Consider the following 71,393-nt stretch of genomic DNA (forward strand, 5'->3'; position numbering starts at 1 on the left):
TACACTTGTAAAATAACGTATTTGGATTCTCAGCTGTGCTAGCTACGGTTTCACATGGACATTTAAAACCAGAGATCCCGTCATTCCCTGCATGCAAAAGAGGACCTACAGAGATTTTTTGGGGGGGTTGGGGGACAAACACCACCCCCGAGCATGGCTCACGGGCAGCCCCGCGCCAGCGCATCACTGGAACAGCAGCTGCTGGCTGGCAACAGGCCGGGAAGATGACCCCATTGCTGGCCGTCCTGTGCTCCTTTGCTAAGCAGGGACCTGGGCACTTCTCGTCTTTTCAGCACGTGGTCACTGTTGGCCGTGGGGGAGACGAGATTCTCTCTCTTCTCTCCTCCCCAAATGAACCCGTGAACAGGCAGAGCTCGGTCGCCCACTCCTGGGCTGCGAGCCCTGACAGAGGGCAGGGCTGGACGCTCCAGGCGACACCAGGAAGGCAGGAGTTCATGTTCTGTCTCGGCCGGAAGGGGGTTTGTGCTGGGACGAGAGCGCAGGCCCCAGGGTCTGGTGGTGAACCGTAGCCACATGGGTGGTGCTGGCGTCCGAGACTTGGCAAGTCTCCAGACCGATGCCCATGTCCACCCACTGCTCTGGGCGTCAGGGGATGAAAGGGAACCACACAGAACCTGGTGTGCGGAAGTGGTTTATACCGATTCCCACCGGCTTTGTGCTCAGGAACCAGAGCTGAAGGAAAACGATGCGTTCAGTTCCGTAAGACGGGTTTCTGTTTCAATGCTGGCTGGGCGCCCACTTCGAGTTACACGTTGCGAGAGCCGTGAGGCAGGGACGGCTCCCGCTGTCCAGTCCAGAGCCCGAGGCTCCAGGTGCCACCGCCAGCAGTGGTAGAATCGGGGGCTGAATTCAGTCCTTACCTCCAGGTTCAAGCTGCCGCTTGGCCCCATCATTTAGAAAGTACAAAAGAGCTGGTCCCGATGCACGCCAAGTCCATCAAGTTTCCCGGCAGTGACAAGTAATCTTAAGTTTGGAAAACTATGACATAAAAAATTAACACTGGTGTGTAGTTTGGGGGTTCAGCCACCCAGGACACGTGTTCTGCTGGGTCTGGCTGAGTCCCCCCTCGTCCTGGCAGAGTCCTGCTGTCGACCAGTCAGCGGCCTCTGGCCTTCCTGTCCAAGTCTCCTGCAGGGGCCTCAGGCCGGTGACGCTGGGACTCAGACCCACGTGGAGCAGAGGAAGGGATATGCTTGGGCAACGGAAAAGGCAAAGGGAAGTGCAGGGGCGCTCACCCCTCCAGAGGCTGGTCAGCAAACACCCACCCATCCTTTCAGTTCTTCTCAACCAAGAATCCTCGGACCCCCTCTCGGCGGCGCGCAGGTCACAGTGACCCGGGCGAGCAAAGAGCTCTCATGTCCGAGAAGACAGTGCCTGGGCCAGCTGGGCCCCACGGCGGGGGGAACTGACGCTGACCCCGTCTGCTGGGATGACTGACCCCAAAGAACAACGAAACCACGTGCCTTTCACAAGAGAAACCTGGCGAAGCAGATCTGATTCCCCCAATCACCCCAAGCATGGAGTCGACCAGCAGGGCCGGGACCAGTTGACAGGGAGGCTGCTCTCTTCCTGGGCAACACAGCAGCCACGGACACCCCGACACTAAGGAGCTGGACGCCGAGCCTGCTTCAAGAGACAGAGAGGGAGGGAGCTCCAGGCACGGCCGGGTGGACGGGGCCGCCGGGCCCCTCTGTCCTCGCTCAGGGCTCAGCAGGGGCCCGGGTACCAGACCCATCGCCGGGGCTTCCTGTTTTGTCAGGGATCCAGGACAGATGCACAGAGGCTCTGGGGGAAAGCTGACTGTGTTCCCACCTTCTCCTCTAACGTAGCACTTCACATCGCTGCCACAACGAGCGTTTCTGCAGACTTCTGCTGCGGTCACATGCGCCCCGGGCACCCCTTCCACCGGGCCAACCACTCGACAACAGCCTGACGCTCGGGGACTGACCTCGGAGCTGGGCACTGGACGGGGGCAGTCAGTTTGACAACTGCTTCCCCGTCACGAGCCACTCGACTGCCACAACCCAGGTACACACACAACCCGGAACAGATACCGCAGACCCTTCCTCTGTTCAAAGAGGGAAGGCAGACACTGTCGCTTTTCCGCTTCCAGCCTTAACCATCACCGTCCCCAAAAAGCCAGAACCCACTTTTATGCCGCCAACTCCTCTTAAAATCCCTCAAAACTTTAACTACTACGTGTCTTGGTTTGGAATGCAGAGTTCGAGGTATTTGAGGTTGTTTAAATTCTATGAGAATGAGAAGGGAAGCCAGGCAAACACTGAGCTTGTGACCACAATCTCTCATCACTTTTGCTAATCAATTTTGAAGACGAAAACAGATAGGCCCAGGTCATCCTGTAAGCAAGATGTCTCCAGCCAGCTTCCTCTCACCTCCTCCTGACACAGGTAGGAAGGACCCCCCCCAGACAATGGAGCTCGAGCTAAGAGCACAATTCAGGTGCCTATCACATTTGAATTCTGTGCTTTATGGGCAAAGAAGCAGCTACAAATGTTCCTTAAAAAAACAAACACAAAAACACACACATGGGGCTTCCCTGGTGGCGCAGTGGTTGAGAGTCCACCTGCCGATGCAGGGGACACGGGTTCGTGCCCCGGTCTGGGAGGATCCCACATGCCATGGAGCGGCTGGGCCCGTGAGCCATGGCCGCTGAGGCTGCGCGTCCGGAGGCTGTGCTCCGCTACGGGAGAGGCCACAACAGTGAGAGGCCCGCGTACCGCAAAAAAAAAAACAAAACAAAAAAACACACACACAGTTGTCCAACAGGAAGATCACAGCAAAGACCAGATGATTTACCTACGTGGCCTTCCCTCACTCTGTTGCTCCTTGGCGGTCTTTCAAGCTCACGTGCTATCAGAGAAAAAGGTTTTCAATGTTGGGAAGAACCTCTCTCTTCTAACACCCACGTGGAAAACAAGACCAGAAACAAAAATCCACCGCAGAAGAAACCCCAGAAAAATCCAATTTGGAAAGAATTTAATTAACAAAATAAAACGGGGAAAACGGTCCCGGAGGGGCTCTAGGGAGAGGGGACCCCCTCCAGGTCGCCACCCGGCCCCGCCGGACCCGCTCCGGTCGCTGCTGCCTTCTCGGGGCCGCTCCTCAGTCTGTACAGATTGAAAACCCAAACGCCTGCAGGTGGTTAGGAAGTGGCTCTCCCAGGCTGGATCGGCACATTAATACATGCAAAGCAAGGCGGTTTCAAGGGCTTCACCAAACAGTTAATTTTGGCAAAATGAGAAAACCAACAAAAAGCTGAAATTCATAAGCAGGATTAAAAGCCACTGAAGTGAAACCAATGTATTTCTCGACAGTATGGAGCGAGACTACAGCTACAATCTTTTTTTCCTCTTGAAGTCTCTGCCATTCTCTCCCCCAAATCAGGTCAAAGTTCATAGCAGCATGACGCAAAGTCCTCTGTCAGCCAGCGTTCTCACAGGTCACGGTCAGTCTGTCCGGAGGATCATGGGAGGCTGCTCGCTGTCGTCCTCCAGCCGCAGGGCGCGGGCCTCGTCCTCCAGGCCTGCGCCGCCCACCGCGCCCAGCTCGTCTGCGTAGGCTGCGGAGAGAGCGGGCGCTTCAGGCCGGGCCACGGGCGGGAGACCTCGAGGCCACACCCGAGGCGGGACCTGGGCCAGTGGGGAGCTCAGAGCCCACGGGGCTTGGAATTCTTGCCTCTCCCCTGACCAGCAAGCTCCCTACAGCCTCAGGCACCTCAAGAGGAAGTCGCTGACCTTCCAAGACCCACGAAGGCCAGAAAGGAGCGGGCATGGTAACAGGGCCCTGGTGCACAGGCTGCAAACCAGCCTTGGTGAGCGGGGGGACGCTGAGGACAGCGACAGGGACACAGCCTCCCCTAACCGTAAGAGGCCTTCATCTCTAAGAGTAAAACAGTGAGCAAGGACATCGCAGCGTGAGCAACCACAGCACCATCCGGGTGAGGTCCCGGTGGGCCTGGGGGGAGACGGCTCACAGGGCGCCCCGGTCTCCGCTGTGCGTGTCTGCCCGAGGGCCTCCCCGCTCCGTCCTGCCCGCCTCCCAGCAGGGCCTGCCTGCTGAGTGATTCCGCAGCCGGGAGGGTAAAGACTGAGGGTGCAGGGCAACTTTTCAGCTGAGGGGCGGCAAGCAGGGAACAATCCATGTGCACCCAAAACCACGAGGACTGCCGCTTCTTCAAAGATGGAGAAAACGAACTCAGCCTCGCGAGGCCTTGACAACCGCACTTTATAACAGCTGGCCTGTCTCAGCGCCCCTGCCCCCGCCCCTGCCCTGTCCCCGTGGCAAGAGGCAGGCGGGCAGCCCTGGTGAGAGCGAGAGCAGGAAGCACGAGACCCACGGGCCTGGCCTGATCTGCCTTCCAGGCCCGTCCGCAGCCCTTACCCAGTGCCGTTGGGGACGAAGGCACGTGAGGACCCTTGGCCACGGCCGTGCTGTACGTCTGCGTCACCAAGGGGCAGTCGTGGGACGTGGAGTCTAGGATCTCGTTGGTCGTCTCCATGCTGCCGTCCAACCTGGAAGGGGAGAGAAAAAATGACAGCAGGGACAGTCAGGGGCACGAGGACAACACAGCCCGTGGGCCAGCTGGGATGGACCTGCGGCCACAAGGCAAAGGCCCCTCGCGGGAGGAACACGCATGCGCTCGTCACACTGCGCTGACCGTGGAGTGACCCCCGCGAGTCTGTTCACGGGCATTTGTACACGCTGAGTCTGATGAAAAAAGCTGTACCTAGGAAGGCAATCTCATCGCATTTTTAAAGACTGAACATAAACAGAATACACTATGGAAAAAACAAAATCACCCCCACGTTCACCCTGACTGTAAGGGTATTATGGTATCACTGTTTAAGAAAAAAAGCAAAAACAGAAAATCCAACTGCACTACCTTCCAACTGACTCATATTAATTCCTTCTTTTCAAAGAGAAAAGCTGCATCTCAGTGAGACAGCAGGCTCTCAGAGAACGTGCCCTGCGTTGTGGACGCACCCTGGGGCCATCCCTGCTGTGCGCAGTGCTGAGCTGCATCCCTAGTGGACCCGGTTCCAAGGAAGAGGCCCACAGGCCCCTCCACAGGGAGGACAGTGCGCACCGGCCGCTCCTGTCTCTGCCTGGCTACTGAGCCGGAAACGGGCAGAGGCGTGGAGAGCGGGCTCCGTACCCCCATGGAATTCCGTCTGGCAGAGCGAAGCTCCCACGCAGCACAGGCGGCTGCGCTGGGACATGTCCCTTTGCATCCCCGGCTTCTGGGGAAATGAGCAAACCCCCAACAGGCGCCCAGCAGCAGCCTGACCACTTGGAGGAGGTGTGGCCGCGGTGTAGCCAACTCACTTGTGCTGCTTCATCAAGGTGCACTCTCCTCCCTCCTGGGGGTCCAGGTTGTACATGTATAAGTACCCATCCGAGGCTCCCACCAGCAATCGGGGAATCTTCTGGATTCTAGTGAGAATAAAAAGCAACCGAATTCTAAGCCTGAAACTTTCACAAAGTTCTCATTAAACTAGCAGCTTTTAGCCTGGCCAGGGAAGAACCCCCCTGCCCCAAACGAGCAGATTTAGTTTCATGAACTCAACATACTGTCCACGTGTAAGAGAATAAGGATCGCTTCTGCTGTGCTACCTGAGGCCGTAACACCAAGGCCAGGGGGAACTTGGTGTGAATAAACACTGAGGCCCACAGGAGAACAGGTGGAAACAAAATCAGTTTCGTGGTTTCTGTGATTACTAACGGTAGATATTTTCATAAACATTTCAACGATGCAAAGTGGATAAAAACGATGTAGAAGAATGTTTCTGAGATCCATGGAATCGTGCAGATGTGCTCTCACTGAATTTTCAAGACAATCTTTTTTTTTTTTTTTTTTTGCGGTACGCGGGCCTCTCACTGTTGTGGCCTCTCCCGTTGCGGAGCACAGGCTCCGGACGCGCAGGCTCAGCGGCCATGGCTCATGGGCCCAGCCGCTCCGCGGCATGTGGGATCCTCCCGGACCGGGGCACGAACCCGTGTCCCCTGCATCGGCAGGCGGACTCTCAACCACTGCGCCACCAGGGAAGCCCCAGTCTTTTCTTGCGTGGCTGTACTGGGACTATCACAGTGAGGCTCAGAGAGGCCCTGTGCAGCCTGCAGCTGACTCGGCTACACGAGGGCCTTGAACCTCGTGAGGCGCTGGCGCTGGAGGACCAAGGGTTAAATACCGGCGCTCTCACGTGGTCTTGACCTAATGATGTTTTTCTAAACGTTCTCAACAAGAACAGAAAGAGGAAGATGTGAGGCTCAGACACCGCAGAGACAGCAGCAGGGTCCACAAACAGCACAGGCCCACCTCACGATTCCCCCCCGCTCCTGTGACTCTTGCCTAAATCCAAGGTCTAGGTTTGCAGGTTATCCTGGCGCCACACCGCCACAGTCCCCGGCGCCCCGCGACCTGGCTCCCAGCTGCATGCGCGGGGGATGGGGGTGGGCCCAGAGGCGGCGCCCACTCTACTCACGTGGCCAGCGCACAGATGTTCTTGTGGCCACAGAAAGGCAGGCGGACTGTGGCAAAGGCTCTGCCCTGGTTGAACATTTCTGTCACTTGGGAGGGCAAGTAGCTGGTGGACGCCATGAGCACCTTCCCGAAGTAGCCGGTCCAGGTGGTGGGCTCCTCCTGAGGCCTGGAAGGAGGAAACGCTGTCAGGCATACAAGGCTGGGCCCTTCACTGAGAACGACCACGTCCCAGTCTCACCGAGGCAAGGATCAGCCCCCAAACTCAAGAGAAATTTCCCAGACTTCAGGGAAGAGGGGGCACAGGAAGCGATGACCTCTCGGGACCCTGGGGACATTACAGAGCGTGTCCTCAGAGGGGCCCTGAGGCCCCTCCCTAGTGGCCACCTTAGATGATGGCAAACGATTAACTCCCTGCTCTGTAGCCTATGTGAGGACACGAGGGCCAAATCCAGAGTCCCCCGCCCCAATCTTTCTAACGGGGAGTCTCCAAAAACCTCAGCCACACAAACCCCAGCTGCCACTTTCCCGTAGCCCATCTCTGCTGTTATCCACCGTGTATGCATGCTTGTAAGTCATCCTAAACCGTAGCCCATCTCTGCTGCTATCCATCGTGTATGCATGCTTGTAAGTCATCCTAAACCGTAGCCCATCTCTGCTGTTATCCATCGTGTATGTATGCTTGTAAGTCATCCCAAACGTTCCTTAGGGTAAGACACACTATAAACAAACAAGACTGATCCTACTGCACGGTCATCAAGTGTAAGAGAAAAGGTAAGGACCACACCCGCTGCCGTGCACGCCCACTGCAGCAATACGTAATTCAAACCAACCGCTTCACAAATGGAAACAGCCTCTGTGCAGCAGGGGGGCAAGCACCCCTCCCAGGGCAGCCCTCTCAGAAGGGCTGTGGGAAGAGGCGCTGAGGGGACCGCCCTCGGGGCCTCACGGGCCGCCCACCATGCATTCCATACTCCACCTGCCCCGCTGCTGAGCCCGGACGTGGCGCTGCTCAATCCGGAGCCAGCAGGACAGCGCTCACGTGTCCACCCAGTCGGCGGACGAACCGCTCTGCGTTACCTGAACAAATGCACCTCTGAGACTCACTTTTCTTTCACAGTCTCGAGCTTGAAGATGTGCACAGTCTCCGTGTTGCTGGAGGTGGACAGAAACACGCCGTCCGTGCTGAAGGCCAGGGAGCAGATGCTCACACACCTGGGGCGAGGGAGGCCCGAGTCACACTGTTTTCTGGGCACAGAGTGCAACCAGCAGTGCCCCCGGGGACTTCACGAAAGTCACAGCGAAGGAAGGGCCCCGTGACAGACACATGTGGGGCTACTGGTATCTTTCTTATTCCTTTCTAGTCACCCCCTCAAAACATGTGTTCAAGGAAGCAGAATGTCTGAAAGGTGACATCAAGTACGAGTAACCCTTTAATAGATCCTTATGTGGTTAACTCTTTGAGATTTCACGTACCTAAGGGAATCAGGACTTCACTAAACCATTTTTAGCTGAATGAGGCTGGCTTTACAGCACTAAGCTTAGTAAAAGAACCCAATAATTGAGATATAGCAACTCTTAACACGGAAGAGGGTAAACTGGCAACATTGATAATGTTTAAAAGCAAACTTTCGATAAACTTAAGACTCTACAGTTTACCTGTTAAAATCCCAAAGCCACCAAACAAACCTACATTTCCTCGTAACCCTAGAAATGCAAGATGTATTCAGCCCTGTCAACAGTCAAGGGCTTTACTCAATTCAATACATATTTACGAGAGCTCACGACGCACCCAGCGCTGTGCTAAGGCTCAGGATATGATTTTTGCCTCAGTGGAGCCCGGAGGGAGGTGTGAGCAGGAACTCAATTCACCGCAAGCAAGGGACTGAGAAGTTTAGTGGAAGGTGCTACAGGAGCTCGGAGGGAAATGCTATTTCCGCGGGAGGTCGGGAAAGGCCTCCCCAGGGACACTCAACAGACCCAGAAGTTAAGGAGTCGGCAGGTAACAGCCATGACCTCCATGGAGACAGAGGTTCCTCTCCCGAGGAGCTGGGAGCGACGGGGAAGGGAAACCAACCACAGCTGGAAAGGAAGGATGCTGGGAGGCCTTGAAATCCAAGGCCTTTCGGGGTCTGGAGCCAATCCCAGGGGCAAGAAGACGACCCTGAGAGGCTCCAAACAGCTCCCACGATACTCCCATCTTCAAAGAACGACAGGTGGGGCTCAAGTCTGAAGGATAGAGCCCAGGGACAAGAGCAGAGCCCAAGGCGAGCGCGAGGCTGGATGGTGACCCGGGTGGGGCCGCACGGGGAGAGGCCGGCCCTGCTGTGTGTGGCACTGAAGGCCAAGCATCGCCAGTGGGAGGGACCCGGAGAAGGGTGTTCCCCGGTCTGAGGAGACCGGTACTGCAGATGGGGAAGCGGACGGAGCGCCGTGCGGTGACTGTGGCTTGCTGTTTCTTTAGAAAGAAGGAAACTACTATAAGGGCCAAAGCTATCTGCCGGAGTGCTGGGGAGCCGGGGGCGCTGGTTACAGGTTTCCGAGCAGAGCCTGAGGGGAGGAGAGCTGCTGACCAGGTCAGGAGCCCCCGGCTGCACTCGCCCCGCCCGCCTGGGCGAGCTCATCCTTCCACAACCCCGGGCCATCCGGCCACCGCTCTGCGTTCGGGGGAATCACGGACAAACAAAACCCAGTTTGCTCTGATAAAAATGTCCCTCTAACCTCCCATAACAAGACTTCCAAACCCCACCTGACCACTCAGCTGGGCTGAAGCGGCTGGTCACTGGACTGGGACCCCAGTGTTTGAGTTTCCACGAGAGCATAAGAGTGAACTCTGAGCTGAAGCTCCAGAATGCGTTTCAGATTTATGCACTTTACCTCTTCACTCCTCTCCGGAACTCGAAGAGTTTTTGTCCTTCTGGAATGGAAAATACCCTAATCACGGTCCCCTGTGATAGGGAAAGAAGGGAAGAAAAAGGCATTTTAGCTGGGCAGCATCAGGTTTGTATTTCCTGCACACCAGACCTTAGTGGACGGAGTGATGACAGCTGCCCTGGGCCAGGGGGCCTCGGGGGCCCCTGCACCCCCTTCACACTTGACAGGCCCTCACCAGAGCACGCCCTGCTCCACTGTTCACGTGATAATATGACGTCAACCCACTTTAACTCACTACTTCTTCTAAACACTAAGGGCCTTGAAGTCAAAGCTGGAATACAATAGTTCTATTTTCCCTAAGCCATCTGAGGTTTAAACTATTAAAAATCCACCCTGGGAATTCCCTGGCAGTCCAGCAGTTAAGACTCGGAGCTTTCACTGCCGTGGACCTGAGTTCGATCCCTGGTCAGGGAACTAAGATCCCACAAGCTGCGTGGTGTGGCCAAAAAAACCCCCCAAAAACAAACAAAAAAAAACACCCTTAAGCATTACTTGGAGGCCCCTCTTTTTTTTTTTTTTTTTTTTGCGGTACGCGGGCCTCTCACTGCTGTGGCCTCTCCCGTTGCGGAGCACAGGCTCCGGACGCGCAAGCTCAGCGGCCATGGCTCACGGGCCCAGCCGCTCCGCAGCATGTGGGATCTTCCCAGACCGGGGCACGAACCCGTGTCCCCTGCATCGGCAGGCGGACTCTCAACCACTGCGCCACCAGGGAAGCCCGGAGGCCCCTCTTTTAAGTGGAGCCACTGATCAAGCGCTGATTAGCAACTGAATACCTGGAAATGTTACTTAATTGCCTAAAAAGGAATGAAGCCAAACTTACAAAATGGAAGACCTACACCAAGAACAGGTCTACAACCAGGACAGAAGAAAATCTGACTAAACGGGGAGCTGCAGCACATCACATCGGGCAGGGGAATGAAATGCTGTTAACATGCAGATCTCCCCACCCCTCCTCCCAAATTCCCAGGGCATGTGTGGATGCGGGGCAGGACCTGGGCATCTGGGTGAGTTGATGAGACAGGACAGCCAAGTACGTGAAAATGAGTGGTACTTTCAACATCTAAATATTAAAAGAAAACTACAAGCTACAGTAACAGACTAACACAGAGACAGTCTGACAGAGCAGAATGGAAACACCTTAAAACAGGCAGCATCTTGAATCTGTGGGGTAGGAGAGTTATTAGACGTTTAACCTCATACTGTACAAATTTTAGAAGGTTCGAGCTGTTAAATTTAAGAAGCATTGAGATTATCTGACATGTTTATAAACAGGAAAACAAAAACCCCAACCTATAACCAACCCAAATGTACAGCACCAGAAACTGTTAAATAAATTGTGGTAAATTCATATAACAGGACACTACGCAGCCATTAGAAATCAAGCCGGAGATAAAATGGGTCCCTTTTGGAAAATATTAATAAAGACAATGATTCTCTGGACAGAAGGACGCCAAGTTTGTAATTTTGGTTATCCAAAAATAACCATGGCAAAGGTTTTGTCCTTTGCAGCCTAAACTTTTAGATTTAGATATGTTCTTAACGGCATACCTACTGTGTAAGACTAATTAAGAGCTGTGGATCACAGCCTGACTGCAGTTCCTCGAAAACAGGATTAAGCCACACACCTCGGCGAAGCCCCAGCACCTAGTACACAGCAGTGCTGAGAAGGCCACTGGTGGTCTAAGGTCACAAACTGCAATTTGTGAAATTAAGCGTTTGCTCTTTAAATCCCAGAAAAAAAATGTTCTATTTTTACTAGCCTTGAAATCCCATGAAGTGCTTTAAGGCCTCTTAATACCTAATAAAAGGTCATAAAGATTAAGACTGATTAATCAAGGGATAACAGAGTTTCGTGGCTGTCGTGATCCTCCCAGGGGAGAAGAAAAGGACAAGGTGACGCTGTGATTACCCAGCACAGTGTTCAAAACAGTCAGGCTTGGAGTCAGTTCCTTTGTCGCTGCCCAGCTGGGTGACCCTGGACCGACGACTTAACCTCTCTGAGCCCTCAATATGAAGTAGGGAAAGGTTTACCTTACTGAGGGGGTCAATGAGGTAAATGAACATCAAGGGTCTAGTGAGTGACCCATAAACAGTAGCATCGTTATCACAGAAAGTGGGTGAGGGTCCAGACCCACGCGGGAAAGGTAGAGAAGCGAGCCGACGTTTATGTACCTCATGTGGGTGGCTGGTTCCAGGGGAGAGGTGACTAGGAGGGGGTTCCTTTAGGTGTTCAGTGAGAAAGCATCAAAGTAAACTAGGCAGTGGGCACTGAGAAGAGAGCAATGAGCCAGGAGAACGTCGAGCAGGGAGAGAAGGGAGAAGACACAGCAGCTGAGCTGGGAGAGGACAAGGGCCCACCAGGGTCACGGGGCCAAGAGAAGGGGGCACACGGAAGGGATGCCCAAGCCATTTTGTCCTCCGTGCAGGGAGCTTAAAAAGGGCCACGTCCCCTTACCCCAAAATCCTTCTCACTGGAAACTCATGTTAATGTTTAGAGGTGACCATGAAAAGTTTATACGTAAGACTTACATACTCTATCTATATTCAAATTACTACTATAGGGCTTCCCTGGTGGCGCAGTGGTTGAGAGTCCGCCTGCCGATGCAGGGGACACGGGTTCGTGCCCCGGTCCGGGAAGATCCCACATGCCGCGGAGCAGCTGGGCCCGTGAGCCATGGCCGCTGAGCTTGCGCGTCCGGAGCCTGTGCTCCACAACGGGAGAGGCCACAGCAGTGAGAGGCCCGCGTACCGCAAAAAAAAAAAAAAAAAAAAAAAAAAAATACTACTATAAATATATATTAATACAGCTGAAATACTGGAAACACTAAACCATCCCAGAAGGATGGCTAAGTAAATGACAGCTGAACACGTACAGTGACACGTGCTCCACCGAGGCGAGTGCGGCCGTGGAGCCCTGCCTTGTCTCTCCCTGCACCCGCCCTCCAGGCCGTGGACTGTGCCTGGATGTGAGCTAGCTGGTACAAAACTGCTTTTGTTGGTTAGCAAACTAACTGTGTGAACAGAGGTGACCCAGTTTTCCACAGGGCTGCAGCAGCCTTACCTTCTCGGAAGCAGTGGCGAGCTTGGTTCCGCTGGCGTCGAAGGCCAGTGCGGCTAAAGGGCTGTCGTGAGCCGGGATCATGTTTGCAGCTCTCTGGAAGGAAGGGTAAAGTGACACCATGACCGCCGTGCCCTGCGCTGCCCACCGGCTGTTACTACCAGCACGGTTAACACAGACGCCAAATCCCCCTGATTAACCAGGGGTGAGGGGTCCAAGGAAATGCTGCTCAAAACCTTTTAAAAATAAGCAAAGCAATGTCTCCGTGGAGTTTTACGGTTTTCTCCATTGCTTCCAGCACTTGTGCCGCTAGGCGTGCAGCACCGCGGGGACAGGAACACGTCCGGAGGCAGGATGACTCGGACCTGCTCGGCGACGGAGAGGGTGGCAGTGGAAACGATGCCCAGGAAACGAGGAGGGCAGAGGCCCCTTGGCCCTCCTCTTAGGAAGCAGGGGTGCTGTAAAGAGCTCTCCAAGGACCAAAGACCCTCACCAGGTTGATGGTGTCGAAGACCTGCACCTCCCCGATGGTCGCGCTGCCTGGATACGCCAGGTAACAGTTGTCGTTGTTGATCGACAGCGCACACAGGCCTGCGAGCAACACACGAGGAACAAACGCGGGTCAGATCCTCCAAGTGTCACCAGAACTCGTCACTTAGCAAGAACACAGAAATCAAGGGGAGCTCTGACGCGACCTTGGTCGCCGTATCACTGGGTTTTAAGTTCCACACGCCCAAACTGCCACCGTAGGTGACAGCAGGACTGTAAAAACAGACTAAAGCCCTTTGGTTGGAACTGGTTAGAAACCTCAAAATTGGAGGCTGACCGAACCAACAATTTATGTGGTCACAAGACCAGAGCCAGAAGGACGGTAGCTTGCTTTAAGATCAATACTTTTAAAATCTGTGGAACCTAAAAAGAGAAGAAAATCCCTCTCACTGACAGCTCTTAGAAAGGCAGACTGTCTGGTCCCCACGCGCTCACCTGCGGGGTTCGGGGGCGTCTCCCGGATGGTGTGCAGCACCTTCATGTCCCGGATGTTGTGTATGTACAGAGACTCCTCCAGGCACACGATCAGCCTCTGGAAAAGACACAGCAAAACACGGAAAACCAAACGTGAGGCAGAGCCGGTACGACGCTCGCTCCCGACCTCCAGTTAGCGGACTCCTGCACCAAGACGCCGTGTCCCTTCCGGAACCCTTGCCCTGGGTGCTCATGGCACAGTCCCCGCTCGCCCAGGGTGGCGTCTGTACCCACAACTGCTTCCGCCGGCTCTACCAGCACTTCTAACTGTACGATTTAATTCAACCTTATAGAAACTAGTCTCCAGCTAAGAAAAACATGGTTTGCTTTTGTTGCGCTCTCGGCCCTCCCCTCACGAAAACCAGTCTAGAGCCTGGGACAGGTCTGGTGAAGGTTTCCAAAACCGATGCTGAATGAGGCACGGCAGGATGAAAGTAAAAACTAGGGCTTTTAAAAAAGTGTAAAATTCTCCACCCAGACTATTTTGCAGGTGTCGAAGTTCTCGCTCCATTTTAAGGAAGATGGATGTGGAGCTGACGCACCAAAGGGATAAGTCCAACGTGTTACACTTTGTAAGTTACCATTTCAACCAACCTTCTGTCAACAGACCCAGCTTCAACCACGTCAGGGGTGTCCACTTTAGTCACGCATGGGCCACCCGAGGCCACGTAACAAGCATTCCCTGCACAGAACTGGTTGTTGACAGAACGTGGTGACAGCCCTTAAGGACAAGGCTGTACTTTGTAAGCCAAAGCCATGTGACCATCTCATGGAATAAACTCAAGGGCCAGCCACCAGGTCTACACTCCGGGCCAGACATTCTTGTGGGTTTTGGGAGAGACACAAAAAAGTAATAAATCCTTCATCTTAAAAGTTAAATTAACAGTTAAAGGGATAGGGAATTCCCTGGCCGTCCAGTGGTTAGGACACGGTGCTTTCAACTGCCAGGGCCCGGGTTCAGTCCCTGGTCAGGGGAACTAAGATCCTGCAAGCCATAAGAGGTGGGAAAAAAAAAAAAAAAAAAAAAAGATAAAGATGCTCACAGATTTTTTAAAAAAGTAACATTTATAAAAAGCAAAAGAAGGTTCATGTCTTGAGGGATGAGTAAAGCAAACGGCAGAGGCCAGGGAATCGTCAGGAGTGGGGCTATCTGAGTAAAATTGCTGAGACGAGAAAACAGAGTTGAGTCCAGGTGGGGGGTCAGGTGAGCAGAAGCATGGCCAGAGGGACCAGAAACGCCGCCTGGGGACGGTCGGCTGTGTCCGAGGGGCGCCACTGAGAACTCGGAGACACAGGCCAGAGGCCCCGGCAGCTGAGTGGGGTGAGAGCGCGGCCCACCTGCCTGTTCAGCTTCACAGCCAGGATGGTGTTGGAGTAGCTGTAGTTGCAGATCTCGGTCCCCTTCTTAAAGTGGCAAACCTTCAGCTTCCTGGGGGCTTTGAGGCTAACGATGGCCACTAAGCTGCTTGAGAACAATCTTTCCACGATGCACACATCTTCAGTGTCAGCTGAAAGGAGGAAAAAACCCCACATCTGTGTGTATCCCTGTCAACAGGCACAACACGCTCGTGTGCGCAAACACGTGTGTACGGGCGGGCTCCCCACTGCAAGCTCTGGGGCCAAGAGAGCGGGTCAAGTTCGCTGCTTATGAGGCCTGGACAAGCCGCCGGCAGGTCGCCCTGCACTCCGCAAGGAGGACCCACTCCTCAGAGGCCCCCCCATTCCACACGTGGCACCCTGTCACTGCCCCCCCGGGGGTCACCCAGAACCACCTTCATCTGCTCCCTGGCTGCTCCCTAAACTCACTGGAATGTGAGCCCCGCCCAGACGGAGGCCTCATTTTCGGGCTCACAGCTGTAACCCTGGCACTTACAACTGTACCTGACATATGACGGGCCCCCAAGCGTTCCCTGAATGACCGCGTCTCTGGAGAGCTTGCTTTCCTGCCTGTAAACGGGGCTCACGGCTACCCTGGTGTGAGGAGGGACTTACAGACTCCAGCACGCAGGCAGACCTCGACCCCCTTCGCTCCCTGCTCCCCACCCCCGCTCAGAAGACGGTGGGTTATGAACCGTGTGCACAGCAGCCCACACAGACAAGAACAGACACGGCGGACCCTGAGCGGCTGTTACTTCACCCCCATCTCCTGGGAGGCCCCCATACCCGCACTCTCTCCTTACTCTCCCCTTGGTTTCATTGGCAATTGCCTGGGGCAAGTTCAGACGGAGGGGCAAAGAGAATTCTGGAATGCAGGAAGAGCTCGGAGCCAAGAATCTAGATGACTTTCATGCGCAGCCTGTCTCGACCTGAGCTCCGGGAAGTACCGCCGAGCCGGGGTTAAGCACAGACCCGTTCACCACCCTAACAATGATCTGCGGCCACACTCTGCCTGGAGCTGAGCGGAGCACAGAGAACAGAGACACCCAGATGGATCAGAGCCCAGGGGACCCGGGAGGCCGGACTAGCCGGAGCCTCGAGAGCAGCTCCACCGTGAACAGGAACGCTCCTGTGAAAGTCTGCGCACCAGCCCAAGTGCATGGCTACTCGAAAGGGTTCCTTCCACTCAGCTGTCGCTGACCTTAATGGTGTAACTTAAAAACACACGTAGGTTAGTTTCAAAACCAAACTACTACAGTGAGCGAGTGAGCTCCACAGGTCCCCGTAGAAAGGCACAAACTGTTCTAGGAAAGCGCGTGCTATCAGTCATCTCAATGTGGGTCTGGCAGCCCTACGTGCTCAGCACAGGGCCCAGCTACTGGGTGTCAGCCAAGAGTTACATCCAAAGTGGCGCAACTCATGTTTGTGGAAAAAAATTAAGATGCCGCCATTACATAGACTGGAATAGGCAGTAAGATCAAGTGCGTGATTCCAAGCTCCTCACAGTAATTTAATCACAGCTGTTTTTACACAAGTGAGAATCACTTCTCTTGCCTGCAGCTACAAACTAACCTCCCTTCAAAAAGAACCACGCAAGCCTGAAGCTTGTCTGCCCCGCAGCATCTCAGGGGAGCTGCCAACCCCTTCCAGGATCTGACCCTGGACTGAAGGGCACAATCACGCGTGACCTCCAGCACAGGGGACGCGGCCTCGGCCTGTTTTCATGGGCTGATTCGAGGCCAGCACCTGCACAGGCAGTGTTCCAACATCAGGCCGACACGACTCGGGAGAGACCAACCGCCACCCAGAACGGCAATGATGTGCAGTAAAGATAACCTCCCTTGGGCCCAGATCCTCACCTTCTCCCGTGCAGGGCCCGTGGCAGGGAGGGGCTGGGCCCATGGCTGGGAGGGGCTGGGCCCATGGCTGGGAGGGGCTGGGCCCGTGGGCTGGGCCCGTGGGCTGGGAGGGGCTGGGCCCGTGGCTGGGAGGGGCTGGGCCCGTGGCTGGGAAGGGCACAGAGGGCCGTCTCCACAGCCACGCTTGCTCCCACGAGGCTCAGGCCCATCCTGCCCTGCGTCTCACCCTTCAGGCTCCCGCCTCCGAGTCACCTCACTCTCTCCTCAAGATCTGACGACGGTTTGGAGGCACACGGCCCTGATGGATCGCACCCTGCACTTCTCACGCAGCGCTGTCCTGTCATCCCTGGGAACCCGGAGGCCGGCTCAGCAGTGTGACCCTCCCACCCCCGCCCAGGCCCAGTTTCCAAGGGCAGGAGTGTGTCTGCCTGGGCACACTGCCCCCTATCGGGTCTGACACTGGCTGGCACACTGAATGTGGTAACACGGACGCCATCCGGAGACCCCGACAGATTCTGATGGGGAGGCAGAACAAAATGTGAAAGGGAGGTGAGCGGGGAAGTGGACAGAGAACTCTGGCAGCTGACAGCAGGAGCTGTGCAACGAGGCGATGCAGAGACGGGGGAGGGACGGATGGTCACGTGCGGGACACGTATGGCCAAAGAAAGTGCCCGTCTTGAGATAAATGAGCAACTAGAGGCACCGATGGAGAGACAGACAATGCAGTAGAGACAGGATGACGTCTGAGAAACCGGAAGGCGTGAGACCCCGCAGGACTGGTTTCAACAGACAGGTACCCCCCTTTTCCCCATCTGAAAGGAGGGAGATGACAAGATGGCACAGATCGGGGTGAGGGGGGCGGTCCTCTGAGGGAGGAAATACCAGGGAGCTCCACGCTGAAAGCAGCCGTTTCTCCTTGAGGCATGCGAGCGGCTATCAGCTCTGAGGGGCACAGAGGTGGGAGGTTTAATGAGGGAGGACAGCATGAACAATCACCTCCCAGGGTAAAAGCAAACAGTTATTAGAAAAAGGTCGGATCATCAGCAGGCACTGCCAGTCTCCCGCTGAGGCCGCGGTAATCAATTAAAATTCAAGCAGAGGAAAATCGTATCAATGCAAGAGATGCAGAAGCAGCACGAGAAAACTCACTGCCTGTTCACAGTAAAAACTCAGAAACCTAAGGATCAGAGGAAACTTCTTCCATCATAAAGGACTTCTGTGAAAAATGTCACAGCTAGCACCACACTTTATGGTGGACTTAATACTGAACTCTTTTCCTTTTAAGACCGTAAACAGGGCAGGGCAGCCCCTCTCCTCACTCTGGACTGGAAGCTGACAGAAGGCCACAGGCAAGAAGAAGACATCAAAGGCACAAGGACCAGAAAGGAAGACAGCAAACTACTACTCTGCAAGCTCATGGACTCTGCTAAGCACCTATTAAAATTAATGAATGAATTTAGCAAAGTCACAGGACACAAGGTTAGAATACAAGAATCAACCATATTTTTATACACTCTTAGCCAACAACTGGGAAGGAAAATGCAGAAATTCCATTTCCAACACTCTCAAAAACCAAAACATGAGGACGAAATTTAACAAAAGATGTAAGACCTCCATACCCAAACCCACAGAGTATTACTAAGAGAAATTAAAGAAGATCTTCATAAATGGAGAGATATACCACGTTCACAGACCGGAGTACTCAACATTATATGTTAAGATACCAATTCTCACCCAGCTGACATCTGGGTCCAATGCAACCCCAATCACAATCCCAGCAGACTTCTTTTGTAGCCACTGACAAGCTGATTTTAAAGTCAGAAAGGCAAAGGATCTAGAATACCCGAGGCTGTCTTGGAAAAGAACAAAGTTGAAGGGCTCACACATCATGTGACTTTAAACCTCAGTATACAAACAAAGTGACAGGAAACAAGACAGTATGTTTCCGACATAAAGGCTAATAAACAGACCAACAAAAGAGAATAAAGAGCAGGAACAGACACACACGTATAGGACTGTTTTTAGGCACCAAAGCAATTCAGTGATGGAAGAAAAATCTTTCCGACAAATGGTGGAGCAGGAATTCCTAGGGAGAAGCTTAAGGTGACTCATAGCTCATACCACACACCAGAATTAGTCTGAGAAGGAACCACTGAGCTAAACATAAAAGCTGAAACTATAAAGCTTTCAAAGAAAACATAGGAAAAGATCTTCATGACTTGACAGTAGGCAAAGGTTTCTTAGAAAGGACAGAAAAGGCAAAAATCATAAATGAAAAAAATAAATCAGACTTCATCAAAATTCAAAATATTTGCTCAAAAGACAAGTCAAGCCACAGACTGGGAAAAAATATTTACAAAACGTATGTGACAGAGGTCTGGTATCCAGAATATCTAAAGAACTCTGACAACTTGACAATAAAAAGGCAAAACAATCAAATTTTAAAAGGGACGAAAGATCTGAACAGATATTTCACAAAAGATACACAGAGGGCCAACAAAGACATCAATGTGTCCAACATCATTAGCCATCGGGGGAATTTAAGCTAAAACCACAAGGAGATATTATTAGACACACATCAGAACGCCCAAGATGAAAAAGCCCGATACCGCCAAATGCTGGTGAGAATGCAGAGCCACCAGGCTGTCACAAGCACTGGTGCAAACGCACAACGGACAGCCACTAGGAGGACCTGAGAGCTTCCTGTAAAACGAAACACAGGTTCCACTCCTATTTACCTAAGACAAATGAAAACATGTGTCCACAAAAAGATTTCTACAAGAATGTTCACAGCAGCTTTATTCGTAATAAATAAGTAATAGCTAAAAACTGGAAAAAGCCCAGATTCCCCTCAATAGGAGAATGAATATACAGTCAGTAGTATATTCATATATTGGACAACGGAGATGCAACAATATGGACAAACCTCAAAAACATGCCTCTGAGCAAAAGAAACCTTACTAAGGGGGCATATGCTGCATTTATATGATGCAGAACAGGCGAAACTAACTCCTTGCCTCTTGGCAGGTGGAAGGGAGCTGGGAATGATGGGGGAAGGGGTATGAGGGAACTTTCTGGAGTGATGGTAAACCCTGATAGTTCAGGTTACACAGACATCTGTGCATTTGTCAGAACACAGAATGTTGACTTAAGATCTGTGCATTCCACTGCATGTAAATATTACCTCAAAAGGAAAAAATGAAAACAACGCTAGTAACTAATATTCATGGTATGGTATTTCAGGGAATGTGTACTGATGTCTGCAAGGTACTCAGAAACGCAGACACAAAAAATAGGATGGATGGATAGATGGACGGATGGACGGAGAGATGGGTGAGTATGGTAAAGTGCTAACAATAGACTAAATGTTGGGTACATGGGTACTGGCTGTAAAATACTTTCAACTTTTCTGGGTGTTTGAAAATGTCCATTAATAAAATGGTGGAAAAAGAAAAGGGATGTATCGTTCATTTGGTTAAACCAGGTGTAGAGAAAGTAAAGAAAATGGGTTTAGGGTGTTGCCATCCAACTATAAGTTTGAAATTTCTTTTTTTAAACTTTAATGAAAACAAGCAGAAGAGACTCCTTTTAGAATTTTAACAACAGGGGAAGTGTGGTGCGGAGGCAGCAAAGCTGTTTTTAGCTGCAAACATTCATAGAAGAGAACATTATAATGAATCTCCACAGACCTGCATCACCTGGATTTCACGAATGTTATCTTTCTACCATTTAGCTTCAGCTATCTTTTTCTTTGCTGAAGTTTCAAAGAGAGGCTCATCACCTTGACATTTCACTCCTAAATACTTCAGTAACCCCTCTAAATAGATCAAGACATAGGAAAAATGTCTTTTCCAGCTCATGAGTAAAGTGGAAAATTTCTTACATCAAAATCAATTGCAAGTAGACGAGTATTTAACGTAAAACACAAACCCAAGGAACCAGAAGATGACGTGAGAGACCATTCATGCACCCCCGGAACAGGAGGAGCCTTCCTAGTACGCAGAAGCCTTACGAGCAGAGACGGATGCATCTGAATACACAGGAAGTCAAGACGTCAGAATGGCAAGGAGACCACAAGCAAGGTCAGAGAGCAAACAACCCGGAAGAAATATGAGCAACCCACAGCCACTGGCTAATGTGCTTTAAGTCTGTAAGAGACAAATAATCCAACAGAAGGGCAGGCAAAGGGGGAAAAAAGCAAATCAAGAAAAGAACCGCAAATGACTACCAGCAATTCCACTCCTACAGTATCTATCTACTCAAAGAGAAATGAAAACACACGTCCACACGATCACACAAACGTGCACAGCAGCACTATTTACGACAGCCAAAAAGGGGAAACAACCCAAGTGTCCACTGACAACACATGGAATGTCCACACCCTGTAATACCAATGAGCAACAAAAAGAAAGGAAGTGCCCATCCATGCTCCAACACGGGTGAACCCTGAGAACACTCCAGGTGAAGGAAGCCGGTCACCCGTGACTCCATTTATCTGAAACGTCCAGAGCAGTGAATGGACAGTGGGAGAAAGGAGGTTAGTGGTGGCCAAGGGCTGAGGGGGTGGGGGTGGGATGCAGTTGCCCTGCTAATGGACTGAGGGGCTCTCAAATGTTTTAAAATTAGCTTAAGGTAGGCTGCACAACTCAGTAAATATACTGGAACCCACTGAATTGTACACTTTAAACAGCTGATTTTTATGGCGTCCAAATTACATCTCAAATAAGTTATTAAAAAAAAATAACCCACTCAGGCAGACAACTGAATAAATTTGAATTCTGGCCACTATATTGAGATCTGATGTATGAAGGACAGGGCAGCAGGGCCCTGAAACATCAAGCTGTGCTCCTATGAGCTCGTGAGTGATAGAGGGCCCTTAACCAGGATCCCCTCCAAGACCACGCGGCCCTGGACCCGGGAGCACACACAGGCTTCCAGGGTTCTCTCAAACTGCCAAAATCATACACTAAATATTGGGTTTTCTCTGGGAAATACCTGCAACTTCCATCAGATGTCCAAAGGAGACAGGAACCAGAAAACGGCGGAGGCTGCCTGCAAAAGGCAGATGAACTGCCGGTCACCCCGGAGTTACCGCATTTTTGTCATTACTTAAGTAAAAAACAACCAACGGGATTCACCTCAGAGACCCTTTAAGCCCTAGGAAGCAACGTGCTTAGGTCTTTTCAGGAATACACCTTCATAAAGCAACCTACTTTGACACGTTGCCAGTGGTTCCGGTTTGTTATTCCTCTGCTGCATCGTCTCCAGCTCTTTAACGTTGTTACGTTACACCTCGCTCCCCAGAGAACTTTTACCAACAAGCACCCACAGAACCCACAGACCCAGAGCGGTCAGTTTGCACTGAACTGAGGCACGCACAGCTCAGCCCTCCCATGAAATACCAGCGCACAGCAATCAGGCTGATAACTGAGGAGCAGGGTGCCCAAATGAAAAGACGCAGGGCGGTCGGCACGCAGGGCGACCACGGAGAAAGCCTGAGCGCAAACCCCAGTGGCCTCCAGTGTCTAAGGCCTTTGCTTCCACGGCCCTTCGATGTGGCCTTGGCCACAGTTTCTGCCACACTTTCTTCCTAGAGAGTGCCTATCCAAAATTTAAGAAACTACTTCATTTAGGAAAGAATGTTGTTGGGACTTCCCTGGTGGCGCAGTGGTTAAGAATCCGCCTGCCAATGCAGGGGACACGGGTTCCAGCCCCGGTCCGGGAAGATCCCACATGCCGCGGAGCAACTAAGCCCGTGCACCACACCTATAGCCTGCGCTCTAGAGCCCACGAGCCACAACTACTGAGCCCGTGAGCCACAACTACCGAAGCCCGCGCGCCTAGAGCCCGTGCTCTGCAGCAAGAGAAGCCCCCGCAGTGAGGAGCCCGCGCGCCGCTGCGAAGAGCAGCCCCGCTCGCCGCAACGAGAGAAAGCCCGCGCGCAGCGACGCAGCCCCAACGCAGCCAAAGATAAAAAAAAAAGAGTGTTGTTTTGCTTCTGCTGGTGCTGTTCAGAGCCGGCGATGATAAAACTTCCCGTGGTGCGAAGAGGGGAGGGACAAAGCCTGAACTAACACAGCACACTCCGCAACCAGGCGTGTTGGTGGATGCCTGGGGCTCTGAAGAGACCCACGTGTACAGTCCACCCGATCTTTCATTACAACAGGCTCAAGAAGAGAGGCTACTGGATTTCTCCCCTGGAAGATCCATTAATGTAAATCTCACTGAGGTGAATATTCCAGCCAGTGCAAGGTCTGCCGAATCAGAACCTAGTCGGCCAGCCTGCTTATGCTGAGTTTCAGAACTAATGCTTTGTGAGGTATGATTTCCTAGCTCAGAAGCATAAAATGCAAAGACAACACACGATGTAGAATCTGAAAAGGCCAACTTTTCCTTCTGAACTTCTGTGATATTTTACAAGTAATAAAACTACAACCTTTATTTATATTGCCTAACAGGGTAGGATTTTGTTTCAGTAATGTTTCAGGGAAGAGAGACCACATATTTGCACTTTACATACCTTCAAATAAATTTAAAAGGACACACAGAGAGGGAAAGAGAATGCAGGGCACACACGGGGCGAAGCACACATGGGAGCTCCTGCTACTTCCCTTAAGTTTGAAACTATAATACAGAGAGTTGGAAAACAAAAACCTTCCAGTGCTGCTGGGCAAAGGTTTTTTGTTTAAGTAAACGAAACAGAACAAATAGCTGTCCATCTTGCTTCTCCCAAGACCAGCTCTGGCTCATTCTTTCTGTACCGGCAGCGGTGCCGACAGCAAAGACCTGACGTTACAAGGGACAGTCAGGAGGCACGAGGGGGCGAGCCCACTGAGCCGGGCTGAGCGTGGAGGCGTTAAGTTCTACTCTGCCAGAATCTACATGTACGAAAATACCGGAAGGTGATCTTAACTCAGTAGCTAGCCTGTTTTCTAAGAGACGTTCTTCTATCTGCTTAACGATGTTCTAGGGGCAAGAGAATTTCGCAGCTTCAGTGTCACGTGCTAACCCTGAAAGAGCTCTCTGTCCATTCCCACCTATTTTAAGGGCTGAAGCTCACTAAGAACAACAAAGAAATCTATATACCACCTCAACATGCTGGTCAATAAACACCCACTCTTTCATGATGCTATCAAGGCATCACATTGTGTCCCATCAAAAACTTCTGAAGGGCTTCCCTGGTGGCGCAGTGGTTTGGAGTCCACCTGACGATGCAAGGGACGTGGGTTCGTGCCCCAGTCCAGGAGGATCCCACATGCCGCGGAGCGGCTGGGCCCATGAGCCATGGCCGCTGGGCCTGCGCGTCCGGAGCCTGTGCTCCGCAACGGGAGAGGCCACAGCAGTGAGAGGCCTGCGTACCACAAAAAAAAAAAAAAAAAAAAACCTTCTGAAAAATGAGGCACCAAAACCCACTTGATAAACTTCAAGGAAACAAATTAGTCACTGAACTGATTCAAACTGAGAAGGTGTCAAGACAAGGTTTTGGTATTCTGATACCCTATCTAAGCACTGGGTCTCCATTCTGTGGTTGTCAAACCAGTCGACCCTAATCACGACAGCAACAATTTAACAGCACGATTCAGGCGCTCATGGGCATGTAGATTTAATAAATGTTTCAGTCATTCATAAAAGCCCAATGGAATCCTGTTTCCAGGGATCAGGCAACCCTTTGAAGGAATTCCCTACAGGAAACAATCCTACGAGCGATCAAGAGAAGGCTGCCAATCTGGGGATTCCAGAAGCGCCTCCTGAGATAAGCGAGCACAAGCACTCCAGTTCAGAGAGACTTTATCACCCCGATCACGCCTTCCAGCTACACACTAGGAGAAAGGCTTTTTCAGAAGACTTAGTAAGCACCAGGAGGCAAGTTTGAGGACAAAAAAGGAGTAAAACCTAAGGCAGGAGCCGTGAGTTAGGGACACTTACTGTGAATCCCGCTTCCAGCCATCTCCCCGTAAAGGGCCTGGGTGCTGGCCTTCAGGGGCAGCAACAAACAGGGGGCTTGTTGGGGAATGTCAGACACCATCTGCTGATGGAGGTGAGGGACACCAGAGGGCGGACTTGGAGAGGGGAGGCCAAGGCCTGGAGGGAGTCTGGCAAGCCTCTGAGCCCCAGTGGGCCACAAGAACTCTGCAACTGCAAGTACTGGGCACAAAGAAAGGACGTTTCTCCTGGGTCCTCACCTTATGTTAATGCAGGAAGGGTGGGGGGCGGTATTTACATGTGTGTTCGCTCCACACTGTGTCCCCAGCCTAACATCTGACACAAATGTATTTCCTTGTTCTTTGTCTGCCTCCATTTAAACATAAGTGTCATGAGAGCAGAAACTTTGTCACCATTGTGTCTCCACAGCCAGAACAGGGCTGGCACATAGCAGGTCCTCAACGAACGTTTACAGAGTGAGTGGAACCAGAAATGAATATGAGATGTCTCTTCATAGCAACTCGCTGAAACTTCCCCTTCTTAAGAGATATTAACAGGCAAAGGAGAATTCCAAAATGGAACACCAAACCACAGTGAAAGCAAAGTTGATAAGAGTGGAACATTCAGGAAGGAGATGCTGGCATCATTAATAAGGAGAAAACTCAATTCCCCCAAACTGCATGCTCACGTAGATAATTAAAATGATAAATATTAAATCTCTCCTTGAATCCATAACCCAGCGTGACTAATTACAATAATACTGACCTCCTCAATCCTCCGTAACAAGAATTCTTAATTAGATCACGCCACAGGCAGGCTTCAGGGCTATCATTATGTACAGAGAAAATACTTACAAACCACGCATACGACAAAGGACTAGTATCTAGAATATATAAAGAACTTTCAAAACTCAACATTAAAAAACTCCAAGTAATCCAATTAAAAAGTGGGCCAAAACATGAACAGACATTTCACTGAAGAGAATGGCAAACAAGCACATGAAAAACTGTTCAACATCATTAGCCATTAGGGAATTACAAAGTAAAACCACGAGCTAGTGCTGCACGCAGCCATGAGAACGGCTAAAGGGAAAAACACTGGTAACACCAAATGCTGGCAAGGGTTCTGAGGAACTGGCTCACTCACACATTACTGGTGGGGATGTAAAATGGTACAGCCACCCTGTAAAACAGTTCAGCACTTAAAAAAGACAAAGACAGGGCTTCCCTGGTGGCGCAGTGGTTAAGAGTCCACCTGCCGATGCAGGGGACACGGGTTCGTGCCCCGGTCCGGGAAGATCCCACATGCCGCGGAGTGGCTGGGCCCGTAAGCCATGGCTGCTGAGCCTGTGCATCCAGAGCCTGTGCTCCGCAACGCGAGAGGCCACAACAGTGAGAGGCCCGCGTACCGCAAAAAAAAAAAAAAAAAAAAAGACGAAGACAAAACACCACACATACAACCCAGCAATCACACTTAGACATTAATCCCAGAAGTGGAAAGTTACATCCACCCAAAACCCCATACACAGCAGCTATATTTTTAACAGCCCAAATCTAGAATCAGCCCAGATGTACTTTGCCGGGTGAGGGTCAAACAGCTGGGCTGCGTCCGCACGTGGAACCAGCTTTAGCAACAGAAAAGACGGCGCTACTGACACCCGGCAACTTGGGTGAACTTCCAGGGAAAGATGCTGAGCGAAAACAGCCAATCTCAAAAGGTTACATACTTCCATTTATGTAACATTTGCGAAAAGACAATATTCTGGTACCAGAGAGCAGATCAGTGGCTGCCGGGGATTAGGGACGGTGGGGTGGCAGTGGGGGAGGCGAGGCAGGTGTGGGTACAAGGGCAACAGGAAGGACCCTGTGGTGTCAGACGGCCCAGTGTCTTCATTGTGGTGGACACAGGAAGCTAGATGGGTGTTTGGACTGTACAGAACTTCACACACACAGGCTGGACTATATCCATGTAGCCTTCCCGGCTGTGATACTGTACTGCACTTCTGCGAAACGTTACCACTGGGGGAAACTAGGAGAAGGGTACAGGGATCTGTACTGCTTCTTACAACTACAGCAATGAAAAAAAAAGATGTATGTGCAGAGAGTCAAAGCTTTCCATCCTATTCTCACTGGGGGAGGGTCTGTACCTACTACTAAGTATTTATTCAGCAAGTACTCTCTCTCTCTCTCTCTCTCACATACATACACACACACACACACACACACACACACACACGAAAAACAAAGAAACTGAGGTCCATGAAGCGATCTATGTAAAGTCACAGTAGGTGACTTAGCAAGGTATCGAAGCTCATGGCCCTCCTGCAACCCCACAGGTATCTGACACACAGCCACTCAAACACCATAAAATGCCAAATGGAGAAAATAAATCACTACCAGGGGGATGTAAACTTTTCAAATTCTGGAAGCCCTCTATGACAGAAATCTAAGTGGTTTAAATGGCATTAAAAAGGGGAGAAATTATAGAATAATGCATTTACTATGGTATCATGTATTGGAAATGGCAACCCATAAAGTATTTCTACATGTACATTTCTAAGTATGCAAATGCACAGAAAAAGATCTGGGAGAACACATAATTGTTCAGTCATAGCCATCACCTCTCAGTAAGACTAAGCTGAAAGAAGATTATTGGTCAAGGGGTATTTGGATTTTAACCATAATGTGGGAATTTAAGAATGCAACCTAATTCAAGTATAACTTGTCTATTTTAAGAAGGGGGAAAAATAAAGCAAACACTTACTGCATTCATAGATCTGTTCCAGTTTATCCACAGAAGAAAGGGAGAAAAATTTATAACCGGATTTACTACCAACAGCTAGAGACCTGCAAAAAAGCCAAATTCAGAAATAAGAGCTGATACGTGTAGGCAGATAACGCACAAACTAGCTCCACGTTACCCAACAGTCACCAGCATCTACCCATAATCAGCACAAATAAGGTCATGTGGTTTGTACCAGGCGAGTGGCGGCAGAGCAGAAAAGAGAGCGGCGCGGAAGACGCCACACCTCACAGCCAGGGAAAGGGGAATGTCAATAAAATAAAGATAGACAATGTTCTTATTGAAATCTATAAAACTTTAAAGATAAGTTTGACATACAAATAAAAGTAATCAGCCCTAAATTAATGATCCCCTCAAAACACAGTGCGGTTTCTCAGGTGATCTGATATACATGCCTGGTGTATGGGAGAGTCCAAGTTAGGATAACATTGTAAATATTAAACAAAGATATTTACAACTTTGGTGGATGATGGTGTCTTTCTGCACTGCAGTTAAGGCCATAACAAATGCAGCTCAGTCACTTACGTTAGGCTATGGCTCAGCATAGGATGGAAAGAGCTAACTCAGAGCCTGGAATGGCAAGACTACGTAACACAGTTGGCCTGTGTGTAACGTTCCATATTCATCACCCAACACTCCTGCTTGTGCTAAGAGGCTTGGAGGGAACCCTGAGCTCTCCAGATCCCTAGTGCAGGAGAGCTGTGCCGCTACATGAAGTGTTTCCTCATAGAAGATTACTACTGTCCAGAACGTAACTGACCGAGAGGGGGAGTAAAAGGACAAGCACGGCTTTCAGAAACAGAGAGGACAGAGCATAAAGCAAGAAGTGGTGGGACGTGAAGAATCAGATCCTGGGATCATTCTGGTATTTAATGTCTGGGAGAACAAGTGGAAACAGAAGGTAAACCAGAAGCCTAGAAATAATGAAGACTGACATTTCACATGATGAGTATGTGTACTCATGTGCCAAGATAAAAAATTAGGGCTATTTTAATGACCATTTCATCTATTAGAAACTTGAGCTTTCCAACCTCTTTCACACTTATGCAGAGGAAATACATTCCAAGAACAGAGCTGCTATAAGCACTACTAAACACTGAAATTGCAACTGGTTCATCCTAAAGTATAAACAGAAATGGAACTCCTACCAGTTTATATAACTTTTCTCTACAAAAATGCTTCACTATATTGAATTAATCACATCAATGAGGTAATTAGGCAGTTACCTGTACATTTTTTGAAAAGCAATAAGGGGCCAACAAAAACACAAGAATATCCAAGAAAGCTAAAAATAAAACAAAATCTCAATAATTCATAACTTCTGGAAAATTGATGTTCAGGAAAATGTTTTCCAGATAACTAAGGGCTGCTATTTTAAGCACCAAAACCTTATATCCCACCATTTCTGATTTAAATAAAAGTCATCCTCATACAGTTTTCTGTATGGGACGGCAAATCCTCACCATTTGACTGGACTCACATCATGAAACAACTTTACTATCATGACAAAGTGACCCTCTCAGACCCTAACAAGGAGTTGAGGGTCTTGTGTACCTACATCAAGCAGCAGTCTGTTGGGCTGGGTAATAAAATACCCTCTACCTTTTGTTTCGCTGACAGTTGTCACTGCTCCCCAAGCATCCTACTAGCATTAACAGCCCCTCCCTCTTTCAAATTTGTTGACTTGGAAACCAAGTCACCAAGCTTATTAGTTTCATATATAAAATAAGCTTAGAGAGGGCTTTTTCTACAGGCAAAATTAATGAGCTTGAATTAATTAATGAGGACCTGGATTTTGATACACCCAGGATTTTGGCTGTGCTCCAAATGGGCAGAATTTGTTAAAACTGATCAAATATTAGCTCCTTGATGTTCTTCCAGATATTCAGAAACTGATTTTGGATATTAAATACCTTTGCTAGAGTTTTAATCGCATGGCTTCCTACCTGCACACCCCAATCAGTAGGAAATGTAAGCAAAAATACACCAAGTATTTTTTGATATGTACATGTGGTATAGAGTGAGCATATACTTTATCAACAAAGGCAGACATTTTTTCTTTTTTGCGGTACGCAGGCCTCTCACTGTTGTGGCCTCTCCCATCGCGGAGCACAGGCTCCGGACACGCAGGCTCAGCGGCCACGGCTCATGGGCCCAGCCGCTGCGCGGCACGTGGGATCTTCCCGGACCGGGGCACGAACCCGTGTCTGCTGCATCGGCAGGCGGACTCTCAACCACTGCGCCACCAGGGAAGCCAAGGCAGACATTTTTAAAGGATGATATGAAATACAAATAGGTTTGATATTTACATCTCGAATATCAATGGTCAGGTTCACACACCCCTCTTTGGAGATTCTGCTTTTAATAACATCTCATGATTTGCCTGACCATATGATACATTAATGGGAGAAGTACAGTAACATATAAGCATGAGATTCCCCTAATAAATAATCTCACTCCCCACTAAGTGTTTACATGGTAAGGTTTGTTTTTTTGTTTTTTAAGGTAAGAGATCTTTTATTGACAAAGGGAAAACCCAGCAATAACAGAAAAAAGCATATATTTACTTAATCCCCCACTTCACTACCATACCCCTGCCTTCAACTGTGCGTGGTGTCAAAACCCAGAGACCCTGCTGTACCCTCTGGAGACAAGGCCCAAGTCCCTCACTAGGCAGGAACAGACTGCTTCTGCAACACACTCTGGGCCAGCCTTCTCGATCTTCGCCACACGCGACTCCGCTCCACTGCAGAGCTCCTGAGACCGCCCATCCTGAGCCTTTGGGGGATTCCGTGGTTTCCAGGAGGTTGGTTCTCTGCTTTCCCCACTAGCAATGGAGGATCCACTTTCCTTTACCACTTGCTGGCTTCCAAAATTTTGTTGCTAGTGTCTCCTCGTTCTATGGGTTTAAGCTTTTTAAAGTACCTTTCTGATATTTCACTGACTGTGACATTTTATTAGGGTTCTGAGAGGGAGGGCCAAAATAAATGCTTGTGTTTAACCCACCATCTTTAACTGCAAGTCTCTGTCACTGAATTTAAACTTGACTGCTCAGTATTTAAAAGACAGTGATTTCCATTAAAAAACAAAAAAAATTTTTAACATTTTATAAATGTTAAAAACATTTTAAAAGAAAAAAGATCATTTTCTTAATTCCCTTTTTTTTACCCACTTAGCATGATCAGCCCATTAATGTTTTCCCTTTTCATCATCTTCATCAGAGAGCCATACTCGAGGACAGGGTGAAGTGAAAACAGTGACGCCCATAAAAAGGAAGCCACCTGAACTGCTGCTGAGACCTGGCCGGCCCCGGGGCCCTACTCAGCAAGCTCATGGCCATCCCAGACCTCCACCTGGACATCCCGAAGGCCTTTCAAACTCAGTAATATCCAAAGCGGAGTTCATCTTTCTCCCTAAACTGAATCCCCCTCTGATCTTTCTCCCATAATGTGCTGTCACTGCTCATCTAGAATCTAGGCTGGAGACTTGGGAGTCACCTTAACTTCTCCCTTAAGTGCAGCATGCACGTCCCATGGGTCACACCAAATCCTGATGGCTCACCAGTCTCCTCTCTACTGGCCACGGCCGCTGGACAATACCCTCCCCAGTGACTGCCCTGCTTCCTCAAAACACATCCTCCACACGGCAGGCAGAACCACCTAGAACTTTAAGGTGAAGAATCCTTACTTCCAAGTCCCTCGATTTACTGATGAGGGAAAAGGAGAGAAGGGACCTTCCAGGACAGTTGCTGTAACCTTAGAAGAAACCTGGTTCAAGAAAGCAATCAATTCAGACCAATGCCTTACTATCTCTATGCCCATAACTTTTAGACACTAACAACATCAATGCTACAAACAGAAGACTTTGGAAGTCAAGTCCCTGTCCTTATTCTATTTCTTTTAGAAATGTAGTTTCTAAATGATGTAGACGTTGCCCAATCAATAACTTCCACAAGCTGCGTGGGGTCCCCTGCAAGTACGTAGCCCCTGATATTTCCGTTGAAGAGCCAAGTGATACCCTGCACTTCTATTAGTTTCTTAACTTCGATATCAAAGCACCAAAAATTCCTCAATAAGCCTTCCAAAGTGTTACTTTCAGAAACCAGGATTGGAACTAACCAGCCAAGAAGACGACGACGGGGACCAGCTTTTCTTGATGCCTTTTTCCCAATTCTAGTTAAACAAACAAAAACAAATGGTAAAAACAAAACAAAACAAAAAAACCCCAAATAAAACGTTCACACTTTTAGAATAAGAATCACAGAAAAAAATATTACAGTATTTGAAACCATATTACCAGGAAAAACAGAAAGGACAGATATAGTTTGTTATGAAAGGAACACTGTTGTTCAAGCATTACTGTATAACGTAGAATACATATTCTATTAAGTGAAACGGCTTCCAGGTTTCCTCACTGAATACCGTGAATGTGAATCCAATATTCTTTGCTTTGTGAAAAACTGTGTTCCTCTATCAAAGTAAATGCTGGAGATGGGCAAGGGAGGGAAAGGAGTGAACTGTCAAGCCTCTCCCCAGAACTTCTGTATTTCTTTCAGGTATAGATTTAAAACAAATTAGTCACTTTCATCAATAAACTTTTAGTATAATCCTAACTTACTATTCCTTACAATTTATGCTCACACTGTATCAAGGTCTCTTTAGCAAATCAAAATTATGACACACATATCTTGTCTTGAGGGGCTTCCCTGGTGGTGCAGTGGTTGAGAGTCCGCCTGCCGATGCAGGGGACATGGGTTCGTGCCCCGGTCCAGGAGGATCCCACATGCCGCGGAGCGGCTGGGCCCGTGAGCCATGGCCGCTGAGCCTGCGCGTCCGGAGCCTGTGCTCGGCAACGGGAGAGGCCACAACAGTGAGAGGCCCGCGTACCGCAAAAAAAAAAATCTTGTCTTAAACTAATAACTTCAGGACTCACGGAGGAGTGGGAAAGCATGATTTCCAAGTACAAAAAGACCTTATTTCAGGCCAGAGTGACATTCTTCTCTTATATAGGGAAAGTGGTATTTGAATGCCATTTAAAATAAGAGCAAAAGAGAATGTTTTCTCATATTTGATTTCCTTTCAATATAAATGATGAGCAATGAAAAACTTAAAGAATGGTAGAAAATGTTTTGGAAATTCTCTAATTTATACAAGACATAAAAATCCATAAAGCTACCATTCTTACTGGTCTCAAAATACGAAGGCCCTAAAAACGGAATCACAGTCGGTTTGAAATGTCCTCTTCCCTACTTGGATTGGTATAACATAGTCCATCTCAGTTATAACCTCCTGCAACAGGTGGTCCAAACTTTTTGTTGGATTGGCTTTTGGTCATACAGAACACTAGTATTCGGCAGTTTTCACCTTCAAAGATTGCTATGGGCTGCTTTCTACATTCACTGTCCTCCAGATCCTACTCTGTAGGTAGAAACAACAGCATGGTAGATTGGAGAGGACACTGGAAGACAATTCAGGAAAGCTGCCCCCTCTCCACTGTCAAATGAGGGTAAGATCCAGGCTCTGCTCTGAACCTTCCTCAACTTCGGTTTCCTCTCCCTGTAGTTGGAGGAGGTGATCTGCTCCCTTCCAAGTCCCAACAGAGGCCCACTATGGGGCTGTCTGCGCTACTTCCCCAGCTTTGGAAGGTGCTACCGAGCGCCCACTGCACGCCACTGACTTGGGGGCTTGCCGCTCTACAACTGACTTTTAGTTTTTTAAAAGATGTCATGTTCTACTTTGCTGATTCCATTCAGCCAGGAACACCTCAACCGACTACTTTGGTACGAAGCCAATGACCCACTCCTCCTCCCCTCTTACATCACTTCCTCTTACTCACTTCCCCAGATGGCTTTCCTCCCTTCCAGTCCCACAACTTATCCTTCCTTCTCCAGAAACTTCATCTAGTAACTATCCTCACACGTCACTGGAGACAGCCTCCGAAGAATCGGCTTCAAACCCATTTGGGTTGGGACAAACAAGGGCTGGCATCATGGGCCTCGCTTCCCCTGTAAGGATGGCCCATGCCCCGAAGCACCAAGACCTCTGGGGGGGGGGAGGGGTTCTCTGTCACATCCCCCTTGGCTCAGTTTCTCCACAGGTCAGAGACCACGTTTACTGCTAAGTTTGTTTCTTGCTCGAGGAGGACATCAAAGTTACCTGTCAAAAAGAACAGCGAGACGGGAAGAAAAGGAAATCCAAGGGACCCTAAGATGATGAAGAGATGAGGAGAAGGGGCTGAAGAGGGGAAAAACTGGAGCAAGAGAGCTGAGGTACAAGAGGGAGGCGGGTTATAAGGGAGAAACCCACCCCCACCGCTCCAGAGGCGGCCGAGACAAGTCAGGCCACAAAGTTCTGCCCCAACTTTGTGAGAAGTGAGGTCCGAAAAGACAAAGCCTTCCCGTGCTGGGTAAAATACCTCCCCTACCTCCATCGCTTTCCCGGCTCAGAGATCGCAGCTCCAGGGCAGAGCCTGGAGGGTCCCCACAGAGGGCGCCCCTCCCTCCCAGCACGCGCCGGGCCCGCCCCGAGGATGCCTCTGCCCTCCCCGGCCCCAGGCCCCCAGGCTCCGGCCCCCGCCCCGCGGCCCCCGGCTCCGACCCCGGCCCACGCCCGTCCTTACGTGACGTCTTGGTTGAAGTTGGCGAAGAGTAGCTGGCTGGCGCCAGCCTCGCCACTCTGACTCGCCAGGTTCATGGTGGGCGCGCGGCGGGTGGGCCCGGCCCGGAGCTCGCGCGCGGGAGGGCAGGTCGGGGTGAGCTCAGGGTCGGCGCCGAGCCCCGCTCGCCGCCACTCGCCGCGCGGACATCAACAGCCGCCTCATCCCGACCCCGCTCTTGTTTATGCTCCAGAGCCGGGCCGCCAGGCGCGCCTGCGTGGCCCCGCCTCCTCGGCGCACGGCCTCCCACGGCGCAGGCGTACTGCGGAGGTCCGCCCCTTCACCTCCGGCCTGGCCCCAGGTTCCGGTCGAACACGCGCGCGCGTGGGGACGCGCGGGGGCGCGATGGGCTGGCCTTGCGGGCGGGTCACGGGCCGCGCATGCGCGTTGTAAAGAGTAGGCGTTCCGTGTCCCCCGCCCCCATCTTTTTATTAATATTAAAAGGGCCTGCCGCGTGCGAGTCATTGTGCCAGATACGTGCGTTCTTATTTGGTGCTTATAGCAATGCTTTGTAGGGAATGTTGCATTCCCATTTTATGAATTTGAGAACTGAGGCTCAGAAATATTAACTTATTTGCTAAGTGTTAGATCTGAGAATGGAACCCCCGTTGTTTCTCCAAGGCCCACGCGTTTTGGGTCTCTGGGGAGGATTCTGTTTTACACGTATTCATTCATTCAGTAATATTTAGAGAGTGCCTTCCATGTGAGCTAAACAGGCCTCCTCCTTTTCTTCAGCGAAGTTACAGTGGGAGAGGTAAACACAATTACAAAGCCGGGGTGCAATGAAAGCACGTAATGAGGTCGCTTAACCTAGACTTAAGGGACAGGGACTGTGCAGCCGGGAAGGCTTCCTGGAGGAGAAGAGGCCTGAAGTTTGAGTAGCAGGTAACCGACCTCAGGAATGGAAGCGTTCTGTATGGCAAAGGTCCACGGATGACAGTGTGACCTGGACAAAGAACTCCATGGTGTGTCTGAGCTTGGAGTGGGATGGTACACATGACACAAGATTTGGCTTGAGAAACAGGAGGTGTCCGGATTAGGCTGGGTGTTAAGGTAAGGGACTTCCCTGGTGGTCCCATGACTAAGGCTTCACCTTCCAGTGCAGGGGGTGCTGGTTCCATCCCTGGCGGGGGAGCTAAGATCCCACGTGCCTCCTGACCAAAAAAAAAAAAAAAAAAAAAAACCAACAGAAGCAGTATTGTAACAAATTCAATAAAGACTTTAAAAATGGTCAACCCCCCCCAAAAAAAAATCTTAAAAAAAAAAGGTACGTTAGGCAAGAGACTGGTCTTTATACCAAGAGCAATATGCCACCATTGAAAATACAGAATGGTGTGATCAAGTTCGTTAATTCTAGCCATGGAGTCAAGAATGCATTGAAAGTCACTGAGGAAAGTAGATCAACTATACTTCAATTTAAAACAAAAAACAAAACAGAACAAAAAAACCTTGGACTGAAAAAAAATTTTTTTAATCCAAAAAATAAAAATAAAGAAGAAAATCATTGAGGAAAGAATGGTCTTTTCCATAAAATATGCAGACCCTCCTACCACATACGGTACTCAAGCATTCATTTGAGATGGATTGTAGACCTAAATGTTGAAAGGTAAAACAATAAATCTGCTAGAAGAAAGCACAGGAGAATGCCTTAATGTCTCTGGTGTAAACAAAGTCATCTAAACAGGTACTTTAAAAGTACTAATCACAGGGCTTCCCTGGTGGCACAGTGGTTAAGAATCTGCCTGCCAATGCAGGGGACACAGGTTCGAGCCCTGGTGCGGGAAGATACCACGTGCCTCAGAGCAACTACGCGCGTTCACCACAACAACTGATCCTGCGCTCGAGAGCCCGCAAGCCACAATTACTGAACCCACGTGCCACAACTACTGAGCCCACATGCCACAACTACTGAAGCCCACATACCTAGAGTCCATGCTCCACAACAAGAGAAGCCACCACAATGAGAAGTCCTCGCACCTCAACGAAGAGGAGCCCCCACTCATCTCAACTAGAGAAAGCCTGCGCACAGCAATGAAGACCCAATGCAGCCAAAAATAAATAAAATTAAAAAAAAATTTTTAAGTACTAACCACAAAATAAAAGATTGGTCTTCATCAAAATTAAGAACATCTGCCCATCAAAAGAGACCATTAAGAGAGGTTGGAATGGGATACATATATTTGCAATACATATTTTTTGACAAAGGACTTATTTCCAGAATATTTGAAGAACTTGTACAAATCAATGAGGAAAATACTGACAACTCATTTTTTTAGTGGATAAAATACTTGAGCACAGACACTTCACAGAAGAGGATATCAAAATGGTGAATGAGCACAGGCAAAAGTGGCCATCATCAATACTCATCAAGGAATTGCAAATTAAGAGCAAACAAGATACTACCAAGCATCTGCTAAGTTGGATGAAATTAAAACGACTGACAGTACCAAGTGCAGGCAACAACGTGGAGCAACTGGAACTCTGATACACTGTAAGTAGAAGTCTAAATTGTTAAAACCACTTTGGCAAAGTGTTTGACAGTATCTACTAGTGTTAAACTAGCATATTCCCTATGACTCAGCCATTTCACTTCTACGTATATACTCAAAGAAATGAGTGCATATTACCCCCAAAAGACAGGTGTAAAAATATTCATAGCTGCTTTATTCATAACCCCAAACTGGAAATAACCCAAACATTCATCTACAACAGAATGAATAAGTAAATTGTGGTACATTCATATAAAAGAATACTATGCAGCAATGAAAAAGACATACACCCATGGATAATCTCACAGATGTAATATTGAGTGAAAAAAGGTAGACACAAAAGAATACAGACCGTATGAGTCCGTTTATATGAAGTCAAAACAGGCAGCATAGTGATTACTTCTGGTGGGGAATTGTTTGCGAGGGGACATGAAGGGGCTGGAGCTATTTTAGTGGTTGGCTGTATGGGCATATACGTATGTAAATGTATAAATATATGTATATGTGAATGCCTCTCAAGATATAGGCCAGGAGCAATGTCTTTAAGTGGTTCTGTATTAGTTGGCACAGTTTCCTTTGGACCATTATTATTGAACAAAGGCACATAAAGAGGTCCCCAAGTGAATCCCCTGGGCTCTGGACACAGTCCTTGACTTCATTTTGAAATGCCACCCAGTTTCCCCTTCAGTCTGTCAGAATCTATCTGTCCATTCAGGATAGTATCTCCTTCTCTCTCTAGTGGTTCAGCAAGTGAAGATCCCTGAATGGCCAGGGATTTGACTGTTTCCAATTTACCAGAACCATGACTCTATTCCCTGGAGTAATAGGTGACTGGATCTCAAAATCTAGTGAACATAGGGTTGTGTGGATGGAAACAAAAATTTCTTAAGTGAATAATTAGATGTAATACGCGAGAAAACACTACCCCTTCCACTCCTGGTTTACAGCCATGTACTGCGTATTGTAGAATGACACCCTGACCTCACAGGGTGTGGTCTCTTAGCTGGTACCACAACTGAACATTCAGTAAGCCATTCCCTCTTCTACTGAGTAATAGGGCTCGTGATAAGGGTGATGAATTCCAAGGGCAAGAGCTCATTGTCAAGCTTCCTTCACCTGTATGTAAATTACTTGGTCAGAAGAGATGTGGTATGGACACCTGAATATCCTTGAAAACACTAACCTCCGCCCTTCTACACATTCCTCATCTCTTTCCTTGCGTTATATTTCTGTATAGCACGTATCACATCCAATGTGTCATATAATGCCCCCTCCCAATTAGAACCTAAGCTCCATGAAGGCAGAATTTTTGTCAGTGTTGTTCACTCTGTGTTCCCAGAGAACTAAATTCTAGGCCCCCATTCCTTTTATAAAAATTTTTTTATTGGAGTGTAGTTGATTTACAATGTTGTGTTAGTTTCTGCTGTGCAGCAAAGTGAATCAGTTATACATATACCCACTCTTTTTTTTTTTTAACAATTAGGTGTTAGATTTTATTTTATTTATTTACTTTGGCTGTGCTGCACGGCATGCAGGATTTTAGTTCCCCGACCAGGGATTGAACCTGTGCTCCCTGCAGTGAAAGCTCAGAGTCTTAACCACCAGACCACCAGGGAACTACCCTATCCACTCTTTTTTGGATTCTTTTCGCATATACGTCATTACAGAGTATTGAGTAGGATTCCCTGTGCTCTACAGTAGGTCCTTATCAGTTATCTATTTTATATATAGTAGAGTGTATACGTCAATCCCGTCTCCCAATTTATTGCTCCCCTCCCCCCACCCCAGGCCTCCATTCCTGATGACTGGGATGGGCTGGAGCTGAGGGCTGCTGCCCACTCACTCAGTTTTTGTTTCACTGCTTTATTATCTGCTTGGTATTGGGAAACACTGACAAATGTTGTTGGAGAGCAGGCTGGATTTGTGCCAGAGAGCTTGACCTGTGTGTGACTCAGTCATATACCCTCGTGTTCCAGCTCATCTTGAGACAGTATGGGCTGACACTCCTGATGGCATGTAGGGCAGGAAGGATGCTAAGGAGTTTCTATCATCACTTCAGCATTCCTCTAGGTGACTGGCCTGATGCCAATCCCAGGGAGAGGAGCTTCCCTTCCTCTTATCAACCATAGAACAGAACCGTCATCTGCAAGTGCTTAGAACATTCCTCAAGTATTCTTCTTATGTGCAACATTGAGAGATCAGCAGTCCTCCCACAAGCAAGTTCCTAAACAAACTTGTAGGATAAACACCTGTCATGGAGGAGGGAACAAAGGGCTGGAGTGCAAGGATGGTGGAGTGCACGTTGCACGAGGTGAGGCAGTGGGAGAGAGGTCAGGATGTACGGAACACTGAAATCAGGCAATGGCTCAGATTCTTACCAGGTATATGTCCTTAGGTAAGTCACCTAACCTCTCTGAGCATCAGTTTCCTCAATAATCACAAGGGCTAAAATAACTCACCTCCTGAGAATGCTATGAAGAAAGATGGAACGGATGGAAGAAGCACTTCCAGAATAGTGGAGCGAGAATCTCTGAAAACCATTCCTCCATAAAAGCAAAGAGAACACTGACAAAAATTGTCAAAAATCAACTTTTTCAGAACTCTGGATATTAACTTAAGGCTTGAAACAAGCTAAGAAGCATTGATTCAAGTAACACAACTGAATGTCAGTAAAAAAGAGTAAGCTGGGACTTCCCTGGTGGCGCAGTGGTTAAGAATCCGCCTGCCAATGCAGGGGACACAGGTTCGAGCCCTTGTCTGGGAAGATCCCACATGCCGCGGAGCAACTAAGCCCGTGTGCCAAAATTACCTGAGCCTGCGCTCTAGGGTTCACATGCCACAACTACTGAGCCCGTGAGCCACAACTACTGAAGCCCACACACCCAGAGCCCATGCTCTGCAACAAGAGAAGTTACCACATTGAGAAGCCCGCGCACCACAACGAGGAGTAGCCCCCATTCTCCACAACTAGAGAAAGCCCGTGTGCAGCAACAAAGACCCAACACAGCCAAAAACAAACAAACAAACAAAAACACCAGTAAACTTTGTGGCATTGTGATTTAGCCTAACCTCCTCTGTCTTTCCTAGATCCACAGTAGCCTTGAAAACCATCAGCCATGCAACTATGATAGATGTGAAAACAAACATCTGCTGCTGGAGGGGGCAGGATGGGCTTGGGGCTCCCCCACATCCCCATCCCCAGAGAATGGTCACTATCTAACCTGTCTGGCAGTTTGGAAAAACTCAATTCTCAAAGCTTGTGTTTATTTCATTTGAGTAAGAGTTTACCAGTACCTGTGTGGATAGCTTGATCTGCAAGATATTTGTCTAAAACCATCAGTGGGGATTGTTTAATAATTACAACTGCCTGAGGTAGTGTTACAAACTGGGGCTAAAAAGAGACACCCCCCCAAAAAAAAGAAAAACAACAACAACAATTTAAAGGAATAACTGGGAAATGAGATATGCATAGGAGACTTTGAAAGGCTCCTGGAATATTCCTGAGAATCTAGAGGGTTATGTGTATGTGCAGGACTGTGCACATGCCCAAGAAAGACCTGAGAAGGTCCTAGAATCTCACCTATGGCTGATCTTGAGACCCTGCACAAGTAGGAAGTGAAGGCTAAGGCCGAATTGTAAAATGCCTGCAGGAGTGTTGAAGGCGTACCCCAACATGCACACACAGCCCCTTGGCAAAGGTTGGGAGACATATTGATTCAAGGCACTTAAAGAAATCTCCATTCAATTGTTATCTGACCACTAAGATAAACGAGCAGAGACTTCACTGGTTGCACACAACAAAGAACACAGACTTTATCGAATTAGTACAGAAAAGTCACTCAACAAACAAACAAAAGCAAGAACCTGAAACCTTAGGTTGGGAAGGGGCATCTGATTTCCAGAGTTGCTGTATTATTTTAAATGTCTAATTTTCAACAAAAAAAACTATGACACACAAATAAACAGGAAAATATGGCCCCCAAACAGGGAAAAGCAATTGCCTATGAAGGGGCCCACATGGTGTGTTTAGTGGACAAGGACTTAAAAGCATTTATTACAGATACATTCAAAGAACTAAAGGAGACCATACCTACAGAATTAAAGGAAGGGTATGATGACGATGCCTCACCAAAGAGAGAACCTCATTAAAGAGGTAGGAATCAAGAAAAGAACCTAACAGAAAGCTGGAGTTGAAAATTACAAAACCAAAAGGAAAAGTTCACTAGACGGGCTCAACAGCAGATTTGAGCTAGTAGAAGAAAGAATCAGCAAACTTAATGATGATTCAACTGAGAAAAATCTAGTTTGAGGAACAGAAAGAAAAAAGATGGAAGAAAAATGAACAGATCCTCAGAGAACTGTGGGACGCCATAAAAAATACAAACTTAGGGACTCCTCTGGTAGCACAGTGGTTGGAATCCACCTGCCAATGCAGGGGACATGGGTTCAAGCCCTGGTCTGGGAAGATCCCACATGCTGCAGAGCAACTAAGCCTGTCTGCCACAACTACTGAGCCTGCGCTCTAGAGCCCGCGAACCACAACTACTGAGCCTGTGTGCTGCAACTACTGAAGCCCATGCGCCTAGAGCCCGTGCTCCACAACGAGAGAGGCCACCGCAGTGAGAAGCTCATGCGCCAGCCACAATGAGGAGTGACCCCTGCTTGCTGCAACTAGAGAAAGCCCGTGAGCAGCAATGAGGACCTAACGCAGCCAGATAAATAAATAAATAAATATATTAAAAAGAAAAAAAACGAACTTACAGGACTTCCCTGGTGGTCCAGTGGCTAAGGCTCTGCGCTCCCAATGCAGGGGTCTGGGTTCTATCCCTGGTTAGGGAACTAGATCCCACATGTCTCAACTAAAGATCCTGCATGCTGCAACAAAGATCCCATACATGGCAACTGAGACCCAGCACAGCCAAATAAATAAATAAATAAATTAATAATAATTTTTTAATAGAAAAATATAAAAACCTGAACTTATGCATAATGAGATTCCCAGGAGGAAAAGACAGAGAAAATGGGGTGGAAAAAATAATTGAAGAAGTAAAGCATGTAAATTTCCCAAATTTGATGAGAGACATTAACCTGTACATCCAAGAAGTTCAATGATTGCCAAGTAGAATAAACTCAAAGTGATCTGCAACTAAACACATCATAGTCAAACTGTTAAAAGTCAAAGATAAAGAGGGAATCATGAAGGCTGCAAGAATAAAAGGGACTCATCACAAATAAGGGATTTCAATAAAATTAGCAACTGAATTCTCGTTGGAAAGATGGTCACCAGATGGCAGTGGGATGACATATTCAAAGTGCTGGGGAGGTGGGGGGAGGACTATCAAGATTTCTATATCCAGCAGAATTATTCTTCAAGAAAAGAAGGAGAGGGACTTCCCTGGTGGCCCAGTGGGTAAGACTCCATGGTCCCAATGCAGGGGGCCCAGTTTTGATCCCTGGTCGGGGAACTAGATCCTGCATGCTTGCTGCAACTAAGAAGCCCACGTGCTGCAACTAAGACCCGGCACAGCCTAAATAAATAAACAAATAAATATTAAAAAAAAATAAAAAGGAGAAATTAAGAATTGACAAAGATGGGCTTCCCCGGTGGCGCAGTGGTTGGGAGTCCGCCTGCCGATGCAGGGGACGCGGGTTCGTTCCCCGGCCCGGGAGGATCCCATATGCCACGGAGCGGCTGGGCCCGTGAGCCATTGCCGCTGAGCCTGCACGTCTGGACGGGAGAGGCCACAGCAGTGAGAGGCCCGTGTACCGCAAAAAAAAAAAAAAAAAAAAGAATTGACAAAGAAACGCAAACTGAGAGAATCTGTCCCTAGCAGACCTGTTCAAAAAATACTAAAGGCCATCAGGCTAAAATGAAATGACAGAAGACAGTAACTCGAATCTATATGAAGAAATAAAGAACCCAAGAAAATCTACTGCATAGGCAAATATAAAGATAGGATAAATGTATTTTTGGTAACTCTTTTCTTCTATCTGATTTAGAAAACAATTGCATAAAAAGTAATAATAAAACTGTGTAGACAGGCTTATAATGTAAAAGATGTAATGTGTGTGACAATGATTGTGCACAGGTCTTAAATTTCTTTTGACAGTGTTTTATAGTTTTCAGTATGCAAGTCTTGCAGTTGTTTTGCTGAATTTATTACTAAGTATTTTATTCTTTTTGGTGCTACTGTAAATGGAATTTTCTTAGTTTCATTTCAAATTGTTCATTGCTAGTGCAGAGAAAAACAATTGATTTTTGTGTATTGATCTTGTATTGTGCAACCTTGCTAAACTTGTGTGTTACTTCAACAGTTTTATTTTAACAGATTGCTTATGATTTTCTTTATACAAGAGCACATTATCTGCAAATAAAGATAGTTTTACTTCTTCCTTTCTAATCTGGGTGCCTTTTATTTATTTTTTTACTCGATCAATTGCCCTACATAAAACTTCAGTACAATGTTAAATAAAAGTGGCAAGAGCAGACATCTTTGTCTTATTCCTTATCTTAGAGGGAAAGAAAGCATTAAGCTTCTCACTGTTAAGTGTGAGGTCAGTTGTGGGTTTATTGTGGATGTCCTTTATCATGTTGATGAAGTTCCCTTCTATTCCTAGTTTGTTGAGTGTCTTATCATGAAAGGATGTTGGATTTTCTTATAAGTGTTTCTGTATCTATTGGACTATCACGTATTTTGTTTTTTGTTTTATTAACATAGTGTATTACATTGATTGATTTTCTTATGTTGCATTCCTGGGATAAATTCCGTTTGGTCATGGAATATAATTTTTAAAAATAAGCTGTCAGATTCAGTTTGCAGGTGTTTTTTGTTTTGTTTTGTTGGTTTGAGGATTTTGTGTTGGTAAGAAATATTGGTCTGTAGTTTTGCTTGTTTATTTTCCTTTTGGTGTCTTTCTCTGGCTTTAGGATCAGGGTAATGCTGGCCTCATAGAATGAATTAGAAATGTTCCCTGCCTTTCTGTTTTTTGGAAGAGTTTGAGAAGAATTGGTGTTAATTCTTCTTTAAATGTTTGGTAGAATTTTCCAGGGAAGCCTGTGTGTGGGTTATGCTATCCTGTTTCTTTGCACATCTGGTAAGTTCTCTGGAAAACTGAACATTTTGTATAATATATTGTAGCAATTTTGGCTACTAATCCTCCCCCCACCCCCACCTCTACTCCCTGGGTCGTTGTCATTGTTGTTCGCTGGGTCGTTTGCTTATTTGTTCAGTGACTTGACTGAACTAAGTCTGAGAAGTCACTTCCACCCCCCATTCCCCAATCCCACAGTGTGAAACCTCCGATGTCCCTGCTCAGATTTTCTCCTCTTATTTTTGTCTTTTAACCTGGCGACCTAGGGTCGCCCCTGGGTCAGCATAAGCCACGTACAGGTCAAAGGTTGTGCGTAACCCTCTTGGCCAGTGAGATGTTTGCCCTTTACTGTTGTGTGTGTGGCGTGGAAGCTGCCACCACCGTTGGGAGAGTTTACTCGTTTCTGCCCTACGTTCAGCCAGACAGTAGTAGCTTGGGGTTGTCTCTATGATCTCTCCCGGGAGGGCGCGGCCCTGGCACAGGATCTGTCTTCCAGGTGGCCAGGGCTGACCAGGCTGTCATCTTACAGCCTGGCTTCCAAGAACAGCCACTGAGTGGGCGTAGCTTGCGGTCCGGTGGCTGTAGGTCAGGAGCTCTGGCGAGCCCCCTGGGCCGAGGAGGCTTCCACCTGTCTGGATGGGGCTGGATGCGCGTGGGGTTGCTTTCAAGTTGACCCCGCCTGTTGCTCTGGATGCCCCTGAGTGGGTACAGCCTTCCCGCCCCCAGGCTTGTCTATGATCCCGGGAGGGCTTTTCTTGGTTGTCTTTCCCTCTGGCTCTCTCTCTTAAACGTCGAGATGTTCTGCACATCTCCACCAAGATGTGCAAGATCTCCCTGTAGGTGGGGCATGTTCAGCTCAGGGTTCCCAGTAGAGCCAGTCCCCTCCGCCACAGCAGCCGAGCTCCTCACCCTCAAGTCTTGCCTCTTCCTCCACGCAGATCCCTGGACCAGCCTTTCTTGGAGTGACACGCACGTCACTCCAAGCTCTTCAAGTGAGCACAGGAGGGGGCCGGTGGCAGCCCCTGGTTTCCTCCACATGCACCTCTAGGGGTGGAGAGTGGACCGGGGTTGGGGCCAAGGGCGCCTCAGTGTTCTCAGCAATGCCACGCACGCGGCTTCCACCTGGGGAGGACTGGGTGGAGAAGAGGGATGGAGTCCTCTAGGCTGGTCACATCGGCCGGGACTGGAGCTTCAGCAGCATGGGGTGATGAGGAACGCTGGCAGTCCTCCCCGTCCAGGGTGAAACCATAGCCCCAGACTGAGCTGGAAGGAGAAGGAGCAGGTTTTCTCGACACCACCAGCCCTCGGTAGAGCTTCTGTAACATGGCGCTGGGGGTAGGTGATATAGGGGCTCCTGGCTCAAAAGCCACAGACGGCTGCTTTTCCATAGATTTCGTAGATTTTCTTGAAAGAACGTTGCTCTATTTGCTGCATGCCCTGAGGACCGTTCCCAGAGATGTTGACTGATTGATCTGGAATATTTTCACAGTTAAATTGTTGCTTTCCTGGAGAAGGGGTCTGCTGAGTTCCCTACTCCATCACTGTGGAAGTACCACCTCCACCTCTTGCTTTTCCACTTAACCATGTACCCTGGGGACATTTCCAGGCCACTGCAGTTTGAAGGCATTCTTTTCTACAAGTTGCTCCGGATTCCACTCTACGGCTGTCCTACCACGTTTAACACAGCAATGCCGAGTTGATGGGTGTCTAGGACGTTTCCAGTTCTTCACTGTTTCAGGATATGTCATCCCTTCTCTCGTACCATCCTATGTTTGACTCCCAGATTTATTCCTTCTGCCCTGACCTCTTCCCCGGGCTCTAAAATGTTGCAGCCAACTCTTCCCTTGACAGGGACTCCACATGGAACATCTCCGACTTAAAAACTCAAAGCACGTTCTGGGTTTCCCTGAAGCCATTCCTCCCCTAGGCCTTCACCACCTCAGTCAGTGGCCGCTGTCTCCCTCTCACACCTGTGGGAGTGAACAAACACCACCCAAATGAGAACAATCAGAGGCTATTTATTCTGCACTTGCTAGAGCAAGAGAGTTGCCCACCATCACTTGGGTTTGGCAGAGACTCAAAGGCAGGCAGAGGCAGGGAAGCTTCATGGTGAAAAAAGAGATGGTTCCAGGTGGGTCCTGCCTGGAGACCATCACCTGGCGAGGCTGGAGATGGGCTCACTGGAAGTGGGGCATCCCACGTCACTGGTTAGGGGAGTGTATTTGGTTTTCTCTGGTTGGTCCTAAGTTGGAAGTGGGGACAAAACTGAGGGCAGTTGTCAGTGATTGATCAAGTCCCAGTGTTTGGGGCTGATGGCTGCAGGGGGGGTTGTTTGGGGTCTTGGACTTACTGGTCTGGCGATGGTCTGTTTGTATATCCAGTCTGCCACACCCTCAGGAAATAGGGCAGTTTCTACTTCCAAAGTACAGTTAGAAACTAACCGCTTCTCCCTGTCCACCCCCATCAATGTCCTGGGTACCATCATCTCTCACCTTGGGGTGAGAAAAGGCTTGCATCTGGTTTCCACATTTCCACCCTCGCCTCATTTCAAACTATCGGAAGCATCACTCAGAGGAATCCTAAAAGGCAACGGCATCATAGACATTCTCCCCACCCTACCTCCCAACAAAATCCAATTCCTCACCATGGTCTACAAGGGCCTGTTCTGGACAGTCTCTGCTTACCTCTTCCATCTCACCTGGGACTACTTGTCTTCTCCCACCACTCTCCAGCCCCATCATTCTTCTTCCAAACCCTTTCTTCTCTCTTTCCCACCTTGAAGACTTTCCCTTTGCCTTGAATCTGCCCTACCCCCAACTCCCATCTTTCAAGTCTTGGCTTAAATGGGACCCCTTGGGCCAAGGCCAACCAACCTCCCTGACTGTAACTGAGCAGAACCCTATGAGGACTTCCAGAACAGGTCCGGCCCCCCATCCCCCCAACCCCATCCTCCGCCTGCCTCTTGTCTGCAGAAAAACTTTAGCTTCCTAGGCCTTCCCTGAGTTCCAAAGAGTAAATCTAATCAGAGAAGTGAGAAAATGCAGAAAGAAAACTGTCAAATAAGACAAAATAATATTAGTGTAGCCGTTAAACAAAGTCAAGGACCTTTCCTTCTTCCTCAAGGGCTGTAGATACTGTTCTGAGCCTCGTCCTTGGAGCTGTTTTGCAGAGACTGAAGCCCCCAGCAGGTGGAAGAAGTGAACTGCATGCTGCCCACAAGCACGTAGACCCCAGACCAGCTGGAATCAGAAGGTTGATGATGTTGACCTCAAATTACCTCGCCACCAACCAAGTGGAAGAATGTCCACGAGCTGATCACACGCCCCACAACCCACCTCCCTCAGCTGGTCTTCAAAAACGTTTCCCTGAAAGCCATTGGGGAGTTCAGGCCTTTGAGCATTTAGCTACCTGGACTCCTTGCTTGGCACCCTGCAATAAATGCTGCACTTTCCTTCCCCATGACCGAGTGTCAATAGATGGGCTTTACTGTGTGCGCGTGAGCAGACCCACGTTTGGTTTCGTAACATGACCCCGTCCAGCTGTCTCCTCTGTTCCCCTTTTATTTATTTATTTATTTTGGCCGCACCACACGGCTTATGGGATCTTAGTTCCCTGACCAGGGATGGAACCTGGGCCCTCGGCAGTGAAAGCATGGAGTCCTAACCCCTGGACCACCAGGGAATTCCTCTGTTCCCCTTTAAGCGCTTAATTTTTTAAAAAAATTATGGATATCTTCACATACACCAGAAGCAGAGAGGAAAGCACAACTCATTTCCACACACCCATAACCCAGCTTCAGTGACGATCGACACTTCACCCCTGTTTCAGCTACACTCCCTGACATCTGGTAGAAATACTTGAGAAGTAAATCCCAGGCATGATTTCATTTCACCCATAGGTGCCTCAGTATACACCTCAGAAAACCCCTTTTTTTCTTTAACGTGGCCATAAAACCATTGTCTCACCTCACAAAATGAATGCTTATTCCTTAATATCATCAAGCACGCTGTGCGGGCTCCATCTCTCCTGACCGTCTCACAAAAGCCTTTTTTACAGTGGTTTCCTTAGAACCAGGATCCAAACAACGGCTCTGCATTACATTCATGATGAGCCTGGAAGTCTCATTTTAATCAAAAGAATCTTCCCCCTCCCCGTTTTTATGCCAGGGATTTGTTGAAGAGACAGGATCACTTTTCCTGCAGGCACCCCACGTTCTGGGTTCTGTGGTTTCTATTTTTTTTTTTTTTTTTTTCGGTACGCGGGCCTCTCACTGTTATGGCCTCTCCCGTTGCAGAGCACAGGCTCGGGACGCGCAGGCTCAGCGGCCATGGCTCACGGGCCCAGCCGCTCCGCAGCATGTGGGATCTTCCCGGACCGGGGCACAAACCCGTGTCCCCCGCATCGGCAGGCGGACTCTCAACCACTGTGCCACCAGGGAAGCCCCCTTTTAACTTTTTACTGAGAACGAGAGGAAGTATGTTTTGGCAAGAAAATATCATCGTTGATTCCCAGAGCTGGGGTCAATGGGTCAAAGAGTCTTCGCATTTCAAATTTCGAGATGTGCCGCTGAGAAGGTTTTCTCAACTTACACTCCCCCCGCACCCCCCTCACGCCCACTCTCTACCCCAGTCCCAATCAGAGTCAACTCCCAGACTGTCATACTTTTTAACGTGTGATAATTCTACTGGCCACAAGAGGCCAGCAAGGCCCAGATTTTGGACCCAAGGGACCCTCCAAGTCTGGATCCTGGGCTTTGGATCCTCCTGAGGGGCCTGGGATCAGGGATGTCCAGTAACCAGGAGATGGGTAAGTGGGGTGGATGGGGCAGGTATGGATGAGGGGCTAAGCATGTCAGAGAGGCCTGGATGAGAGAAGGGCTGACCTGACCGTCAGGGCTAGTGGCCAGCTCCCGGGAATTTGAGCACTGAACATCTCCATGGTTAAAAATGCATGTAGGGCTTCCCTGGTGGTGCAGTGGTTGAGAGTCCGCCTGCCGATGCAGGGGACACGGGTTCGTGCCCCGGTCTGGGAAGATCCCACATGCCGTGGAGCGGCTGCACCCGTGAGCCATGGCCGCTGAGCCTGCGCGTCCGGAGCCTGTGCTCCGCAACGGGAGAGGCCACAACAGTGAGAGGCCTGCGTACCGCAAAAAAACAAAACAAAACAGAACAAAAAGAAAACGCATGTAAGTTAAAGTTGATAACCATCAATTACAGCAGCAAATGGGCGCAAGAACACCACATATTTGCTCTCTACCTTTCACACACACACACACACACACACACAGAACAGGTACAAAGATGTGACTTTTTCCCCCTGTACCATTATATGTATTTTAAGTCTTTTCAGTCTAATTACAGTATAATTTACACACAGCAAAATTCACTTGCATGAAGTGTTCAGTTCTATGAGTTTTGACAGATCTATACAGTTGTGTAACCACCCTCACAAGTGAGATATAGAACCGTTCCATCGCCCCCCAAAATTCCCTTATGTCCCTTGGTCATCAACTTTGGCTACCCTTGCCCCCCAACCCCTGGAAGCCACTGACGCCTATGAGTTAATTTCTGTATACGATGTGAGATATGGAAGCAACACTTTTTTTTGCATATGGATGTTCTATTTTTCCCAGCGCCATTTGTTGAAGAGACTATCCTGTGTATCCATTAAATTGCCTTGACATCTTTGTTAAAAATCGAAGGGTCTGTTTTATCCCATTGATCTGTATGTTTGTTCTTTCCTTGTATTCATGTCTTTTAAAAATAGTTATTTATTTATTTTTGGCTGCGTTGGGTCTTCGTTGCTGTGTGTGGGCTTTCTCTAGTTGAGGCGAGCGGGGGCTACTCTTCATTGTGGTGTGTGCAGGCTTCTCACTGCGGTGGCTTCTCTTGTTGCGGAGCACGGGCTCTAGGCGCACGGGCTTCAGTAGTTGTGGCGTGTGGGCTTTAGTAGTTGTGGCTCGCGGGCTCTAGAGCACAGGCTCAGAAGTTGTGGCGCACAGGCTTAGTTGCTCCGCTGCATATGGGATCTTCCCGGACCAGGGATTGAACCCGTGTCCCCTGCGTTGGCAGGTGGATTCTTAACCACTGCGCCACCAGAGAAGTCCTCTTAATGTTTTGATTACTGTAGCTTTACAGTAAATGGAAATCACATAGCATGATTACTCCAATTTTGCTCTTCTTTTGCTGTTGCTATATTTTAATTTTACAGTTTTAGAGCTGAAATACCTTCTCCCCCTCCCCCTCCTCCATCTAAGCCCCCAGGTCATTGGAGAACATAGGTTTGAATTTGGCTTCATCCTCTCAGGAGGTCTCTCCAGCCCTAGTGCCCTCTTTGAAAATGAGAGCGGTTTCACTTGAATTAGTGCCCTTGCGCACCTTGCAAACTGAGATGTAGCACTACCGAGTCTCTCCTCCTACAGGATTTGGGCAGTAACTCCTGGGCACAGGTACACTGTGCAGAGACAGCAGGTGTCTGGAGGACAAAGACCAGACCCATGATGGGATCCAGACCCACGCACCTCCTCCTGTCCTGGTCTCTGCTGCTTGGGAAGTTTGGAGTTTGGATTCCCAGCTAAGTCAGGAGTGGAGCAGATGTGTTTGGAGCAGGTGGGAGGCTGGGAAGAGAGTCAAGGGGACTCAGGAAGAGCCGGACAGTTTGGAGCAGTAAGGTTCCCAATCAGGGGAAGCTCTCGGCAGGAACGAGGGGAGTTACCCTCCAGGCTGTTGGCCCTCCGAGGTTGCCTCGCCCACCCCTGCCCCTTCCTGCAGCTGCATCCGATGACTGACGGATAGGGTGTAAAGGCCCAACTCCCTCACTCCTGGAGGGTCTCCCCAGCTCCAGAACTCGCCTGAGATCTGCGGAAGCCACTGTCAAGAGTGCCCTGCGAGAAAGTGAGAGAGTGGCATGGACATATATACACTACCAAATGTAAAACAGATAGCTGGTGGGAAGCAGCCGCATAGCACAGGGAGATCAGCTCGGTGCTTTGTGACCACCTAGAGGGGTGGGATAGGGAGGGTGGGAGGGAGATGCAAGAGGGAGGAGATATGGGAATATATGTATACATACAGCTGATTCACTTTGTTGCACAGCAGAAATTAACACAACACTGCAAAGCAAATATACTCCAATAAAGATGTTAAAAAAAAATAGACTGAGATGCAAAAAAAAAAAGAAAAAGAGTGCCCTGCAGCCCAGCCGCTCACTCCGCCCCTTCCTGCCTCTTCCCCCTGCCCCTGCTGCCCACCCCAAAAATAGTCCCTTACTAAATCCCCTCAGGCTAATCTCATCTCAGAGCCTGCTTCCGGGGAACCCAACCAGGCTGGAGCTGGCTCCTGGGAGCTGCTCTTTTCCTTTCTGGGAAGATCTGAAGCTGGCTGGTGGGGGAAGGGAGTCAAGGGTGTAAGGGAGGAAGACTCCCCCCCCCCCCCCCGCCCCCTGCCCCTGGCTTCCCTGGCCCAGCAGTTCCATCAGGCTCGGGGCCCTGGCACGTGGTAGCCTGAACAAGGAATGAATGGTCGGGGTCCCAGCTGTGGGCGATGACAGAGGACGGAGGAGCCTGGTTAGACTAATATTCCAGTAGTTACATACACACGTATAAAATAAAACATGGAACATGTAAATGGTAAAATCTGCAATACGTTATAAAATCTGAGAGATATATGTATATAGAAACCATTTTATATAGTTTCATCCATATACATACACGCGTATATATACACATACATGTATATACGCACACACACACTTATATACATATACACATACGTGTATACATACACATGTATACACACATACACACACATACATGTATACACACACACACACACACACACACATATATATAGATAAGATATGCGTGGCTCAAAGGTGGCACAAAAGGAAGAAGAAGCTATTTTCCCAAAAGCTCTGGCAGAGCCCTTTGCTCTCGGTCTAAATCTAGAAAAGCAAATAGAGGCCTGCCAGGTGGAAAGGCATTCCAGGCGGGGAACAGCATCTGCATACTCACAGAGTGGGAGAAAGCACGAGTGTTTGGGGGGGTTTAGAGTCATCAACCATTGTGATGGTGGGTGAGGCCCTTTCATCCTGATTCCACCCTGAGGGCAATGGGGAGAGTATCTTGATCAGGTTTGCATTTTAGAGAGACTGCTCTGGTAGGGAGGGGGTGGACGGGAGGAAGGGGTCGTGGCCTGGCAGGGACTTTGCTGGGCCCTTGAAGCCCTGGTGGGGGAGGGACAGGTCCCGGGCCCCCTGTTCTTACCCCGTCTCTGCTCCTGGGGCGCTGGGATGGGCCTGTGAATTCTGCCTCAGGAGGCTTCGGAGTCTTCCCTCCACTCTAGGGCCCGCCTGGCCCACCTGGGGGTCTATAGCAGCCCTCACCAGGCCTGGATCTCTGCAGGGCCCTGAGGAAACAAGTGGTCAGCAGTGGTGCCCTCTTGGGGTAGGACCCAGGCACACTAGGCAGCCCCACTCTCGCCTCCAGGGCGGCTGGCACAGAAGTTAAGCCCTGGACCCATCCTCCCCGGATTTGGCTCCTGATTCCAGCTCTGTTTGCTGTTTGCCTTTAGGCATGTGATTTAACCTCTTTCTGCCTCAGTTTCCCCCTTTGTAAAACAGGGGGAGAAACCTACCAAGGGATGCTGGAAGGATGAAATGAGCGAATACGTGCAGAGCCCACACCTTGCAGGTAATAAATGCTCAATTCCCAGTGGCTCGAGCTGCAGTTCCCATCTTAGCCCTGAAATCAGGATGTGTCTTAACATTTGATGACCTCTTAGCGGCGGTAACAGCCCAACACTGGAAACAGCCCAGGCGTCAATCAACAGTGGAATGGCTGCACTAACCCTGGTATGCCCACACGCTGGGGAACGACTCAGTGATGAAAGGAATGAGTTACTGACCCACGAAACCACTTGGATGGATCTCAAAGACATTATGCTGAGGATCAAAGGATATCAAAAGACATCCAAGGCATTATGCTGAATACAGACTGTATGATTCCATTTATAGAAAGTTCTAGAACAGGCAAAACTAACCAGAAGAGTGGTATTCTCTGGGAGTGGGGCTGGGGGTTGACCGGCACAGGGCATGAAGGAATCTTCTGGGGTTCTACAACTTTATAGGATTTTGCTTACATATGCGTATGCATTTGTCAAATGTCAGTGAATGTGTTTCTTTTTTCTTTTTTGAAGTATAGTTGATTTACAATGTTGTGTTAATTTTTGCTGTACAGCAGTGACGCAATTATACACATATATACATTCTTTTTAATATTCTTTTCCAGGGAACTTCCCTGCTGGTCACGTGGTTAAGACTCCACACTTCCACTGCATGGGGCACGGGTTTAATATCTGGTTGGGGAACTAAGATCCCGCATGCCACGTAGCGTGGCCGAAAAAATAAGTTAAAAAAGAATTCTTTTCCCTTATGGTTTATCCCAGGATATTGAATAAGTTTCCTGTGCTATACAGTAGGGCCTTGTTGTTTATCCATTCTGTATATAAAAGCTTACATCTGCTAACCTCAGCCCCTCACGCCATCTGTCTCCCAACCCTCTCCCCCTTGGCAACCACAAGTCCGTTCTCTATGTCTGTGAGTCTGTTTCTGTTTGGTAGATAGGTTCATTTGTGTCATATTTTAGATTCCACATATGGTATTTTTCTTTCTTTTTCGAGTTACTTCACTTAGTATATCAGTGAATATTCGCTCAAGACTTGTATTTCACTCTTTGATTTCCTCCTAAAAAGAGGACCGTAATAGATAAGTATGCTAGCGTTTATTATGATGTCGCCAAGCTACTTTGAAATGCACTCAAAAAAAAAGAAGGTGGAATGATGGATGGATCAAGGCGTAGATTCGTGATAGGACCAAATGTTAGCAGTAGATTCCGGGTGGTGTTTATATGCGTGTTCACCGTACAATTCTCTGAACTGCTCTGTGTGCTTGAAAAAGTTCACAGTACCATGTCGGCAGAATTAATTGCTAGCGATTTATCTTTCTGAGTGGTACACAAAAGTGCACCTTACCTGGATGCTGTCTTAGATTTGATGAAATGTGGTATTGTCATTGAGAAGCTGGGCCCCAGCTTGGAATTGGGGGGCCACTACAATGCCTTCCTTCCCTTCGTTTCCACTTGAAGACATGTAGATTCTGTCTTCCAGCATCTCTAGTCTCTGCTCCCTCAGCTCAGCTGGGTGTCTCTGCTCCTGCCCTAAATGGCAGCCCATCTTCCACGAGCATCAGAGCTTCCGTAGCGTGGAGAGTGCCGCTCGCCTACCCCCTTGCTTAAAATGCTTTGCTTCTCCAATGCCTAGAGGGTAGAGTCCAGACCCCTCACTCAGGCTGCCCCGTGCCACTGAGCCTTTGCAGATGCTGTTCCCTCTGCCTGGAAGACGCTTCCTCCGTTGGCTGCCCCTCGTCCTCCTGGCTACCTTCCAGCCATCGTACAGCCTCAGCTGAGAAAGCTTCCCCAACTTCCTCCCAGCCCTGAGCCCCCAGGCAAAGTTGCTCCCCCTCCTTGGTCCCCAACCCCCCAAGACTTTGTCTGCCCCTGGGTTGTTGCTTTCACCAGGCCTGCCCCCCATTCACCTGTGTGCCCCAAGCAGGGAGGCTGGGATGCTGAAAGAGAAATTCTGGAAACGAGCAGGGGGTTTGCTGTGAGGTCAGCCTGGGTTTGAAACCCAACTCCACCTTTCCTACCTGCCACCAGCCACCTCTTCAAGCCTTAGTCGGTCAGCTGAGTGGGAATCCTTGTCTGGCTGCTGAAAGGATTCATGAGGTGATGTACGTGAAGAATCAGGCAGGTGCCATTTACTCAAATTCATCGACTGAGCGAATGAAGAGATGGTTTGCAATTGTCCCACGTCCCTCTGTCACACCAGACCCCAAGCTCTAGGCGGCCAGGACTGTGGCTCCCTCTGGCTCCCACACGCTGCTAGGCGCACAGTAGGTGCCCATTTCACACCTACTGTTGGAGATCAACGTCAGCAAGAGAGAGGAGGCTGAGGATCAGGTCGGGGCTCGCTGCGGGGCAGGGAGAGCCTGGTGATGTGCTCAGGGCTCCAGGGAAGGGGACAGAGGCATGGGTGGTTGGGCAGCCTTTATCTCACCCGCCTACTTCCCGCTCTGCACCTCCGAAGAGCCAGGAATACGGTAAGTGCATAATCAATGTCTGTTCAATAGTGCAGGGGCTTAAGGCTTAGACAGCCCCGGGTCTGATTTTCAATCTAGCCGTGTGGCTTGCTGCGTGGCTTAACCTGGCTGAGCCCGTGTCCTCACCTGTATATTAGCAATGCCAACGCCTGCCACGTAGAGTTACAGAGAGGATTAAAGGGGAAGCAAACTTTCCATAATCATGTCAGCCCCAGGCCACCTTTGCTCCTCGCCGATCTTGCAAGGTGGGTGCTGTTACCCCGATTTTACAAGTGACGGGACGGAGGCTTGAGTGCTAGCACCTCGCCTTGAGTCCCAGGGAGGCCACTTCAGAGCTTCCCAACCCCTGTCCAACTTGGCCCAGTGGGGTGATGCTGGTACCACCTCTGGGAGATAGGGGACCAGAGGAGGAACAGCAGAGAGGGAGGGGGGAATCGCGAGTGGGGTTTCGGCCAGGTGAGGTCGAGGATCTGATCTCCTCTGCCCGAGAGTTGCCACTGTGGCAGGGCCGCAGGTGGAGATGGGGCATGTCACCCAGTCCCAGGATTGGTGAAGTAAGGCTCTGGGAGCAAGGCTGGGCCGAGTCTGGGACCACAGCGCTAGTAGGAGGTGGGCTTGCACCAAAGGGAGAAGATGTTAGAACCACCTGCCATGGTGAGGTGGGTCAGCAGCGAGCAGGGCCAGACTTCCGATCGGGGGGGCGGGTGGGGCAGACCTGGACCCCAGGCAGGCCCCAAGGTCAGGGGCCTGAGGCTTGTCCCCCAGTCCCTGCTGCCCCCGGAGCCCACCTGTCTTCTCCGTCACACGCAGTCCAACCCTGACTCCCGTGCAGGAGTCAGGCCCTCGGTTGCTATAACAACTGGATCCCAGCCGTAAAAATAGTAACTTGTTTTTTATTCAACTTCTATTGCTCTGGGAGGAAAAGAAAATCCATTTCTAGGCTTGTGTTTCCTTTCGGGGATCTCCTCCGGGGCCCTGCTGAGCCCACAGCCAAGAGCTGCTTGAAGGTCGACCGCAGGTGGAGGCCGGGAGGAGGCCAGTGGACCAGGAGCTGAGGGAGGCCCAGGAGCTGGGGAGGCCCAGGAACCCGGGGGAGGCCCAGGCCACCTCTCTGTGTGTCTCTGCTTGGCCTCTGGGGAGCTGTGGTTACCGGCAGGCCCCCTGAGCCTGGCCTGGCCACCCCAGAAAGTGTGGGGCTCTCAGCTTTGAAAAGCCAGCAGGGCCCTTTTTCTGGAAGTTGGGGTTGAGGGCTTTGGAGGAGGTCTGGCTTGTGTCTGGGGACAGGTGTGTCCTGGTGCGGCTGACAGTGAGGCTGGGGGCAGAGTTTGGGGGTCAGAGCAATGGTGTTGGAGGTCAAGGTCAGGAAAGAAGCCATGATATGCAGGGCTCAGCCTTACCTGACTCAGTTTGACTTTGGGCTCCTGGAGATCTAAGAACTCATTAGAACAGGGGTTTTGTGGCGGGCAGTGAGCTCAGAGCCTGCAGAGCTGGGTTCTGGGGCAGGTCCTGCTCCTCAGGCTGTGCGACCTTGGGAGGGTGCCCTGGCCCCTCTCAGCCTCCCTTTCCCTCCTCTATATGAGGGGACAGGAGGTGCTATAGCCACCACATCTGTGAGCCTCGCCCTCCTTTTTTTTTTTTGCGGTACGCGGGCCTCTCACTGCTGTGGCCTCTCCCGTTGCGGAGCACAGGCTCCAGACGCGCAGGCTCAGCGGCCATGGCTCACGGGCCCAGCCGCTCCGCGACATGTGGGATCTTCCCGGACCGGGGCATGAACCCGCGTCCCCTGCATCAGCAGGCGGACTCTCAACCACTGCGCCACCAGGGAAGCCCTCCTCGTCCTTCTTAACCATGACTCCTAGTAAGAAATAGATCTTCCATCGCAACCAGGACCCAGATGTATACAAACAGAAGTTTCTTGAACGTGACGTGTTCTCATTGCATCTTTTCTACTCCACTTTGTTTTTAAATGCTGCTCACCATGCCCTAGGTTGACTCCGCGATCTTCTGGTGTCGTGCTGTCCCGTGGAACTTTCCATGATGCTGACAATGGTCCGATAAGGTAGCCCCTTGAAATACGGCTAGTAACCAGGGCACTGAATTTTCAATTTTATTTCGATTAACTCAACGTAGACGTAAGTAGTTGCACGAGGCTGGTGGTTATTGTATTGGAAGTCACAGCGCTAGAAAGTCCAGAGAGCAATTCGAAACCCACGGCGCTAAGGGATCTTTCCAGCTTGACCCTCCCAGCCCGTCCTCACCGGCTGGGCTGGGACCCTGCCAGACCCTCTGGCCCACATGTCCATCCCTTGGCCTTCCACCCATGCCAACCTTGACCTCAAGCTCACCTGGCCAAAACCCGACTCATGATCTCCCCTACTCCTGTCACCGCCCCCCTCCCTAGGTGACACCAGTACCCACCCAGCAGGGCCAGCCAGAATCCCAGGGGTCACCCCCCACTTCTAGTCCTCCATCAACAGGGTCTGGTGGATTTTTACCTCCTAAGCATCCCTGGATCGCTTCTCTTGACCATCCCACCCCTGGCCCTGCAGTGGCCTCTGAACGCATCTACCTGCAACCCTTCTGGTCCTCACCAATTTCAGGTGTGTGTGCCCACCGTGTGCCCAGCATCTGGAGTGCAGAAATGAATTGGATGGAGTCCTTTTGTCTTTCTCCTTCATCTTGTTCTAGCTACCTTGGGGCAGAGAACGTGGGTGGGATTATTTTCTGACTGTGTAGTAGGATCTCAAATAAATCTTGTTATAAAAAGTAGCAGGGAGCTGGGGCTTGGGAAGGGAAGGGAGGAGAGGGAAGGAGGGGGAGGTGTGTGCGTGGGAAGGAGGGACCTGATCTACCTGGGGACCTGTCTTTCCACATCAAAGGCCGTCCTGCCTTCCAGCAGCCCCCAGGGTGTCACCTCTTCCAGTAGGTGGTTTCACATAGCCCATCGCCCAGGCCAAGGTCCCCTAAAGGAGAAAGCTGAATTTTGTAAAGATGAGGGGCAGGGTTTGGGGGCTGGGGTGGTGGTGGGCACATCCTGGGTACCTGGCGACCAAATGCCCATATGCGTGTGCCCCTGTCTCAGGGTCGTGAGGGTCCCCAGAGTCACAGCCTCTGGGAATTAGGGGGTTCCCCAGAGACTGCGCCATCCTCTTGGGGCCGTCGCACCTCGCAGGGACGCAAGGCGGGGGCGGAGGGGGGAGTATGAGCGACAGGTGCGCTCTGGGGCCGGCCACGAGAGGGGTCGCAGGGCGGGCATGCGGGCAGGGTCCGACCCCCTGGCGTCCCAGCCCCCCGCCGCGGGGCACAGCGGGGCTCCGTCTAACAGGCAGTCTTCTCGCAGGAAAAACTACGGGACGAGGGGGCCCGGGGAGCAAGGAAGAAGGGGCTGCTTTCGGAAGCTCCCCCTAGGCCTCCACCCCTCCCCCAGGGTTCCCTTCCCGCAGCGAGGCTGGGAGGGGTCGGGCCCGCGCGGGGAGGGGGCCGGGGCTGCGGGGACTCAGGCGATTGGCCCGGAGCCCCCCCGCCCCGCCCGCCACCAGCTGCTCGGGATTTGGCGTCGGCGGCTCCGGGCTCGGCTCCAGCTCGGCTCCGCGCGCCCCCGGCCGCCCCCGCCCCTCGGCCGCCGACCTGCTGCTCCGGCGCCGCGGCCTCTTCAAGTTGCCGCGGTCGGAGCCCCGGGCTGGAGGCTGATGGAACCGCCGCGATGTTCGCTCCGCGGCTCCTGGATTTCCAGAAGACGAAGTACGCGAGGTGAGCGGGGGTGGGGAGCGCGGGCGGCGGGTCCGGCTTCCTGCGCCGCCAGCGCGCTCCCCCCGCCGCCCCGAGAATTCAGGGTGATAAATGGACCCTGTCCCCGGCCGGAAGAAACCGGACACGAGACGTCGTTGTCTTTGTGAGTCTCCGCGCGCAGCTCTGCGCCCTGGACCCGGGAGGAGCGCGGGTTCCCCGCGCCTCCGACTTAGCGTGGTGCCCTGGGGCGAGTCGCTTCACCTCTCTGAACCTCAACTTCCAGGTCTCAAAGGCGGGGATAATGAGAGTCCCCACCCCTAGGGTCCCCGCGAGGATTACGTGAGATGATCCCTTCAAAGCACTTTGCACGGGCTCAATCGCTATTCGGCGCTTTTGCTAATGATAAAAGGCGTTGGCCCGCACCGCCCCAGCGAACCCCCGACCACCCCTGTCCCCCGCACCACCCCTGAGCACCCTCCTAGCAAGCAGGAGGAATGGGTAAGGAAACTGAGGCACAGGACCAGGACCTATACATCTTGGCTTTTTCATAGTGGGAAGTCTGTGGTCCCACCTGAACCTCAGTTTCTTCTTCTAAAGTGATTTCACATTGCCGAGTGGAAGCCAAGGTCTTGTCGCTTTGATTCCCAATTAAGGGGCTGGGGGGAGGGGAGGGAATATTAAGTTCCTCAAAGATTTTGGCGGGGTGGGCTTGCCTGGAAGCTGGATGAAAACCCTTTTCTAGGATTGCCCCTTCGCCCCTAGGAGTCTTGCGGGAGGACCCACTGCTCTGGGTGTGCAGCCCTAGACGTCGGCCTCCTGCCCCGGGGAGCCCGCCTTCACCTGCTCTTACCCTCCCGCCAGGCCTCCTGCCTCCCTGGGTGGAGTGGGCAGGTGGTGAGTTGAGCTGGGTTGGCATCCTTTTTGCTGTCACACCTACACAGCTCATTGTCTCCTGGCAATTGTTGAGGGTCCCTGGTCCCATGAAGTCTCCACAAGTTGCTCTCAGATGGAGCACAGCTTGACCCCAGAGGCCGGGCTGAGCTCGGCTTCAGGGCGGGAAAGTGGGGAGGCAGGACTGGGTCCTTTCCCTCTCAGTCTCATCTCTGTTTCCTCTGGTGGCGGGGGGGGCATTGTGTCTCCTTCATGAAGTTGGGGAGTCCCGCTGGAAAGGGGTTGCTGGTGGGAAGGCCCGGAGGAATTCCTGTGGTGTTTCTCTTGGCGGGAAGGTGGGAGGGGCTGGCTGCACAGATCTGCGAGGCGGTCTCGTCTGGTGTGGGAACTTGGACTTTCAGAGGATTGTTCTCGAGGGTCCTGTGTGCTGGTGTGAGATGTAAGTTGGTGGAGTGTTCACTCGAAGGGAAGGGAGAAACCCGGGGCTGGAGACTTCAGATGCGGGGAAGGAGCTCTGTCCCACACCTGCTGTGTGACCTTGGGTAGGCGTCTCAACCTCTCTGGACCTCTACTGGTTAATCCGTTAGACAGGAGGGTTGGTCTAAATGATCTCTAGATTTTGACACTGGTGCTGCTCCCGCTGTAACTGGAATAGAGCTCTCCAGCTGGGCTGAGGGCTGGACCATGAACCATTTCTTTCATGCTTGGGCTGATGACGCTTCTACAGGTGACGAGTCCAGTGAGGAAATGGAATGCATTGATTAGAACTATTTCTGTTCCCTTCCTCCTTGTGCGGCCCTTACTACCGTCCAGTCCACATATTAGATCCTTAATCAAGGCTTTGTGATTGAGTGAATTTAATAGTATGACCCAGACCTGTCCAATAGAAATAGCATACAAGCCACAGAGGTAGTTTTAAATTTTCTCATAGCCGTTCAGTTTAATGTGTGGCTAATTTCCCATCTCACTGTCATAAGAAGGTGAAAAGAAACAGGTGAAATTAATTATGAGAATATATTTTAGTTACCACTTTATATCCAAAGGATATTCAATATGTAATCAATATAAACAAATTATTCATAAGATATTTTGCAGTTTATTTTCAACCACAAGTCTTCAAAATCTGGTGTGTTTTATACTCACAGCCCATCCCAGTTTGAACTAGCTATATTTCAAGTGCTCAGTAAACACATGTGGTCAGTGGTTGTCGTATTGAACAGGACAGGAATGTCCTCCAGGGTGAGAGATGGGTGTTGGTCTTAGTTCTTTCAGGCTGCCGTAACAAAGTACCGTAGACTGGGTGCCTTATACACAGCAGAAAAGTATTTCTCACCGTTCTAGAGGCTGGAGGTCTGAGATCAGGGTACCAGCAAGGTCGGGTTCTGGTGAGGGCCCTCTTCCAGGTTACAGACTGCCGACTTCTTGTATCCTCATAGGTCAGAAAGAGACAGAGGGCAGTAATTCCATTCATGAGGGCTTCACCCTTATGACCTAATTATGCCCAAGGGTTCTACCTCCAAATGTCATCACACTGAGGGTTAGATTTCAACATACGAATTTTTTTTTTGGAGGGGGGACACAAACATTCCGCTCTTAACACTGCTCCTGTGTGACGTTGCAAAAGACGCTTTCCATCTCTGAGCCTCTGTTTCTCAGTGGGTGGTTGTACCAACTGATCTTTAAGGTTCTAATCTCGAGTCCTTGAATGGTTTATCTACATCCAGAAACATACTTATCATCAAGCTCTAGGAATTAAAGACTGTAGTGTTGGTTCAGGGCTAGGCAAATTGACCAATGGAACAGAACAGAGAGGCCAGAAACAGACTCATGTATATAAAGGCATTTGACTTTTGACAAAGGTTGCCTTGCTGATCAACCCAGTTAAGGATGGTCTATTGAATAAATGGTACTGAGACAATAATCTAGATGGAAACAACGAAACTAGAGTCCTACCTCACACCATACAGAAAAAGCATTTCTAGATGGATTAAAGATTTGCAAGTGAAATTTAAAAAAAAAATTTGAAAACTTTTTGAAAATTTGAAACAATATCTTTTGGCTATCATGCTAGGTAAAGATTTCTGAAGGCACAAAAAGTTCAAACCATAAAAGATTGATAAACTCAACTACATTAAAAATTATGAATTTTTATTTACCACAAAATGCCAGGAAGACAGGAGAAGACAAGCCACGAACTTGAAGGACATATTTGCATTTGCAACATATTTAACCAACAAGTAATTAATATCCAGAATCGGGAACTCCCTGGAGGTCCAGTGGTTAGGACTCAGCGCTTTCACTGCAGGGGGCACGGGTTCCGTCTCTAGTCAGAGGGGCTAAGATCCGAAAAGCTGCACGGCACGGCCAAAAAAAAAATTAAGTAAATAATAATATCCAGAATCTATAGAGAACCACAATAAGGAAAAGACAGCCCAATAGAAAATGTAAAAAGAGAGTCATTTCAGGAAGGGAGGACACAGATGAGCCATAAGCATGTGAACAGCTGCTCGCTGGCGTTGGTGATCGAGGAAATGCGAAATAAGAGTCCATGGGACGCCATTCTTGTATTCAATATATAAGAGGTCTGACAATACTATCATAACTACTTTGGAAAACAGAAATTACCATGTAAACTTGGACACGGCCACTCTCTTCTGGGTGTCTGCGCTAGAGAAATTCTGCACATGTGTGCCGGGGGAGGTGGCCCAGGATCTTCTCAGCAGCACTGTTCAAGGTAAGCAAGAGCTGGAATCAGCCCAGAGGTCCACGTTGATGGGACCGTATGTATCCATGCAATGGAGCAGTAATCCTTCAAGGAAAACAAGTCCAGTCCCAGGCAACGTATGGATGAATCTCACAGACGTGTTTGAACAGTAGCAAAACACAGAAGAAAGCATGACTCCAATCATGTAACACTCAAATCCCAGTAAACTGTGTCATTTAGGAATGCAGAGAAAAGTATGTGAAAAGTGAGACGACGATGATTCCAAAATCAGGTTAGTGGCTACCTGTAAGGGAGGGAGGGAAAGATACACAGGGGGCTTGTGGGTCCTTGTAATTCTTAACTTGAGAAGAAAAATAAACTGGGTTCTGCGTGTCCTAGAAGGCAGCGAGGTCTCACGTTTCCTGGGTGAGCCCCACGTGGCTCCACCTCACTGCAAGGAAGCTGGGAAGTGTAGTCCACCTGTCTGTCTGTGCCCCCTGCTGCTTCCATGTCCAGAACGGCACCTGAGCAGTTACCAATCAAAATCCGTTGCGTAATACTGGCTGTGTGACTTAGGATGAGCGAATTAACCTCCGAAGACATAGGTACCCTCTTTCGCTTAATGCAATGTGACCTTAAACGTGGGCCACTGTAAACTAACATTATGGTTATAAATGTAACACATGCTCCTTGGAGAAAAGTTTTTCAATTATGGGAAGTAGGTATAAAGACGAAAGCAGCAGACCTTTGATCCCATGGTCTGGAGATCATCACTGTTAAATGTGTTGACTTTTCTTCCAGGCTTTTTCTGTAGGTACTCTATAGCTAGCGTTGTATTCTAATTTTTGGAAGTTGACCTGCCGTAATCCCGTCTGCTTTGTCTTTCATAATTGCTTTGCAATCCCAGCTTAAGGGGGGCTTTTGCTTAATATTCCATGTCGTCATCACACCCTGCTTTATTTTATTATTTCCCACTTTTGGACACTCAAGTTGCTTTCTGGATTCCGCTTCTGTGCACAGCGCTGCAGGAGCATCTCTGCAGGACATACCTGATCCATTGTCAGTTCTGGGTGTTGGCCTGGTGCCGAGGCTCACCGACGGCCCAGACTATAATGACTTGGTTGGGGACCTGCCCCGCCCCCCCCAGCGCAGTTCCTGCCATGGTGTTTGGAGTTGCTCCTAAGGCCAAAGATCGGGCCCCTTGGGCTTCTCTGGTGGCGCAAGTGGTTGAGAGTCCGCCTGCCGATGCAGGGGGCGTGGGTTCGTGCCCCGGTCCGGGAGGATCCCACGTCCCGCGGAGCGGCTGGGCCCGTGAGCCATGGCCGCTGAGCCTGCGCGTCCGGAGCCCGTGTACCGCAAAAAAAAAAAAAAAAAAAAAAAAAAAAGATCGGGTCCCACTCCTTCCATGGCGGGGTCCTTGGGAAACATAGAAGGAGCCAGGAGCCTGTGCTGTGATTCCACCCTCCTCTTTGTCGTCTTCTCTTGTGCAGGGGACTTTTCCCCTGAGCCTTGCTTTCCTCCTTGTAAGTGAGGTTCACAGGTGGGGTGGTGGCAGTGGCCCTGGGAGGCCTTCTGTAGGTTTAGTCCCCGTCCTTCTATCTGAGGTCCCTTCACAGCCACTTAGGACCAGTCCTGCACCAGCCGGGACTCTGAAATTCTGAAGGTCACGGGCTTCGTGAACGTTTGTGCTTCTTGAGGTGATGAAGATGAGGCATGTGAAGCATCTGGCGAGGTCCTTCGTCTACAGCCGGTGCTCCAGAGTGGTGGCTGTTTATGTAGTTATTGTTATCCAGTCTGTCTCTTTCCGGAGAGGACTCGAGGCAGTTTGTAACAAGCAAGTTTCTCAACATCCACGGGGCTGTCGGAGAGACCCTTCCACCTTGGTAGAGCTTTCTCCGACGTCAGCAGGTATCTGCATGGCTGGAGAAGGGGTGGGAGGGGAGCTGGGGCTCATGGGTGCTTCTGCCTTGCCGGGCTACCTGGGGCACGGTCGGCCCAGGGCTTCATGGAGGAGGGGCAGATAGATGACCCACACTTCCTGTACATCGTCTCCTCTGATCCTTGGCCATCCTGGGAGTAGCGGCAGTTTCTAGTCCTGTTTGGTTCGCCCAAGGCCGTAGAGCAGTTGGTAGGATTCACACCTGGGTTTGTCTGGGCCCTGCTTGTCTGCATCCCCCCACCCACCACGACCCTGGGGAATAATCATCGTCATCACCCGCAGCTGCAGGGTACGTGTCTCACACGCCGAGTCTCTACTCCCCCCTGGACGCGGGGATTAGAATTCCGAGCCCTCCCTGCTGCCTGCACCCTCGCCGGGACTGGAAGGGCTCTGAGAACACACTGTGCGCCGGCCGCCTTTGTTCATTCACTGACAGCCCCGCCCCAAACGCAGTCGGGCCAGAGCAATGTCCCCGCGGAAGCCCACCTGCCGTATGTCTGGTTATTTAAAGTAAAACAACCAGGCTAACAAGCTTCTCAACAAAATGGGTTCTGTCCTCCTTCCGACAACTATACTTCTGTGGTGACAACATTGAGCCCTCTGTAAAACGGTGGCCGTCATCTGATTGAAGACTGGCTGGCATCAGAGACAGCTGAAGGGGCTCCCCTGGCGGTCCAGTGGTTAAGACTCCACGCTTCTGCTGCAGGGGGCACGGGTTCGATTCCTGGTCGGGGAACTAAGATCCCACATGCCGAGTGGCGAGGCCAAAAAAATAAATAGAAAGGCAGCTGAGCGTAGTTAATTTTTACACGCGTCTTTGGCATTCGTTGCTGGGCAGCCTTGCTTGGATGAGTAATAAAGACATAGTTTATTAATTATTATGTATGTCATATGATTTATTTGATTGATTTCACTGCAGCAAAATCATTATCTATAGTCAAGATTTTCACTTATATTTGGGTTCTGTGAACAGTAATAATCTAAAGGTGTTCTGTCTGGGACTGTAGCCCTTGCCACCTGTGGCTATTTAAAGTAAATCTTGGACCTTCCCTGGAGGTCCAGTGGTTAAGACTCTGTGCTCCCAATGCAGGGGGCATGGGTTTGATCCCTGGACGGGGAACTAAGGGCCCATATGCCATGCGGCCAAAAAAAAAAAAAAAAAAAAGTAAATCTAAATTTATTAAAATAAAATTAGAAGGCTAGTTCCTCAGTCACACCAGCCACATTTCAAGTTCTCTATAGTCACATGTGGCCAGCGCTGATGTATGGGACAACACAGGCATTTAACGTTTCCATCATTGCAGAAGTTTCTCTGGAAGAGCACTAGTCTAAAGGATTCAAATGAAAAATGTAATTTAAAAAACCCCACAAATGTAAATTAAAGCAAATGTCAGAAACTGAAAAAAGTTAAATGATGTTTAATTCTAAAATATTCAGAAACTTCTATTAAGTTGAAAAGGCAAAATACAGATTAAGATGAATAAGTGTAACATTTTAAAGTTAAACAGTATTTAAGTAAAGCTGAAATATTTTATTTGATTTTTTTTGAAAATGTGATTGAAACCTATCATATGGAAATGAAACTGCTCACATCTGGAGTTCAGTGTCCACCTCGTTGCCAACATAAAGAATAGGTAGGGAAAAAAAAAGAATAGGTAGAGAGCAGGCTTATGACTGCCAAGGGGTTGGGGGGAGGGAAAGGGGTGGACTGAGAGTTCGGGGTTGGTAGATGCAAACTATCAACATTTAGAATGGGTGAACAGCAAGGTTCTACTGCATAGCACAGGGAGCTATATCCAGTGTCCTGGGCTAAACCATAATGGAAAAGGATATTGAAAAAAGAATGTCTGTATGTGTAAAACTGAGTCACTTTGCTGTACAGCAGAGACTGGCACACATTGTAAGTCAACTATACTGTACTTCAATTAAAAAGAAAAGAACAGGAGTTATGTCTAATGCAAGTTACCTCTAGTCCTGCACATATACAAGTTCAGGAGTGATATGAATTCATTAATATTTCACATGCTTCTCAGCTGCCATGTGCACGTACTGGGAATTCCAAGGCAATTCATGAGTGTCTTTGAAACCTGGAAATGAAACAGGAAGAGAAACGAATGGATGCTTGAGGTTACTGGGCTGTGACTCTTTCTTGGGCATCAGCCTATGGCGTTCATGCTGTCTTCAGAGTAAGGCTTTCGCGGATGAACGGCAGTCGTCCCTCCGTACCCGCGGGGGCGGGGAGCGGGGATCAGGGAGCGATTTAGTTCCAGGACTCCCGCGAATGCTGGCGTGTCCGCGGATGCTCAGATCTCTTGCGGGTGTTCCTCCGTATTCGCGGGTTCTGCATTCGTGGATTCAACCATCCACGGATTCAATCAGCCGCGGATCGCGTAGTAGTTTCCATCCCCGGCTGGTTGAATCCCTGGGATGTGTAACCCACGGACGGGGAGCGTGACTGTGGTTTGTCTTCTCTCTTACCCAAGGCTGCCTGCTGCTCACATCTTTCTGGCTGCCAATGCCAGCAGTGGCATCACCCTTCACAGCATTTGGATGCAGTCAGTTTTTTAAAAATTATGGTAAAATATGCCTAATGTAAAATGTACTATTTTGACCAGTTTTCCGTGTACACTTCGGCGGCATTAAGTACATTCACCTTGCTGTGCAGCCGTCACCACCATCCATCTCCAGGAGTTTTTCATCTTCACAAACCGAGACTCTGTCCCCGTTAATCACTAACTCCGCCGTCCCCCTCCTCCAGCCCTTGACCCACACCCTTCTACTTTCTGTCCCTCTGGATATGATTACTCTAGGGACCTCGTGTGAGTGGAACCCTACAATACTTGTCCTTTTTACGTCTGGCTCCTTTCACTCAGCATAAGGTTCATCCATGTTGGAGCAAGTGTCAGAATTTTCTTCCTCTTTTAAAAAAAATTAATTTTATTGAAGTATTGTTGATTTACAATGTTGTGTTAATTTCTGCTGTACAGCACAGTGATTCAGTTATACATATATATATATATATATATACATTCTTTTTCATATTCTTTTCCGTTATAGTTTATCACAGGACATTGAATATAGTTCCATGTGCTATACAGTAGGACCTTGTTGTTTATCCATTCTATATGTAATAGTTTGCATCTGCTAATCTCAAACTCCCAAGCCATCCCTCCCCCACCCACTCTCCCCCTTGGCAACCACAAGTCTGTTCTTTATGTCTGTGAGTCTGTTTCTGTTTTGTAGATACGTTCACTTGTGTCATATTTTAGATTCCACATATGAGTGATATCATATGGTAAATGATAGGGTCTTTCTCTTTCTTTTCTCTTACTTCACTTAGTATGATAATCTGTGGGTCCATCTGTGTTGCTGCAAATGGCGTTATTTCATTCTTTTTAATGGCTGAGTAATATTCCATTGTATATATATGCCACATCTTTATCCATTCATCTGTCGATGGACATTAAGGTTGTTTCCATGTCTTGGCTATTGTAAATAGTGCTGCTGTGAACATAGGGGTGCATGTATCTCTTTGAATTATAGTTTTGTCCAGATATGCCAAGGGGTGGGACTACTGGATCATATGGTAACTGTATTTTTACTTTTTTTGAGGAACCTCCATACTGTTTTCCATGGTGGCTGCGCCAACTTAAATTCCCTCCCACAGTGTAGGAGGGTTCTCTTTTTTCCGTGTCCTCTCCAGCATCTGTTATTTGTAGACTTTTTAATGGTGGCCATTCTGACCGGTGTGAGGTGATACCTCATTGTGGTACCTTCTTTTTTAAGGCTGAATGATGTTCCACTGTACGGATTTGCACCCACCTTTTGTTCCAAGGACACAGGACAGGAGATGTGAAGCAGTACTTGCCTGGTCCTGCCCGTGTTATTCACAAAGTGAACGTCCAGGGTGACAGCTCACACTGCCAGCGATGAGTGCTGGATCCCCCATGACCAAGGTGCTCAAAGTCTCCCTAACAAATTAGTCTGAGTTTGTGAGAGCAGGACCTCTAAACCCTGATCCACACATACTCCACAGATCCACAGCATTGGCATCAGCTAGCACTTGTTAGAAATGCAGAATCTTGGGCTCCACCCCAGACCTATGGAATCAGAATGTTTATTTTCATAAGATCCTTCAGTGATTCATGTGTGCGTGAAAGTTGGAGAAGTAATGGATCTAAAGGCATAGGCTTAGGGACAGAGTCCCTCTTGTTTAAGGGTAGTACTGCCTGAACATTAATAGGATTATTAGGGTAGGATACATAGCACACCTACTGTCAGCCTTCCCTTGTACCCAGGGCAGACATCACTAATCGATCATGGGATTCAAAATCATTCTTCCCATTGAGCAGAGGGAGCCTCTGATGCCTCAACCCGGGACTCCTGGCCAACAGAGAAGCAAATCAAGAACACGGCCAGGTAGGTGCAATAAGAAGTGTGGATCGAGATTTGGGCGGACTAATTCTCAGTGTCTCAGACTGCTTCTCTGTCACTAATTTTTTCTTGTTAATTGCCACCACAATAATGACATCCACCATTTCCTGAGCATTTTGTATGTTCCAGGCTTTGCTCTAGATGCCGTGTGCATTGATTCTAGTCCATTCTGTACCCTGCCAGATAAGTGTTATTGGCCCCATGGTACAGATGAGGCTGACAGGGAGGCTGGTCTGATGGCAGGTGAGAGGGACAGCCAGCTCTAAACTCAGATCTGTCTGACCTACAGTCTGAGTTTTTGCCGATTCCTCCCTGCAGGGAACCCAGCCCTCCCTGCAAGGATCCCCGTGCTGTCAGAGCTCCCAGGCTGAGGTCCAGACCTCTTCACACCCCTCCCTGGCAGCCCCGGGGATCCGTAGCCAGATGAGTGGAAAGGCCACTGGAGTTGACCACGGAGTGCTGGCTCAGCTCACAGCAAGTGTGAGTGTGGACAGTGCTCACCGTGACTAAGTGAAGTCGTTTCTTAAACAGCAGGGCACCTGAGCTTGTTACAGAGTTTAGTGCGTTTAGGGCTCCAAGGGAGCCGGAGCTGGAGGCCAGGTGCCCCCATAGATGCCTCGGTGACTCTCTGGGTGTTTACCCCATTCTCCGCGTTTACCATCTCCTTTCCTTTCCTCACCCTTGTCTCTGTTGGTTTCCTTTGCCTCCCAGTTTCTGCCTTCTCATAACCTCAGTTCCTTCACCTCTGTTGCTTGCTGTCTCCATCTTGCCCCACATTTGAATTGCTCCCTTGACTGTCTCCCCACGAACCTGGGGCAGTGGAGAGAGCAGGTATGTCCTCTCCACGTTACCTGGGAGTGGATGGCACATAGGAAATACAGTAAGTCCCCTACAGAAGAATGAGTCCCGCCCCGAGAGTGTGTTTGTAAGTCCAATTTGTTCATAAGTCCAACAAAGTTAGCCTAGGTACCCAACTAACAATCGGCTACATAGTACCGTACTGTAATAGGTTTATAATACTTTTCACACAAATAGTACATAAAAAACAAACAAAAAATAAAGAAAACTTTAAAAATATTTATTTATTTGGTTGTGCTGGGTCTTAGTTGCAGCAGGCGGGCTCCTTAGTTGCGGCATGGAGACTCTTAGTTGTGGCATGCATGGGGGATCTCGTTTCCTGAGCAGGGATCGAACCCAGGCCCCCTGCATTGGGAGCACGGAGTCTTATCCACTGGCCACCAGGAAAGTCCCAAGAGAACATTTTAAATCTTACAGTACAGTCCCTTGAAAAGTACAGCCGTGCAGCACAACAGCTGGCACACAGGGGCTGGCATCGAGGGAACAGGCAAGAAGAGGTACTGACTGGAGTGGGGAGAGGAGGTGGGAGATGGCAGAGCTGAAGGGTCGTCAGCAGTAGGAGACGGAGGGCGAGCTGCAATGTCACTCTCGCCTGACGTTGGTGGCACAGGTTCTGGTTCCTTGCTGGATTCAATGCTATCTACCCCCTTGAAAACACGATCCAGTGATGTCTGGGTAGTAGCACATTCGCATCTTTGGAAGTTCGCAACTTGAAGGTTCGTATGTAGGGGACTTATGTACTTGAGAATTGGAAAGTGGAATTTCACCACAGGTGACTTCTGTTGTCGGACCACCTGGGTCTGCCTCGGGGCCCCTCCCCTTAATGGCTGTGTGATCTCGGGCATGTTACTTGGCCTCTCTGTGCCTTGGCTTCCTCTTCTGAAAGACGGGAAATAATAGTAGTACTAATCTCACAGGGTTGATTGAGTCTCTGAGCTTCCGTTTCCTCATCTGTAAAACGGACAAAATAATTGACCCTCATCAGAGAGTTGGAGAACTAAATGCCGAGCATGGCAAGTGCTTGGCCCAGAGCCCAGCATGGACTGAGTGTTCTGACGGTGTACCGTTCGTCTTGGTCCCTTCACTCACCCACCGGGCACCCTTGGGCTGGTCACTTAGCTTCCCTGGGACTCAGGTCCTCCATTGCTGCAGGAGGGGTGGCCCAGGTGCATACACGTGTCAGGGTGTGGGGTGTGTCCCTCTGGCCACAGAATGGACAGTGAATAACTCTGAATGAAGCAGAGGCATTAGGGTTACACTAAGAGAAAGACTCGTCTTGGGACCAGGTCCCTGCACCTTCAGTCCTGCTTTTCAGGGAAGCAGGAGCTGCCAGATGGTGAAGGTCAGACCTGCGGGGTGTGGTCTGCCCTTGAGCTCCCATCTTCCACCCGATGATGAAGTTCCCCCTCCTCCCCAAATGTCCAGCTGAAGGAGTCACCAAGGGTACAAGGGCATCTAGGCTGGGGCTGTCTGGAAGTCGCCGCGACCCTGCCATGTGGGCGGATCTCACCAACCAGAAGGCGGAAATACTGGAGGCCAAGAGGGGGCTTGAAGGGAGCAGGAGCCCTGGGGGTTGTGTGGCCCCGATTTTAATAATTACCGCTTGGGTGGAGGTCTGTAGTTGGAGGTGGGGCAGGAGAGGGAGGGGAGGGAGCTTGGGTCTGTAGTGTGGTGTTGGGCCACGGTGAGGCCAGCCAGGAGCACGTGCCCCGCCCTTGCCGTGGACACCTGGCTGCACCGCATGGAAATCTGTTTCATTTGTTCGTTGATTAAGCAATAATTGCTGTGTGCTGTGGTGTGCTGGGCGCTGTCCCGGGTGCTTGGGATACAGGGCTGACCCTGTCCTCGTGGAGCTCACATTCTGGTGTGAGAAACAGACAACAGACAGATAACCGTATGATAGAATTTCAGGTGGTGACGCGGCCAGGAGGGGGTGTGGGGGCAGTGTCGGGT

The 71,393-nt window shown here is 49.6% G+C and overlaps 1 protein-coding gene across 4 annotated transcripts; it reads right to left on the reverse strand.

Moving 5' to 3' along the window:
* Positions 1–3,001: 3,001 nt before the first annotated feature.
* Positions 3,002–34,374, reverse strand: WIPI2 (WD repeat domain, phosphoinositide interacting 2). Of its 4 annotated transcripts, XM_004268960.4 has the most exons (13): positions 34,115–34,374; positions 31,615–31,668; positions 27,458–27,540; positions 14,874–15,043; positions 13,497–13,593; positions 13,006–13,103; positions 12,516–12,608; positions 9,398–9,468; positions 7,628–7,735; positions 6,525–6,689; positions 5,368–5,475; positions 4,423–4,553; positions 3,002–3,601 (listed from the first exon to the last, which is right to left on the reverse strand). In XM_004268960.4, the coding sequence occupies exons 1-13, from the start codon at positions 34,186–34,188 to the stop codon at positions 3,489–3,491; spliced, it is 1,365 nt and encodes a 454-aa protein (XP_004269008.1). In that variant the 5' UTR covers positions 34,189–34,374; the 3' UTR covers positions 3,002–3,488. The 4 variants fall into 4 exon arrangements, with proteins under 4 accessions (XP_004269008.1, XP_004269010.1, XP_033282557.1 ...); XM_004268962.3 differs by lacking the exon at positions 31,615–31,668; XM_033426666.2 differs by lacking the exons at positions 27,458–27,540; positions 31,615–31,668 and having other exon boundaries at positions 14,878–15,043; positions 34,115–34,373.
* Positions 34,375–71,393: the final 37,019 nt, after the last annotated feature.

Source organism: Orcinus orca, chromosome 16, assembly GCF_937001465.1.
Source record: "Orcinus orca chromosome 16, mOrcOrc1.1, whole genome shotgun sequence".
Taxonomy (NCBI): Eukaryota; Metazoa; Chordata; class Mammalia; order Artiodactyla; family Delphinidae; genus Orcinus; species Orcinus orca.

Coding starts and splice junctions, on each gene's coding strand:
- WIPI2 (XM_004268960.4), bottom strand. CDS start 34,188: ATGAACCTGGCGAGTCAGAGTGGCGAGGCTGGCGCCAGCCAGCTACTC. Junction 5,476..6,524: donor AACATCTGTGCGCTGGCCAC/GTGAGTAGAGTG, acceptor TATTCTCACTAG/AATCCAGAAGATTCCCCGAT. Junction 4,554..5,367: donor ACCTTGATGAAGCAGCACAA/GTGAGTTGGCTA, acceptor CTCCCCTTCCAG/GTTGGACGGCAGCATGGAGA.